Source organism: Nicotiana tabacum, chromosome 8, assembly GCF_000715075.1.
Source record: "Nicotiana tabacum cultivar K326 chromosome 8, ASM71507v2, whole genome shotgun sequence".
Lineage (NCBI taxonomy): Eukaryota > Viridiplantae > Streptophyta > Magnoliopsida > Solanales > Solanaceae > Nicotiana > Nicotiana tabacum.
The window spans coordinates 168099437-168171136 of NC_134087.1; the positions used below are offsets into that span (position 1 = coordinate 168099437).

General features: G+C 40.5%; 4 protein-coding genes across 6 annotated transcripts; 2 read left to right on the plus strand and 2 right to left on the minus strand.

Annotated features, from left to right (window-relative positions):
* The first annotated feature begins 17324 nt into the window (after positions 1–17324).
* LOC107793062 (kinesin-like protein KIN-14C) lies at positions 17325–24589 on the plus strand. Its single transcript, XM_016615344.2, has 17 exons — positions 17325–17676; positions 18208–18462; positions 18715–18859; positions 18940–19049; positions 19153–19272; positions 19361–19564; positions 20066–20275; positions 20359–20433; positions 20562–20708; positions 20796–20934; positions 21038–21147; positions 21391–21552; positions 21634–21848; positions 23497–23578; positions 23667–23771; positions 23868–23972; positions 24239–24589. Exons 1-17 carry the CDS (start codon positions 17629–17631, stop codon positions 24416–24418), a joined length of 2412 nt encoding a protein of 803 aa, XP_016470830.1. The 5' UTR covers positions 17325–17628; the 3' UTR covers positions 24419–24589.
* Positions 24590–28356: 3767 nt separating this feature from the next.
* Positions 28357–32189, plus strand: LOC107793061 (uncharacterized). Of its 2 annotated transcripts, XM_075219869.1 has the most exons (3): positions 28412–30289; positions 30379–30469; positions 31737–32189. In XM_075219869.1, the coding sequence occupies exon 1, from the start codon at positions 28505–28507 to the stop codon at positions 29525–29527; it is 1023 nt and encodes a 340-aa protein (XP_075075970.1). In that variant the 5' UTR covers positions 28412–28504; the 3' UTR covers positions 29528–30289; positions 30379–30469; positions 31737–32189. The 2 variants fall into 2 exon arrangements, with proteins under 2 accessions (XP_016470826.1, XP_075075970.1); XM_016615340.2 differs by having other exon boundaries at positions 28357–30289; positions 30379–32189.
* A 2436-nt stretch (positions 32190–34625) lies between these two features.
* Positions 34626–41172, minus strand: LOC107793060 (autophagy-related protein 18f-like). 2 transcript variants are annotated; one of them, XM_016615339.2, is made up of 9 exons: positions 40936–41172; positions 40566–40757; positions 37990–38454; positions 37488–37916; positions 36874–37110; positions 35952–36782; positions 35685–35845; positions 35088–35435; positions 34626–34802 (listed from the first exon to the last, which is right to left on the minus strand). In XM_016615339.2, exons 2-8 carry the CDS (start codon positions 40752–40754, stop codon positions 35162–35164), a joined length of 2586 nt encoding a protein of 861 aa, XP_016470825.1. In that variant the 5' UTR covers positions 40755–40757; positions 40936–41172; the 3' UTR covers positions 34626–34802; positions 35088–35161.
* A 10850-nt stretch (positions 41173–52022) lies between these two features.
* Positions 52023–52517, minus strand: LOC142163396 (uncharacterized). Its single transcript, XM_075220679.1, has one exon. The coding sequence runs from the start codon at positions 52515–52517 to the stop codon at positions 52023–52025; it is 495 nt and encodes a 164-aa protein (XP_075076780.1).
* Between the last annotated feature and the right edge of the window lie 19183 nt (positions 52518–71700).

The window sequence follows — 71700 nt, forward strand, 5'->3', positions numbered from 1 at the left end:
GAATGGGACCCGGGGAGCATTTTATATCTTCAATGCAGAGGGTTTCCAGGAACGTATGTTCATTTTGGTTTACCACCTTCTTCAACTACAAGGTCGAGATGTTCTCAACGGCCATCTTCATAGGCATGCACGGGATAATGCAGGGCTTGGCCCCATTTGTTCCCATCATCAGTAGCATGTCTGCATATGGTACGGGCATGGTGTTGGTTTGCCTTAGGAATTCCAACCCAACTATCAACTCGAATTCATCTATGATCACCACTTGCAGGTTGAATTTTCCTTTGTAAGGGCCAAGCTTCACCGGTACCTCTTTGGCTATTCTACCCACTGGCTGGGGAGGTGACTTGATAGCCTTGACACGACCTCTACCTTTCCCTACAATTAGACCAAGGCTCTCTACCTGAGTCGAGGCTAAGTAGTTGTGGGTAGCACCTGTGTCTATCATAGCCTAAATGGGCTTGCCATTCACCTTCATCTCAACGAACATTAAGGTCATCTCTTGTTTAAGAGGAGTCTCCTCGTTCGCCTTCTTTTTCCCTTTCTTGGTGACTGGACATGGGTCCTTCTTCTTACGGATACCAGTACTGGTCTTTGCTAATGCCTCAGAAATGGAGCCAACAATTGCATTGAAGGCACCTACTGGTTCAGTTTGTCCGCATTGTCTGAGTCATTATCAGTCCCATCATCAAAAACCTGATGGACGTTCATCTGTGCATGTGGTCACTCATTATTCCAATGTGGTCCATCGCAATGACAGCATCCTGAAGGAGGCTTTCTCCCCCAGTCATTATTGTTTGACGCAACATTGTTGCTGCCCGAGGAGGGAGCCTTAGATTTGGTTGAGCTCCGATCTCCCCCACTTCTGCTAGGGCCACTATTTGCTAGATAGGCCCCCTTTGAATCCTGCTTGGGTAGGAGGCTGAGGCATATCCTTACGAGCTTCCACTTGATAGTCCCCAAGGCATTCAGCTGCTTGGATCACCTTGGGTAGGGTATCTACCCTTTGTCTTTGTAGCTCCACACAGGCATAAGGTTTCAACCCTTCCAGGAAGGTGAAGAGCTTGTCTTTGTCCCCCATGCCGCGTATGTTTAGCATAAGCATGGAGAATTCTTGCACGTAGTCCCGCACTAATTTGGTCTGGTAGAGTTCCCATAACTTTTTCCTTGCATTGTAGTCAACATTTTCGGGGAAGAACTGTAGGCGTATGGCTGCCTTCAGTTCTGCCCATGTCTCGAGAGCATCTTCACCGACCGTGATGGCTTCATACTTCACCCGCCACTAGAGTTTAGCATCACCCTGAATATACATGGCAGCAGTTGCTACCTTCTTAGCTTCTTCTAGTTCCCCAACAACATCAAAATAATGTTCGACGTCAAAGATGAAGTTCTCCACTTCCTTGGCATTCCTATCTCCACTGTATGGGCTCAAGAATTTTCAGTTTTTGTGTCGCGGAAGCGGGGTTCGCAGTGCCCCCAATTTGGTTTCCACCACCTCGAAGCATGCCCTATAAAGCAGCATTGACAACATTGAGCTTGTCTATCAAGTCGTCAATAGTTTGTTGCATGGCAGTCACCCTGTCTGCCTCTTGTGCCCTGTAAGCTAAATCCTCGGCACACTCTTGTTAGAGTCCCTCAAATTTTCCAAAAATTCCGGCTGCCTCTATGGATGCCGTTTGCCGGTCTCCCTCAGAGTCGCAATGATGTTTTCTATGTCAACTTCAGCCTGGAGCACTCTGCGGTCCAGGTCGTCCAACCTTTGCCCTAGGCTGGTTCTTAGTTCAGGCACCGTATCCACGATGGGCCGTAATCCGTTAACCGTCTATTCAAGGGCCTCAATGTGGTCCACATGATTCCCTATGGTCAAAAATGGTGGTAATGGCAATGTGTTCCCTCATCCAATGTTGAGCCTCGGCTCTGATACCAACTGTTACGCGGCGCCTTCCTGAGATTCCTTGGAAGAGCAACGTAAGGCTAAACAACTGATGTTAGTGTAGTTATTGTCCACCAACTGAGGTCCCCTCTGTACGCTAGACTAGATTGTTAGTGTCGTACGGTAAAATCAATGTCAAGAGCAATTGAGAAAACAGAAATTAGAATTGAGAATGAAAAAAGCTTGATTGCATTAATTAAAGCTATTACAGAAAGCAACACGGTGTCGAGGGGGAGAAACACCAGTATAGAGAATTGTTTGCTTGCTAGAAAGTTTGATTCCTTGATCCCCCCTAATAATGCTTAAAAAAATAAACCAAAGCTACAAGACTAGACTTGACTAAGATAGAGAAACATAATGGAAGTACATGAAATAAAACTACTCTATATTTACAATGAAAAGGACTTAGTTTTCTACAAGGAAGAAACATGTCCGTTGTCAGCAGCAGCGTCTTTGGCATCACGGTCGACGCATGCGGCGCTGTTGGCATCTACCTGTGGCTGGGCGCTGGCGAGGGATATCGGTGGGGCGATAGAGGCACGTGCACGTTTGTCACTTGGCGCGGCCAAGACCACGGGGTCGTTCGTGGCACTAGGCATTGGGATGCTTGATAGGACGCCATGGGGCACGTCAAAGGGGTCATGGGGCATGGCTGGAAAGCCGCCCATGACATTAATAATGCCTCGGCGATGAACCTTCCGCGTCCGCTCTAATTCTTCGCTGTCAGCGCCTTTGACTCAGCTTTGAACTTATGCAGGTTTCACTCCTTTATGAGTTGGTTATGACTTTCCTGTCTCTTTTTGACCAAACACTGCAAACAAGCACAATAAGTTAGCTTTTGGGAATATTTGTACACAATTTTAATCCAAAACCTAAGCAAAAGAAGAGCATAAAATAGGCTATAATCCCTAGTTATCAACTTCCCCAAACTTAAGCTTTTGCTTGTCCTCAAGCAAACAAAGTATTTCCCACCTCCTCGAGATAAAAGAAAGGAAAATTTCAGCTGTCCTAAAGTAACCTCATCAAGCATCAATTAGAACTAACAATTACCCTCAACTCAAATGCATTATTAACAATATGCAACCTTTTTAACACCATGGCTTTAGTGCGACACAAAAGCATCAAGAATTGACTCAACTCATCAAAGAAATTCTTTCTATTACATTGGTCATTGTGGAACCCAAACTCATACTCCTCGACTCTCCATATGCAAACCTCACTTTTAGATTATATCACTTAGAACGGGGATTGTGGAAAACACATTCATCTCTCTCAAAGGAAGGTCACAAGTCTGGCTCTAAGTACCTTAAGCTTGCCCTTTATGTGAGTCACTACTAATATAAGCTCACTCAACTCAAGTTCATGTAGGGCTTTTGGGGGAATGTAGTGAAGACTTTTGGTTTAAGGTAGGATATAGTGGTCTATGAAGGTTTCATCTTTCCTTAAGCACTTCATTTTCTCCATTTTGGCTCACATTTTCTTGACTCTTTGAGTCATTTAGTTCTTCCCTAGGGGACTAGAGAGGCACATTGTCACTCTTTCTTGATCATGTCAATCCTTTTTCTCCTTTCTAATCATTCCAAGCCTTACATCTTTGCTTTTATTGAATCCCTTCATTTTTTCTACATTGTTCATTTTCTTTTTGACTTTTTGGCTTTTCTTTCTTTTTCTTTTTCCTTTCCTTTTATTTCTTTTGTACCTTTTATCACTTTTGCATTCCTTGTCTCTTCCCCCAAACTTATACTTTTGCCAATTTGTGCTAAGGAAAGATCAGGTGCCAAGAGGGGATCATTTTAGAATGGATAAATAGCCTGTTTGGCCAAGCTTTTTTTGGGCCAAAAGTGCTTCTTTGGCCAAAAGCACTTTTGGGCAAAAAATTGAGGTGTTTGGCAAAGCTTTTGAAAGAAAAAAAAGTACTTTTAAGGAGAAGCAGAAAAAAGTAGTTTCTCTCCAAAATCACTTTTCTTAGAAGCACTTTTGAGAAAAATACACTTAGAAGCAGTCTTCAAAAGCGTGGCCAAACACTAATTACTGCTCAAAAGTACTTTTCAAATTAATTAGCTAAACACAATCTGCTTCTCACCAAAAGTACTTTTTTAAAATTAATTTTGAGAGAAGTACTTCTCAAAATAAGCATATTTTAGAAGCTTGGCCAAACAGGCTAAAAGGCTTGTGTCATGGTTATTGAAAGAACAAGGGCTATGGCTCAACGGGGTTGACTAGGGATTTCATTTTTTTGGTGGGCTATGGATGTTTTCAAGTCTCAATTTTGATCAAGGGGAGCCTATAATCACTTCTCAAGTCGAGATACACTTAGGATTTCGCCTAGACAAACATTCAGGGCAAGTTCTAGACTTATTGGCACGAGACTTAGACTTGCAAATCAGTACCTCACCTCACAAGCTATTGGATTGCAAAAGAGACAGAGTCGAGGGCCCACAACAACCTTAGCTAAGATTTGACCAACACAAATGGTCCCTAAAAAACCACTCGATGATTGTTTAGTCAACACAAAAGTCTCAAGGTCACAACTATCACCATCTTTTACACATCAATTTGTTTTTAACCATAAGGTCGAAGGTAAATGTGTTAGGCCCAAGTGAAGCTTTGCCTGAGGCACTATTGCTCACTAGCTACTATTTATAAAAAAAATGAAAAAACAGACTCAAACCCTTAAGAAGGTTGTCATTCCATCCATCATCGGGAAGCGCCACCCAGTCCACACAAACTCCACCTTTGGAAAGAACCATGGCATTAAGAAAACCAAAGGCTTATTGATTACTAAAACTTGTAAAAATAAGAAGCTACGAATTGAAAAAGAAACTACTAAATGAAATAAGAAGCTATGCTATTAAGAAAAATTACAAAAGAAGTTATGAAGTAAAATACAGAAAGTAAACTAAATATGTACAATAGGAGATTGAGACGAATATACATAAGAGGGAATGGATATATACATGGAAAAGTAACTTTATATACATATCGAAATTGAAAAATAACAAAAAGTAAAAAATAAATGGTAAAGTTATATACATACCAAAAGTGCAAAATAACAATAAAGAAAAAATCAGTATCATAATTACAATCCAATTATCAAATCATCAAAATAGGACCGCCCCTCCCAAATAAAAAATAGCATTGCCCTCAATGTTAATAGCAAAAATAAGATCAAAGAGGGGTTAGAGAGTAAAGAAAAATCCCTATAGGTCCTTTGTCTGCATGGGGTCCTGTGGCTGGGTCCCTGGATCACCTCCCTCGGGGTCATGTCGCTGGCTTGAGGTACCTCCCTCAAGGTCCTCCATCTCAATCTCCAAGTCATCTTCCCGGGGAATCAATCTCCTCCACCTAGGCTCTCCATCAGCCTCCTACTCCGGTACCTGCTCTGCCTGAGCTGCTGGAATTGTGTCCTCTACTAAAAGCTCCAATGGTATGTACCAGCTGATTTCATCTTTTCCGTCTCTCCTCTTAACATCTTCACTGACTCCTTTGAGGCCAGAGTCTTTTTCAGCTTCTTCGTCTGCTTGCTCAGCTCCTTAATTGATTTTCCTTAAACTTCCAGAGCATCCATGATGAGCTTCTGGTTGTCCAGAATGAATACCGCTCAGAGCGGAAAATGGGGCGCGGTCGCGGAGGCATGGGGATCAGACTACCCATCCTCTGATTCTATAGACCCGCTGAGCGCGGAATGTTGGGCGCGGGCGCGGAAGTTGCACCGCTGTCCGTGGAAAAACAACCGCGGTCGCAGACCCATTTTTGTACTTCTCTGAATATAGTACCGCTAACCACGAAAAATGCAACGTGGCCGCGTTAAGCTACCGCTCTCAATGGAATTTTCCATCGCTGACTGTGGTATTCAAACCATTCCAACTCAAATTTTTACATGATCGTTGACCGCGGAAATACATCCGCGGCCGTGGAATTCAAAAACGGGCAATCCTAGGGTTTCATGTTATCTAGTCATTAACGAGTATCAAAACATTTACTAATCTCTACTAGGCATCACTAACCCATTAATCCTAACTAATTGTAGCATCAAATAATAACACTCATGAACCCTAGTTGAAATTAAAAACAAAGATGAAGAAATTAAAACTAACAAAAGAAGAAGAATAAAAGTACAAAATTAAAGAACAAAGATGAAGTGAAATTACCAGTTGTGTAATGAGTGATGGGAATGGAATTCCAAATGTAGTGATATTACAGATTAGAACTCAGTTGTGGAGGATATGAACAGTAAAAAAATACGCTTGAGAGGTCAAAGATCGAAAAAGGTAAAAGGTCTCAAGACCTTCTATTTATACAAAATACCCTGGGACCCATAAAGCTCACCTGGTGCGACTGCAGAATGTCACATTAGACCGCGCTTTTTCATCACAAAAGGGCTGCTTGTTTGACACTACTGCTGAGAGCAAAAAATGGGGTGCGGCCGCGAAACTGCATCGCTGATCGTAAAAACTCCTCCGCGGACGCGGATGAAACTTTAGAGAAGTCTCATTTTAGACTTTTCAAGTCCGTGTTCGCTGCCACATTACGCCTCCGCGAACTGTGCTCCGCTAATCGCGAAATTTGGAGCGTTATCAGGGGTCTAACTACAGACTTTGCCAAATTTTTCCAGCTTTGTCCTGCACTGCATCAAACATTCCTACACATATCTCACAACCAGTTAGTCTAAAACAAATCCTACACTGAGAAGAAAAACACATGGGTTGCCTCCCAAGAAGCGCCTGATTTAATGTCGCGGCACAATACAAGTTACCATCAATCATTTGAGATGGATCATTGCCACCACGTGGCTGTCATCAAACTTGCCAAGATAGTGCTTCACTCTGTGCCTATTAACTCTGAAGATTTCACCATTTTTGTTTTTCAAATCAAGAGCACCAAACGGAGTTACATGCACCACCTCAAAAAGACCACTCCATTTTGACTTGTGTTTTCCCGGAAAAAGTAGTAATCGAGAGTTGAATAAGAGAACCAAGCCACCTTCCTTGAATTCCTTGCTACGGGCATACTTGTCATGTAAGTACTTCATCTTGTCCTTATACAAGGACGAGCTAGAATAGGCATGAAACCGGAACTCATCAAGCTCATTGAGTTGCTCTACCCGGAGATTTGCTGCAACATCCCATTCAAGATTTAACTTTTCAAAGCCCACATGGCCTTGTGCTCTAGCTCAACCAGACGATGGCAAGCTTTCCCAAATACCAACCGGTACGGAGAGATACCAATTGGAATCCTGTAAGCAGCCCTATAAGCCCACAAAGCATCATCTAGTTTTTTTGATCAATCGGTCCTATTTGCATTGACAGTCTTTGGCAATATGCTCTTTATCTCCCTGTTAGAGACCTCAACTTTCCCACTAGCCTGAAGATGGTAAGGGGTTGAAACCTTGTGATTGACACCATACTTTGCAATCAAAGTGTCAAATGCCTTATTGCAGAAATGAGAGCCCCCATCACTGATGATTGCTCTAGGAGTGCCAAACCGAGTAAAGATATTCTTCTTGAGAAAAGCCACCACACTTGGGACTCTTTATTGGGTAAAGCCACGGCCTCAACCCACTTGGAAACATAATCAACAGTCATCAGAATGTACGTGTTGCCACATGAACTCACAAAAGGCCCCATGAAGTCAATGCCCCACACATCAAATATGTTAACCTCAAGAATAGTGGTGAGAGGCATTTCATCCTTCTTTGAAATTCAACCATCTCTATGACACTCATCACATCTCTTCACAATCTCACCCGCATCCTTGTACAATGTATGCCAATAAAAACCACAACTAAGCACCTTTGAAGCCGTTCTCGCCCCACCATGATGACCACCATAGGGAGAGGAATGACAAGCATCAAGAATACTCATTTGCTCCTCTTCTGGAACACATATCTGGATCACACCATCATTGCAAATTTTGAACAAATAAGGCTCATCCCAGTAGTAGTCCAATCTATCCCATTTAAGCTTCTTCCTTTGGTTAGAAGAGAGCTCACACAGGACAATGTCGGTCAGAAGAAAGTTGGTAACATCAGCGAACCAAGGCATGTTATTCAAAGATACAAAGAAAAGTTGCTCATCAGGGAATGAATCATTAATTTAGAGTCCATCACAGGGCCTCCCCTCCTCCTCCAAGTGGACAAGTGGTCCGCCACTTGGTTTTCACACCCTTTTCGATCAACAATCTCAAGGTCAAACTCTTGAAGTAATAGAACCCATCTCATCAACCGAGCCTTAGAATCCTTCTTTGTCAACAAGTAACGGAGTGTTGCATGGTCAGTAAGAACTATCACCTTGGCACACATGAGCTAAGGCCTAAACTTCTCCATTGCAAATACAATTGCTAGCAACTCTTTTTCCGTCACCGTGTAATTTACTTGAGCATCATTCATTGTTTTGGTTGCATAATACACCGATGAAACATCTTGTTTACTCTTTGACCCAATACCGCTCCTACCGCAATATCACTTGCATCACATATGAGCTCAAAAGGTAAGCTCCAATTGCGTGCGGTAATAATGAGAGTGGTTGTCAGATTGTACTTAAGAAACTCAAGCTTTCATGCACTCATCATTAAACACAAACATTGCATCCTTCTCCAATAATTTGCACAAGGTGTTCACCACCTTGGAAAAGTCCTTGATGAACCTTCGGTAGAACCCCGTATGCCCAAGAAAATTTCTAACCCCCTTGACGGAAGTAGGAGGAGGAATCTTGGAAATCACTTTAATCTTTGCCCTGTCCACCTCAATACCGTTCTTTGAGATCTTATGGCCGAGGACAATGCCCTTCTCGACCATAAAGTGGCATTTTCCCAGTTAAGCACTAGATTTGTCTCCTCACATCGGGCCAATATTTTGTCAAGATTACCCAAGCATTCTTCAAAAGAGTCACCCACAACATTGAAATCATCCATGAACACTTCCAAGAAGTCCTCCACCACATCGGTAAATATAGACATCATACACCGCTAAAAGGTAGCCGGTGCATTACACAAACCAAATGGCATCCAAGAAAATGCAAAGGTGCCATACGAAAATCTGAAGGTGGTTTTCTCTTGATCTTCTGGAGCAATCAAAATCTGGTCGTAACCTGAGTACCCATCCAAAAAGCAGTAGAAGGCACGCCCAACAAATCTATCCAACATCTGGTCAAGAAAGGGCAATGAAAAATGATCTTTGCGGGTTACTGTATTCAGCTTTCGGTAGTCCATGCACACCCTCCATCCGGTGACAGTCCTGGTGGGAATCAACTCATTCTGCTCATTGGTGACCACAGTCATACCACCCTTCTTTGGCACACATTGCACCGGTGAAGTCCAAGAACTATCCGAGATAGGGTACACACCCCCTGCATCTAGCCACTTGATCACCTCCTTTTTGACAACCTCTTGCATAGCCTCGTTCAACCTCCTTTGATGTTCCACAGAGGGCTTGGAATCATCTTCAAGTATAATCTTGTGCATGCAAAAGGCGGGGCTTATTCCCCGAATATTAGCTAGAGTCCATCCAATTGCCTTCTTCCTTCTTTGGAGCACCTCCAGTGTGGTATCTACCTGCACGTTAGTAAGATAAGAAGAAAGAATAACAGGTAAAGTTGAACTAGGGACCAAGAATTCATACCTGAGGTGTGAAGGCAAAGGCTTAAACTCCAAAATGGGAGGTTCCTCAATTGAGGGCTTTGTTGGCGGAGTCTTTCTGTTCTCAAGATCCAAAGAAAGCTTAAGGGGATCATAAGAATAAGAACCCATTCCGTGCAAAGCATTGACACACTCCATCCTACCTTCATCCTCATTCATATCAAAGTTCAACAATACTGCTTCTAAAGGATCCTCCACATTGATCATGGCACTAGTATCATCAACTATCACCTCCGTGACAAGATCCACAAAAGAGCAAACTTCATTACTATTCGGTTGCCTCATTGATTTGCACACATGAAAGATAACTTTTTCGTCACCCACCCGGAATGTGACCTCCCCTACTTCCACATCAACCAATGTCTTCCCTGTTGCAAAGAAAGGTCTTCCCAATATTATCAGCACCTCATAGTCGACTTCACAGTCTAGAATCACAAAATTAGTAGGCAAAATAAACTTGTCCACCTGGACAAGAACATCATCAATAATACCGAGCGGTCTCTTCATTGTTCTATCGACCATTTACCATCTCATTGAAGTAGCTCTCGTTTGACCAATACCCAAAGTTTTGAACACGAAGTAAGGCATCAAATTATACTTGCTCCCAAATCATACAATGCCTTTGCAAAATCCGCACTCCCAATGGTACATGGAATGGTGAAAGCACCGGGATCTTCAAGTTTTGGAGCCATCGAGTGCATAATTACACTTACTTGATGAGTCATTTTGATGGTCTCACAATCCATAGATCTCTTTTTAGTCACCGAGTCTTTCATAAACTTAGTAACCCGTCATTTGCTCAAGAGCTTCCACCAAAGGTACATTAATCGACAAGTTTTTCATCATCTCAATAAACTTCTTAAATTGGTTTTCATTCTTTTGCTTCGCAAGTCTTTGAGGGTAAGGAGGACGGGGTCTTGGAAAGGGAGCCTTAGCCTTGGGCACTACCCGTTTCTGGCATGTCTATCACTTGTTCCCTAGACGAGTTTACGTCATTTTGAGTCTCCACCTCATTATCATGAATATCAATTCTCACTTCGGCATTCAAATTCTCTTCACTCACTTGTTCATCAACTATTGGAACATCATCATCTTGCACTTCAAACTCATCACTCACAACTTCCTTTTGCTTGGAGGTATTCACTTCACCACCTCTACCGCTTCTTGTGATCACCGCCATTGCATGCCCGGTATTGTTCCCACCCTTTGGGTTTACTACCGTATCACTAGGTAGAGCCCCCTTAGGTCAAGTATTCAAAGATTGTAAAATCTGGCCAAGTTGAACCTCCAAGTTTCGGATTGAAGTATTATAGGATGCCAACTGGGCACCAAAGTCGGCATTCTTTTTCATCATTTATTCAAACATCATCTCAATCCTTCCCATCTCATTGTTTGATGAGCTAGGACATTGGGACCAAAATGGAGGCGATTGTCTAGTTGTTGACACATCGGAGGTCTTTGAAAGCCTTGTCCCTGATTCCCTTGATTGCCATTATTCCAACCCCTTTGGTTGTTGTTTCCTCCCCAATTGTTGTTGTTGCCACTCTAGTTGCCCTGGTTGTTCTGGTTGCCCCAATTCTAGTTGTTCCCCCAATTGCTATTTCCCTATTGGTTTTGATTCCCCAGTTTCCTTGGGATCTCCATTGTTGTTGTTGGTTAGGAGCATTGCCCCTTTTTCCTTGATAATTGTTCATGTACTGGACTTCTTCACTTTCCTCATCATACCCATCATGTTGGTTGAAACCACTTCTACCTTTCTCATATTGATTAGGATTTCCTTGACTTTATTGACCTCTTTGTCACCTCTTATTGACCAACATGTTTACACCTTCCATAGCATTTACTTGTCTCGGTGCTTGAACTTGCTGCATTTGAACTTTTGCCAACTGGTTCATTGTTGTAGTTAACTCTACTATTGCCTGGCCATGGTCGTGGAGCTCTTTGTGCAGGTGAATGACAATGGGATCACCCTGTGACACATTAGCTCGATTTTGCCATGTTGAGGAAGTATCTGCCATCTCATCCAATATCTCACACGCCTCAGCATAGGGCGTGTTCATAAAATTTCCCCCTGCTAGCTGGTTCACTACACACTGATTGGTCGTGTTAATGCCCCGGTAGAATATTTGCTGGATCATTGATTCGATCATGTCATTGTTCGGATATTCTTTCACCATTGACCGATACCTCTCCCAGATCTCATGAAGTGGTTCATTAGGTTCCTGTTTGAAGACCAAAATCTCATCTCTCAATGTCGCCATATGCCCCGGCGAGAAAAACTTAGCTATAAACTTGTCGGCCAACTCATCTCACGTAGTGATGGAATGGTTGGGAAGTCTTTTGAGCCAGTCCAATGCTTTCCCTCTAAGTGAAAATGGGAACAATCTCAATCTTAATGGATCCTCCGACACATTTGTCTATTTGCTTCCCCAACAGGTATCCACAAAGCCCTTTAGATGTTTATATGCATTCTGATGGGGAGCACCTGTGAAGTACACTCGTTGCTACAATAAAGTAAACATCACATTTGTAATTTGGAAATTTTCTGCCCGAATCCGGGGTGGGACAATTGCACTTGCGTATCCTTAATTTGGAAGCACCCGATGAGCGACTCTCGGAGGGATTGGGGGAGGGTCTGGAATGTTTTCATTAGCCTGGTGGCCTCTTCTTTGACCTTAAGGTACTAGAGGCACCTCATCTCCACCATTATCATCTACCTCCTCCCCTGGGATAACATTTATGAGAGGATCATTGTTTGTCATTTTGTACATGAATCGATTAACTCACACAAGTTAGTAAAACAGAAAGAAAGAAAAACAAGACATAAGACTAGACAGATAGATAACCAAAACCGTTTAGCTCCCCGGCTATGATGCCAAAAAGCGATCGGCACAAACCCTATACCACTGTATAGTGGCAAAAGTGGTCGATGCAGCTTTTACCCGAGGGGTCATGATCAATTTCCACAGAGAGCCAATATTAGTTTGGAATTGAGTTTCTATCTAATCTAGCTATGTGCGATGTTCTTAATTGCACTTCCAATCATGCTTTGTTTTGGTTACTATTCTACTTTTAATAGTAATGAAGAATAAAAATAAGCTAAGTATGATATTTTTTTTAAGGGTTTTCTCAATTGGTAAAAAGGCACTAGGGAAGTGACTTACACCTAGGTGAGTATCTAACAGGGTCTAAAACTTAGGGCAAACTTATTGTAATTGGGATCATGATATAACCATTGCACATAATTACTCACTCTATACCTCTCGGTAGTTTGAGTGACTTTGCCCTAATTGGCTTTCTCAAGCCCAATTGGGTGTTTAAACAATGCAAGTAAAATTGGATCAAGTCGGGTATTACTATCTCTAGGTTTAACCCTTTAATTGGGGCGATCAATCTCTTGAATGCACCCTAATTCCTTGTTAGTCTGAATTTCCTAGACTTAGTCTCTCTCTCCCAAGAAGAGCCTAAGTAAAAAAGGCACAAATCAGTATTTGCAACCACCAATTCAACAATTAAAGCATGAATCAAGCTAAATATCATTAACCCATAAACATTTAAGCCCTAAAATTGAAGATCCATTAAATACCCACACTAGGGTTGAGACAAAATCCTAGCTAATGGATTTAGCTACTCATAATCAAAGAAACAATTTAAGATGGAGATAAAATATAAGCCATTAAAAGTAATTACCAGAGTAAAATCTAAGATTAATTGCTAAAGATGTTCTAAAATTACTCTAAAAAGCAAAAAGCGGTTGTTCACGTGCTCCACAAAATAACAGATACCCTAAAAATCTAAAAAAGAACTATTTATACATAGCTAAATTTTTCGGACAAAATTGCCCCTATGAAGATTTCGCTGACAGCGGAAAACTGGTCGCCTCAATGCTTGGACTTCTACGGTCGTCCAAAAGCAAGCGTGGACCGCGGTTCTTCTCTTCTGAACTTAGTCTAAACTTGAGTCCGCTGGGAGCGAAAAATCACCCACCTCAGCTTTACCTTCAACCGCGACCGCGAAATATGTTTGCAGACCGCACTTCTCAATTTGAGCTCCAAACTATAGTTCTCTGATTCTTAATTCCGCTGAGGGCGAGAATTGGATCGCAGCCGCATTAGATGATTTTGCTGCCGCGCAATTTCACCGCGGGCAGCGGTGATTGTTAAACCCAAAAATGACTCTCTAAACCTCAATCCGCTGAGAGCGTAATTAATAACGCCTCAGCGGTAGACCTTCTGCTTCCGCTCTAATTCTTCGCTATCAACACCTTTGACTCAACTTTGAACATGTACAGGTTTCACTCCTTTATGAGCTGGTTATGACTTTCTTATCTCTTTTTGACCAAACACTGCAAACAAGCACAATAAGTTAGCTTTCGGAAATACTTGCACACACTTTTAATCCAAAACCTAAGCAAAAAGGAGCATAAAATAGGCTAGAGTCCCTTATTATCGTCGACACTATTTGGTCTTGTAACCCCAAATGCTCTACGACCCTCGATCTGATGATGTTGGCCGATCTACCTGGATCAATGAATACACATTTAACTCAAGATTCATAGATAAGTACGAATATTACCGGCACACCATTGTATGGTTGAATAATGCCCTTGCCATCCTCGTCACTGAACGAAATGGCTCCCTCCAGGACGTAATCTTGAGTGTGGTTTTCCCTTGTGATAGCTATTTTAGTGCGCTTTATCATTTGTCCTTCATTTGTCCTAGAGGGATATCGACCCCTCCAATGATCATGTTTATGACGTATTTGAGGCTCATCTTGTTCGGACTGTATGTTGGTGTCCCTGTTTTTGAAGTAATTTTTGACCGATCTCTTAGAAATTCTTGGAGGTGCCCATTATTGAACAACCGAGCAACTTCTTCTCTCAATTTTCAGCAATCCTTGGTTCTTGTGGCCTTGAGTGCCATGATACTTACACATCAAGCTAGAATCTCTTTGGGTTGGGTCAGATTGCAACGGTCAGGGCTACTTGGTTTCCTTGATGCGCCTAATGGCTATACGATGTTGGCCACATCGACATTGAAGTTGTATTCTGACAACCTTGGTTCTTCTCTTACCCCGAGCGGCCTATCGAAACCATTTTTGCTCATCAAACCTCGGCTACTAGACCCTCGATCGCCTCTCTTTTTGTTCTTTGTGGTTTGATGCCCGGACCCATTTCCCCTTCGGTTTGTGCTTTATGGTTGGTATCGATCTCGTACCGGTCTTGGATCATGATCGACGACTCTCTTAGACCCGTCGTTGGTCCTGATGGAGAAACCAGATCCAGAAGAGGCTCTGAATTGATCGTCCTCGACCCTAATCTTCGGCTGGTACCTATTGTGGACGTCGGCCTAAGTTATCGCCGGGTACTCTACCAAGTTTTGTTTTAGCTACTATGAAGACAAGGAGCTTCAAGGGTTAAGTCCATTGGTAAACGCCTGAACGACCCAATCATCCTCGACCGAAGGCATGTCCATCTGTTCCATCTGGAACCTCGATACGAATTCCCTCAATATCTCGTTGTCTCTTTGTTTAACTTTCTGGTCTCGAGCTTGATGACCCCGACATAGTCCTTCACGAAAGCATCTGCAAGCATAGCAAAGGAGTCATTGGAATTTGGGGGTAAGTTGTGATACCCTATCATTGCTTTTTGGACAAAGTTTTCCCGAACTTCTGTAGTAACACCGATTCGATTTCATCATCTTCCAAGTCGTTTCCTTTGATTGCGCATGTATAGGAGGTCACATGCTCATTCGGGTTCGTGGTTTCATTATATTTTGGAATGTTGGGCATATGAACCCTCTTAGGGATTGGCTTTGGTGCCATTCTTGGAGGAAAAGGCTTTGCATAAACTTATTGGAATCCGGCCCCTTCAATATTAGGGGTGCTCCCGAGATTTGATCAACCCTGGAATTGTATGTTTCCACCTTCTTATCATTGGTATAAATTTTCTTTTCACTTGAATCCACACGCTTCATTAATGATTCAAGAATTCTCATTACTTAGGGACTGACCCCAAACTCAGCTTCACCCGGTCTCTCGGTGATCTGCTCATTTCTTCGGATGTTCTCTCGGGGCGGTTCGGGCTCAAATCTGCTGGGCGAGTGGTTTTGATTTTGCAGCTGAGAAATCGCCGCTTGTTGAGCATGCAATATTTAGAAGATTAACCATAGGCTAACCCCATCACCTTCGCCTTCAGGCGCTTATCGAGCCGTCGATCAGGGTCCTCCGCGAGCGCTATTTTCGGGATGAGTTGGCAGGTTGACGTCGATAGCCACCTGCGAGTTAGCATCGACCGAGTCGACGATTGGGACTCTGTTGGGATCAGGGGGAGGTGCCTCATTGCTAGGCACCAGGTTTTTGTTTTCTCCATGGTGGCCAAAATTAGCATCAACGTTCAAGTGGGCAGGCTAAGAATTTGACATTTTCTAAACCGACCTGAAATTAAGACTTTAAAAAACAAGCATAAAATAGGATGTGTTATGGATATTTGTATCAAATAACCACTATTATCCTTAGCTACACGGTATACGTCAAACTGTTTATCCTTAAAACAGATAACAATTAAATTTGTACGTGGTTTTAAGGATATGTGGATTGATTCAACACAAATAATCAAGAATGTTAGATAAACGAATTAAAGATAAATGAATAACCAAACGAGCTGTGATGTTAAGGCCGGGCTCGGATTAAGCTGAACAGTAGTTTTGCTCTCGACCGGACCCTTAATTTAAAGCCAATTGTGTATGAAGAATAACAATAAAATAAGAACTTTGCAATAACTAGAAAGCAGAAAATGAACTTGTATTGGCTTGGTTTGAGTGTTACGATGCGTTTTATCAAAGAAAAATCTCCCCTTTATTTAGTAGAAGAGTTTCAACCCTAGTACAAGTCTAAAAAAAGTAAAAAATCCTCCTCTCTCGTCAATTACTGATTTGTAACCGCCATCGAACAAGATCCGCGCCGTGATATCCGGTTGGTTTCGGATATCACGACCCTCCATCTGTCGCCTACAACTATTCATTGTGCCTCCCGAAGTCTCAGAACTTGTCCCAATCCCGGGGTCCGTCATTTTATCGGGTTCGATGGTGAGCTCTCTGCTCGGGCTTCTATCCAAAGAGTTCCCAGCTTCGATTTCGATCTCATATATTCATACTCTTACTTCGTTTGATTTACTGGGAAATCTGAGTGTGCATTAACTCCGATTTCATCCGTATACAGAATCCTTTGCCTTTGAACCACAAACGAGAAGGAATGATAGATTTTTAATTTAAATAAAATGAAATATAAATTTTAATCTGCTGAACTATAGTTAACCCAGTTATAACATGTTGATTACCTTCTTTTTCTTTTAGGTAACTAACTTACACTTACAATAATTAGTGATATGCAATTTTGCTTTTAAGAAAATACGAATTTAAGTTATATATACTAATAATAAATAAATTTTACACTACCACTGTCATAATTTAGTAGTGCAAAAAAGTATACTTAAGGGTCGTTTAGTTATCGGATAAAGATATTAATAAAATTTGAAATTATATTTATCTCATATTTAGTTGTAGATACTTAGCTAAAGCTGGAATAAATTTTATAATAAAATATTTGTATTATCTATGTCATATAGAATGTGAGATTATAATTTTGGGATTATCTCGGGAAAAAGGGCTAAGAAATACATACCCCTAATAGCGTGGACCGTTAGGGGCAGATCTGGTAATACGTATATTGTTAAAACGCTCCTTAGCGCCAGATCCCCTCATTTAAAAAAAATTCAAAATCTACTCTCTTCACCCGCAGTTCTTCCTCCCCAAACTACGCCGTCGTTTAATCCTAATTCCGCCGTCGATTAGTGCTGAGAAAACAATCACACAGAGAAAATGGAAACAATTAGGGGTTTCCCCTTTTCACTGTCCGAGAGAGAGTGAGAGTAGAATTTGGTTTCAGTTAACGGCCCACCCCCGTAAACCCGAAAAATAACTTCCCGAAATCCCATCCCTCTGATTGTTACATCTCCTCTCTCTCTTCTCTCTTTCTCTCTCTAAATTAAAGGCAGTAATTTTCAAATGGCTCCGAAGAACCAGAACAAGCCGCCCCTTCATAGCCCTTTCAATGTAAGTTTTTTTTTCTTCTTTCTCCAAACCCTTTTTTATATTACTCATTGGTCTCTACTTGGCTTATGCTCATTTTCGCTGGTTGTGTTGTTGAATTTCACATTCTTGGTACATTTCTCGGGTGACTGTTTGATCTTACCTTTCCATGTTCATCAATTATTTTAACCATTAATTTTCATGTATTTCTTTTTCTTGCTTTTTCTTTGTGGGTTTTGCTTTTCCTGTCGAGAATTAGTACTCTAAATTCTGGGTATTTCTTATTTTACGTTCAAGGGCAGAAGTTCTTAGTTTATGTGTTCTTTGTGGGTATATACACTGGCTATATGAAGAATTTTTACACCATTAGTTCAATTTAACTGGCCATAGCAAGTTATTTGTCTATTTCCATGTTACCATATCAAGCTTGCTGTGAAGATTTACCTGATGGTGTAAAAAATCTATACACTGAAGTGCATAGAACTTAAACTCCTCATTTTGATGGTTAAGAGAAGAAGTTCCTAATTTTTGTGGGTTTACTGTTTGGTTCTGCAGAGTAACTACACAGAAGGTGAGGTTCCAGCAGGAAAGAGGCGGAGAATAGAGAATCCAGGAATGCCATCCACAGCTACTGCTGCAAGAACCCGGCAAGCACTTGCAGTGATGAATGGGGGTGCATCAGATATGCCTCCAACTAGTAGTCCGCCGAGTAGTGCTGATTCAGACTGCGGGATTGTTGAGTTTAGCAAAGAAGATATTGAAGCTTTACTCACTGAGAAATTGAAAACCAAGAACAAATATAACATAAAGGCAAGTAGATAAGCTATTTCTTCAGATTAAGGCAATATTGGTATAAATGTGATTATAGTTTTGCTTAATTTGTGAATTAAGGCAATATTGGTATTAATGTGGTTATTGTTTTGGTTAATTTGTAAATTAAGGTGCTAACATTAAGTTGCAGAAGTAGCCATTGCTGTGCTTCGAAAGATAACCTTTCAGATTAATGGCAATATGTATCTGCTTCATGTCTATTGATGCAAAGATTTTCGCTATTTCTATTAGGAAAAGTGTGGTCTTATGTCAGAGTATATAAGAAGACTCAAGTTATGTATTAAGTGGTTCCAGCAGCTTGAAGAAAACTATATTACAGAGCAGGCATCACTTAAAGGCTTATTAGAGTCGGCTGAGAAAAAATGCAATGAGATAGGTATGGTTGTGTTGCATTAAAACGAGTTAGTTCCATGGAATGAATTTTACACTTATATTTGCTTTTGTTTTTTCTTTTAGAGATGCTAATGAAATCAAAAGAAGAAGAGTTGAATTCAATTATAACGAAGTTGAGAAAAAATATAGAGGCACTTCAGGAAAAGTTTGCCAAGGAGGAGTCAGCCAAGTTGGTAAGCTTTGCAGGGCAATGTCTTGGGTTTTAGTTTGGGTGTTTTCGGGGCTTACTTTATAGATATGTTTTTCTCGAAATTTATTGCTTAATATGTTGATCAGGAAGCAACGGATTCTTGTAATAGAGAGAAACATGCTAGAGAGGCAGCTGAGAAACTGCAAGCTTCTCTTTCAGAAGAGCTCAAAAGAGTTCAACAAGACAATGCAAGTGCAAATCAAAAGGTAAAAAGAATTGTTCCATATATTGTTTTGGCTTAATTACAGTTGTGAATCCATTGGTAGGAATTTACACTCAGCCTAATATCTGCAGATTCAGTCACTAGATATTTCGTACAAGGGGTTACAGGAGTACAACAGAAGTTTACAGGATTACAACAGTACGCTCCAGAAAGACCTTGGAACAGTGAATGAAACACTGAAGCGCATGGAGACGCAGAAAGCTGCGGTGGTTGAAAATCTCAGCACACTGAGGGGTCATTATACTTCTTTACAGGAACAGATCACTTCTTCAAGAGTAAGTCTTTTTAAGTTTTTCTTCTGCTTTTGTTATGCATGTAGTTAGCATGATACTCTCATGATCGTATCTATGTATTTCTATTTCTGCATTTTCAGCACTGTCATCTGTTATTCATCAGCTGAAACTTGTAATCTGTAGCAATAAATATTACTTCACTTCAGGAATGTTAGCTCCTATCCATGTCTTCTTTTTGTTGATTTCTGCGAACTGTCCAGCAGCTTTCTATAAGGTCCAGAATATGATTGTTTTACAACTCTTTTCCGATTTCTGAATGACTGTTTATGATACTATAGGTGTTTTCTTTCTGAAAGATGGGTCATCATGTATTGTGTTGGGTCTTTAATTTACTGATTTCATATGGGCTTTTCATGATATATTTCTCCGAGATGCAGTTTGTTGGGGTCTTTGATTATCTGGACTATTAAGCTGCATAATCTGAAGATCAGGTGTTGATCATCAACTGAGTCGTTTTCTTATTTTACCTTTCGACATCATCAGGCTCTTCAGGATGAGGCTGTCAAACAAAAAGAAGCTTTAGCAAGTGAAGTAGGGTTTTTGCGAGGAGATCTGCAAAAAATGAGGGATGATCGTGATCAGCAATCATTACAAGTCCAGGTTCTAACAGCTGAAGTAATAAAATATAAGGAATGCACTGGAAAATCTGTGGCTGAGTTAGATGGCATGACGATTAAGACCAATCAGCTGGAGGTTTGTCTGTTATGATTTATCTCAAATGGGCTAAGGCAAATATATATCATCGGATGATAATCTCTTTCTGAATTGTTTCTCAGGAGACATGTTTGTCTCAGTGTGAGCAAATAAAAAGATTGCAGCAACAACTTGCCTTTGCAGAGAAGAGAGTACAGGTGTGATACACACATTTCTATGCTATATGGAGACCCTTCAAGATTGAATTTACAGTGTTCTATCTAACCTCAAGAGCTTATCGAAGAAGTGCCTCTCAAATATTTCAAATGCTTAATCACTTTGTTAGATGTCCGACATGTCTGCCGTGAAGACAAAAGAAGAATATGAAGAGCAGAGGAATGTCATTTTTGATTTGCAAAATCGTCTTGTTGATGCCGAAACAAAAATTGTGGAAGGGGAGAAACTACGTAAAAGACTGCACAATACTATTTTGGTAATTTATGATAACTATTGTGCAACTAGCTTAATTTGACTTTCGGATTCTAATTAGAGGTTCACTTTGAATCTTCTGCCAATACAGGAATTGAAAGGCAATATTAGAGTTTTCTGCAGGGTGAGGCCGTTACAGTCTGATGACACTATCAGTGCAGCAGGGAAGGTTATCTCTTTTCCAACATCAACGGAAGCACAAGGAAGAGGCATCGATTTGACACAAAATGGTGTGCACTCGTTTGTAATGCATCCAACCAGAAGGAATCTGTATTTCCTTTTTCATTTTTATTTTATCTTGATATTGACCTTTGAAATTTGTGTTGTTTTAAGGGCAAAAGCTTTCATTCACATTTGACAAAGTTTTCATGCCCGAGGCCTCACAAGAAGATGTTTTTGTTGAGATCTCCCAACTTGTACAGGGTGCTCTTGATGGTTATAAGGTGAGATATCCTTAAATCTTATGCACTACTGCAAATTACGTCTTAACTCTTGCAAAAGAATCAATACTCCATTGCATTCTTGGTTATGTTTTCCTTCCTTAGGGGTTTCTGGTAAACTGATGCTACTTTTGAACAATAAACATTGGTTAATATCTTCAATTGTTCTAAATCGTTTAAGGAAGCGAAAGCATATGTTCATCAGCAGCCTCACAATAATTTCATTACCCTTCTTTTCCTTCTCAGGTTTGCATATTTGCTTACGGTCAAACTGGTTCTGGTAAGACTCATACAATGGTGGGCAAGCCAGACTCTGATAATCAGAAAGGGCTTATACCGCGCTCTTTAGAGCAGGTATTTGAGACCAAGCAGTTTCTTCAAAACCAAGGGTGGAGTTATAAAATGCAGGTTAGCAATGGAGGTTTGTCGTGATCGATTTGCTCTATTTGATTTGTTTCTATTCTCTGAAAGCGTTTTACCATATTTCAGGTCTCAATGCTTGAAATTTACAATGAAACAATTCGGGATCTTTTATCACCATCAAATTCGTCTGGTTTTGATGCATCCCGACCAGAAAATGGAGGAAAGCAGTATGCAATCAAACATGACACGAATGGCAATACCCATGTATCTGACCTGACAATTGTGGATGTTCATTGCTATAGTCAGGTCTCTAAACTTTTTGGGCTGGCAGCAGAAAGCAGGTACTAACACCTGGTTATTTTCTCATCAATCTTTTAAGAAAATTTTTCTGTTGTGAGAATGCACGGGAGAAAAATATTATATTTATTAAAGTGTTGTACAACCCTATTTATATACAGTAATTACATAATAATAGGTATCTACTTCCCGATGTAGGACACTAAACATGACTAACTACTCACGCCGGAAAAATAAAAAGATTGTCGGAATTTGATGAAACTTAAATGACAAGACTCCTAATAATCTCCTGAATAATCTGTCCAAAAGAAGCTTGTCGGAAAAATCACTGTAGCTGCTGGAAAGTCCGTGTAGTTGCCGGAAAAATCTCAAAGTGATCGGAATAAAAAGAAAATGACATGGGTAGGCTCGGAATAGCCACACGAACAAGCTGTCTGAAAGAAAAAAAATTGAAATCTGGCCGGGAAAAGGCCACACTCGCCGGCGCGTGGGGAAGAACTCGCCGGAAAATCAGACTTCTGATCCGCGCGTGAGGGCACGTGAGAGGTCGGTTGCCCTCATCTTTGGTGGGGTTTGGTCGCCTAAGCCTTGGGGACCCTATGGTGGTGTTGGTTTTTGCACAACACCAACGGAAAGTGATTTTGTTACGGACAACTCTTAAGTCGCCGGAAATTGCACGACGACGAGGTATTTCTTCCCCGAAGTCGCTGGAATGATGCACCGCGATAATTTTCTCACTGAAGTTCTGATACCATGTGAGAATGCACGGGAGAAAAATATTATATTTATTAAAGTGTTGTACAACCCTATTTATATACAGTAATTACATAATAATAGGTATCTACTTCCCAATGTGGGATACTAAACATGACTAACTACTTAACATAGTAGTCATTGTCTTTGCATAAATAGGCTTTATATTTGGCCAAATACATATACAGACCATTAAACTTGGCCCAATTTTTTATTTTGGCACTTTAACTCAGCCTTGTTCCATTTTGGCCCTCCAACCCCATTTCTTTTGTTCCACTTTGACACAAAATTTTTTCTCCCAGGTAAAAATGCAGCGCGTGCAAATACCCAGCTGCTACCCCCACCCCCTCCCGTGGAAAAAATATTTTTTAATATATATTTTCAGTAATAACTACGGGTTCAACTGAACCCATAACTTTCGACGCGGAGGAAAAATTTGTATGTAAAAGTTCATTAAAATTGTAAAAAAAATAAATAGATATAAACCCATAACTTAAAAAATATAATGGGTTCAATATTAAAAACATTAAAATTGAATCCATAGGATTTAAATTCCGGATCCGCCTTTACGTTGGGAGTATGAAATTTGGCTTAAAAAATGGCTCTCACGCGCCTACAAGGGTGAGGCAAATCACACATGGAATCTAGTCAACATTTGTGTCAAAGTGAAACAAAAGAAATGGGGTTTGAGGGCCAAAATGGAACAAGGCTGAGTTAAAGTGCCAAAATGAAAAATTGGGCCAAGTTTAATGGGTTGTCTATGTATTTGGCCTTTATATTTCTTCTTGATATCTGTTATAAACGTATGCTTAATATGCCATTACTTTCACATTTTAAATATAGTAGCAGATCCAGTTTTCCTATATTTGGACTGAAATAGAGTTGAGCCTGTGATACCTGTGTTTTATCAAGCTATTTTTCTTTTTCGTCTTTGTGCAGGTCTGTTGGGAAAACTCATATGAACCAGCAGTCTTCAAGGAGCCATTTTGTCTTCACTCTGAGAATTTTGGGTGTGAATGAGGTTTGGACTGGCTAGACATTTAGCATGCCATTTTGATTGCTTCTTTTTATAAGCATATTTTCAGTTGACTAATAGTAGCCTATGTTAGAGTACCGAGCAACAAGTACAAGGTGTACTCAACTTGATTGATCTTGCTGGAAGTGAGCGTCTATCCAAGAGTGGGTCTACTGGAGATCGGCTAAAAGAAACTCAGGTACAAGCATGAAACTCCAATATCTTTTTAAAGAACTTGCCTATTTTCCAAGATGTTTCTTGCTACTTATTTCTCTGTTCCATGAGCTTTGTTCAGGCCATCAACAAGAGTCTATCGTCTCTAAGTGATGTCATATTTGCTTTAGCAAAGAAAGAGGAGCATGTACCTTTTAGGAACTCAAAGCTTACATACCTTCTCCAGGTAAAAACAATTCAACTCCTAGTTAAAATACAACATGGTTCTGGGTGTAATTTACTTGAGTCATAAGGCGTTTCCATAACTAAGCTAGTAGAGATACTAAAATACTTCCAGAATAAAGGTAGTCCTTATAGGACTGATCTATATATTTCCAATGTCATTTTAACAATTGTGAAATATGTCCATTATATTCACAATTTTTTTCCACACCCCTTTATCTGTGCTGATTTATTGTCTTTCCACATCTACTGATTATATGTTTTATTCAGCCCTGTCTAGGTGGTAACTCAAAGACATTAATGTTTGTTAATGTTTCGCCGGATCCTTCTTCAGTGGGTGAATCCCTGTGTTCACTCCGATTTGCAGCACGGGTTAATGCATGCGAGATTGGGATCCCAAGGCGTCAAACTAGCTTGCGTCCATCAGATTCTCGCTTAAGCTTTGGCTAACTTTTTGGCAGAACTCTCGTTCTAGCTTTTGAAATTGGTTGTCTGTAATTTCTTTGTGTGGCAGTTCGATTTTAACTGAGAACTAAAATACCTCTAACAGCATCCACCTCTAATTTGTATAGTGGAGAAAATAGTCTCTGCATCAGTAATAGCATGGGGCTTTTCCTTTCAGCCATATCTGTATTTACTAGGTTATCTCCTTCTGTATTAATACTTGATTTATCACTTTACCTCCTCCTTGTACCACTTTTTTGGAGAGACTTTTTGGTGGGAAATCTTCAAAAGTGTGAAACAAATTATTTGAAGTATCCATAGTTGTTGCTCTCCAGGTTTCAAGTTAATTATATTTTATATTGCGCTTCAATTATTTAGGATTTAACTTAATCAACTTTGCTTAAGTATCATAGAAAGTCACTAGGAAGAAATAAAAGATGAGTACATTTTATATGATACTTTTTTGTTTGCCCTGGCGGTTGACGGTTTGACGCGCCACATCCAAAGGGAGGTGATGTGGTGCATGTTATTTGCAGACGATATTGTATTGATTGATGAGATGCGAGGTGGTATGAACGTGAGGTTAGAGGTGTGGAGGCAAACTCTAGAGTCTAAAGGTTTCAAGCTGAGCAGGGCCAACACATAATACTTGGAGTGTAAGTTCAGTGGTGAGACTTAGGGAGGGGAAGGGGAGGTGAAGTTGGGCTCGCAAGTCATTCCTAGGACAGGAAATTTTAAGTACCTTGGATCTATTATTCAGGGGATGGGAAAATTGATGAAGATATCACATATCGTATTGGGGTAGGATCTATGTTGCGCGGACTCTCCAAAATGTAGCCGCACCCGTGTCGGATCCTTCAAAAATGCATTACTTTTGGAGGATCCGACACGTATCCTGCCACATTTTCGGAGAGTCCGAGCAACATAGGGCAGGATTGATGAAATTGAGACTCGCTTCTGGTGTTTTGTGTAACAAGAAGGTGCCACCAAAACATAAAGATAAGTTCTATAGAATGATGGGCAGGCCGACTATGTTGTATGGGGCTGAATGTTGGCTTGTGAAGATCACCCATGTCCCAAAAGATGAAGATAGCAGAGATGATGATGTTGAGATGGATGTGCGGGCACACCAGGATAGATAGGATTATGAATAGGGTTATTCGCGATAAGGTGTGTGTGGCCCCTATTGAGGACAAGATAAGGGAAGCGAGACTTAAGTGGTTTGGACATGTGAGGAGGAGGAGCACAGATGCCCCGGTGAGGAGGTGTGAGAGTTTGATATTGGAGAGCCTGCGGAGAGATAGAGATAGGCTGAAGAAGCGGGGAGAGATGATTAGGCAAGACATGACGCAGCTTCAGCTGACTGAGGACATGACCCTTGATAAGAAGACGTGGAGGTCGAGGATTAGGGTAGTAGGGTAGACAGTCTGGATTTTTCATATCGGTAGTATTAGTACGCACTGTCGCATTCTGTTGGTAGTAGGTTTCTTTGACTACCCATCGTTTCCTTTTATTTTGATCATCTTATTATCGTGTTGTTTTTATGCTGCTTTTACATGGCTTTTTGGTGTTGTCCCTCCTTGTCTATCTCTTAATTAATGTGGTGCTTATATTTTCCTAAGCCGAGGGTTTATTGAAAACAACCTCTCTTCCTTCACAAAAGTAGGGGTAAGGTTTGCGTACACACTATCCTCCCCAGACCCCACTATGTGGGGGTAATAATGAGTATATTGTTGTTGTTGTTGTACTTTGGCAAAGTTGAGTGATTCTTTGTATACTAAAAAATAGTTTAGTGACATCTTTTGATATTTAGGCAAAGTGGAGTGATTTTTTTTGTTCTAAAAAGTAGTTTAATCACTTGATACAATAAAATAAGTTGAGAACTTGAGATGATCATTTATGAAATTAACTTATGTACATACTACAAAGTAAATAATTGAAATCCAGTGCATGTGAGATTGCCTACTTTAAGAGCATTACTTTGTTCGAATAATTTATCCAAATATTACTGATACATGCCGTCAATCCACACTTATCTTGCATAAAATTATAGTACTAGAAAATGTTCCCAATAAAACATCTTCCTCCTTTGTGTGAGTTCAGTTGATATTCCATAAAACATGAGGGATTAGCCGATTAGGTAAAGTCAGGCTGTATCCGCTGGGGGCCTAAAGCCAAAATTCAGAGAGAGGCCCTAAGTAAGAATATCAACAACAAATTTGCAATGAAAAAGTATAAAATAAAAATAGAATAATAAAACCGACTCAAGAATTTGATAAGTTGATATACAACAACAATATACACAGTAAAAACTCACAAAGTGAGGTCTGGGGAGGTAGAGTGTACGTAGCCCTTACCTCTACCTTGGGAGGTAGAGAGGTTATTTTTGAAAGATCCTCGGCTCAAGAGAAAATATGGACAAAAAAAGGCCAGATAAAGACAATCAATTCAATGCAGTATGAAAATGAAAATAAGGAAAGTGAATAAGCCATGATAAAGCCGTCTAAAAAGGAGCAGTAGCTATCACAGATAAATAAGATAATCGAAGTATAAGAAATAATAGATAGTAGTAGAAATCAAAGGGTAATAAGCTATAAAGCAAGATAAGTTGATATATTGATATCGAAAAGTGTTGCATTGCTTCAATATAATGATTGCTTGTTGTAATGCTTTGAAGAAGACAACTTGTAAGCCGCGGTAAGTTGCCGATTGAGAGACTTTTTGTATTGAGAATAAGAATAGGTAAAAGAGAAAATGAAAAAGGTAAATATATAAATAATAATGTGGCCCATATTAGTTGTTAGGATATAATAGAGGCAAAGAAATAATTACCCGACCAATGTAAAGAAACAATTTATTAAAAATTATTTTATTCTCTAATTACTACAACGACCCTCACATTAAAGTTATTGTATTTTCGCTCCAAAAATGCTTTTTAAATTTAATGCACACATATTTTTTTTAATAATACATATACAATATATTTTTAAGAAAAAAAGGGAACCCAAAAAATTGGAGCCCCAAGCTCTTGCTTTACGCCTTATAATCGAACCAACCATGGGTAAAGTAACAAAAACATTAATAAATTATGCAAAAATTAATAAATTACAAAACGCGTCGTACATGCGGAATTTGTGGTTAATTTTTTCTGCTTATGAGCTAGTCAGACCTCTTAGATTACAAATCCAATTGAATGTGGATTTGTAGGAGTGAACACAACCCCCCCCCCCCCCCTAAAAAAAAACATTTACTCCAAGTTAACATTTGTTTGTGAAATTGGGAATAAAGTTAAATTTGTAAAAATAGCACGGTATAGCGAGTTTTCGGACTGGTCATTCGAAAATAGCCATCGTTTACCAAGTCAATGAAAAATAGCCACTATTTTGCTGCAACAGAGACCGGTCCAGTATAATATACTGGAGTTCGGTGCACCTGTGTATCAACTCTAGCATATTATGCTGGACCGGTATACTTTGCTGGCTCCAGTATAATATATTGGAGATTAGAGCACCGGTGCTTCAAACTCCAGTATATTATGCTGGACCAGTATACTTGTTGGAACTCCAGTATATTATGCTAGAGTTCTAGTGTACTTATGTTGGAACTCCATCATATTTTGCTGAAGTTCCAGCATACTTATCGTGGAACTCCAGTATAATATGCTGGAGTTCAAGTATACTTATGCTGGAACTCGAGCATAATATACTGGCGTATTTTTTGAGTTTTGAACTATATTTTCGCTCAGATTTATCTTTACATGAAAAGTGACTAAATTTCGATTACTTTTGAAACTGGGCTATTTTTGAACGACTAATTGTAAATCCGACTATTTTTGAGTTTCACCCGTTAAATTTGGACGGAAAAAAGAGAAAAAGAAAGAATTTTGGAGTTGAAGTTGTAGTTCGAATATGCATTTAAATTTCAACTAAAATTTTCATTTCAATATTCACAATTTTTTTTTTCTCTAAAAAATTAGAACTATTCATATACAAAAGCTTTATCTATACTGCCTTATCTAGATGACCAGATGTTCCCAAAGTTGTAACAATTTCTTTCCAAAAACTCTATCCCCTTTACAAGAATTCACTTCAAATGGCTTCCAATCTTCTTAAATTCCATGCACAACCCATCCAAAATTTCCACCCTTTGTTCCACTTCAACCTTACCAAATTGCCATCCTCAACTTCTTCCTTATGCTCTATAGGATCAACACAGCAACTTAACAATCTTTATCTCTCTGTCTCCTTCACAAAACCAACCAAGTTCAATTTTTTACCTCTTCAATGTTCACTCTCTTCTCCTACCCCACCTTCCACTAAAGAAGATGCCATTTCTCAAGCAAAGTTGTCTCTTTTAACTACTTTAGAGAAACCCCTTAACAATCCTAAGCTTGTTGGGAGACTCAAGAAACTCAAACAACCAAGATTTCGTGTTGAAATTCCAGTTGTTGATGACTCCTCATCTGCACTATCTCAGCTTGCTCTTGATATTTTTGCAAACATGCCCATTAAAAGAAAAGGCCCAAAAATCAAGATTCTGCTTTTATGGCCTAACCAAAGATTAACTCAAGCTGCACAAAAAGCCTTCGAGAGTAAGTCTTCAAACCCCATTATTGAAAATTTTGATATTTCATCAATATCTGATGATGGGGATATCAGAATGATGAGTTCTGGAGATGTGATAGTGTTTATGGCTCCAGAGGCTTCAAAATTAAGTGTAATGGAGGCTATTGCTGATGCATTGTATCCAAAGCCTGTGGTGATTTTCAATCCCAAATGGGGGTTTGATGAAGAGAGTAGCTTTGGTAAGTTGAGTGGATTTGTGGGTTCATTTGAGGTTGTGTATTCATTTATGGGATTAGAGGTTAAAGGGATATTAAGTAAGAGAAATGGTGTGATGTTTAAGTGTGTTAGGAATGGGGTTTTGAGTGGTGAGAAATGGTATGTCTTTGTTGAAGAAGATGGAGAATTGAAGGTGGTTTCAAGGTTTAAAACAAGGCCATCGATTGAGGAAGTTGAAAATGTTTTGTATAATTTGATGGCGATGAATTCACCAATCACAAAGTCAGCAAAGTTCTTGAAAGATTTGGTGTCAAATGTAAGGGGACAAAAGTAAAGCACAATAATTCAACTTTGTGTAGTTCTCATTAGAACTCTTTTGGTGAAAAAGGTGACTTAATTTTTAGAACAACAGTGTCTCGCTTGATCCTTTACAATGATATTACTGTTTTGCTACTTGTTTCCTTTTCTGTCTTCCCAATAATTACAGTATTATTCCTCTTAGATGTCCATACTAGCTTTGCCAGGTTTTAGTGGCTGTTACAACTTAAACTCTGCTGCAATTTCACTCTCTCCACTCCCTCACCCTTACTTAAAAAGGGACAAAAATGAAAATAAAGGGGAGAAAGAACGAGATTTATGTCTCTTTGCAACTATGGGAGTAGAACTATTGGCTTCACAAACTAGGGCAAGTAGGCATTGACATATGTACTTCTATTGCAAGGAGGTGGAAGCCATGTATCCGCCTTCTTTTGCTAGTATGGTAATTTGATCTCTTTCCTCATAATTTTGCATGGTATATCCAAAAAAGTGAAAAACACATTTAGCAGCACCATCTCAAGGATGAATCACTTACATTATCTGTGTAAGCATTCTTTGGTGAAATTCCATCATATGTTGCATAATTCTAAAACCTACCGACTAAAACAAATCAGAGAACCAGAAACTCCTGTAGTCATGAAAAGTTCCAGAATGTCAAGTGGTGCTGTTGCCAATTTACCATATCTCATTAAGAATTGGAAATCTTTTGGTCGTTTGATCTCTCTTCAGACGTATGTTCTCTCATTTACAAGCAACACAGCAACATACTCTGTTCCAGGTAATCTAGAGATGCTCTAATATGACAGCTTTTGATAATTTTCAGAGAAGTTAACATATTTGCACGTGCAATGTTTGTGTTTTTTGAAGGGGAGCCTTGGCGTAACTGGTAAAGTTGCTGCGATGCGACCAGGAGGTCACGGGTTCGAGCTGTGGAAACTGCCTCTTGCAGAAATGCAAGGTAAAGCTGCGTACGATAGACCTTTGTGGTCCGTCCCTTCCCCGGGACCCCATGTATAACAGGAGCTTAATGCACCGGACTGCCCTTTTGATGCTTGTGTTTTCTGGTAACATAGTCCTAGCACGTGCCAAAATGGCTCGATGAAATGGACACGGCCATGAAGATGAAGTGTAATTAGACAAGGAGTTAATGTCCCTAGCGGTCACAAACTTAAGTCTAATTTCAAGTTCTGCATAGGTAAAGAAAAACTTCATCACCCAATATTCCAATAAGGGCTATCAAGCAGTTTCTAAAGCTATGTTGGTTTATAATCTGGCTTTGTCTAAACAAAACCTTAAGATTGCTTAAATTGTTTTGGGTAGGAAGGTGTGGAGGTCGAGAATCAAGGTAGACGGCTAGTAGGTAGTCGAGAGTATTAGTGTTAGTCTTGTATTCTGTTATTGTTGGATTTTTTAGTATTACTTGTTGTTCCTTTCGTTTCGTTTTGTTTTCTTACTATCTTGTTGTTGTTAGTGCTTGGTGCTATTGCTTTTCTTCTCGTCTTTCATGAGTTGAGGGTCTGTTGGAAACAACCTCTCTACCTTCAAGGTGGGGTAAGGTCTGTGTACATATTATCCTCCCCGAACCCCACTTGTGGGATTACACTAGTTTTGTTGTTGTTGCATATTGTCGAAGTGATGGATCATTTTGGCTAACTCGCAATTTAAGCCTTCAAGCTAGAAGTGGTATGTTTGACTTATAGTTGTTTTCCTCCATACTTCTAGATTAACAATGTTCATGCCGTAGGCCCATGCATCTCACTAAATCAAAGTTTTTTGCTATGAGGGGATGAGAAAAATCCAAATCGCTTTTGAATCACTTTGATATTACAAATTGTCTTTTCCCATGCACATCTTCATAGCTCCATTCGCCTTTTCATTCATGTCGATGTCCCACATAAGCGAAAAATGATTTTGAACTATGATGTCGTCATCCAGCAAAACAACCTTATCAAGAGTGGGTTACACTTTAAAGATATTCATACTTAGTAGAAATATTTAGGTGCTTCAAAGGGTGGAATGGATGTTACATGCATTTTAAGTAAAGGACAAATGTCTTGAAATTTCTGCGCTTACCTCTGGAAAAGGAATGCTTATGTGGTTCCCTTTCCAAAAATTGTGTGCTTCTGTGGTTCAACAGTGAATATATTGTAACTTTGCTGCACGCCACAGTTGTGGATGACCCTTACCCTGAACTGTGACCTTGGCTTTTGGTCTTTCTCCATCAGTTCCTGAACTCAGACCTTCGTCTTCACGAACCAATCAAAATGGTGCAACTCTTTAAATCTTATTATGTGAAGGACAACCTTCTTCAGGTGAGTGATGATGCAACAACAGAAGCGGCGTGAATATTATCAGAGGCAAGTACGTGATGGGAGTATGAATTATCAACTAAGGCAGGGACTAGTTATTGATGACAACTGAAGACGGGCGTTGGCATTCGTTGGATGCTCATGTACTAGCTTCACAGCAAGACAATGCACCAGTTCTAAAATGCAGCTAGATGCTACATGCCGGTATAGGTAATCTTGAACTTTAGCAGTTTTTGTTTTTTGTTCAAGGAGACTGACCTGCAAGAGAATAGGCACTTCTCAAGCCTTAGTTTGGATGCAAGTTGTGCTCTTAGTTTGTATGTGGGATGTCATTTTTGCATTTTTTGTGGCTGAGGTTTGCATTGTGGATATCTCATGACCTTTTGCTTCATAAATTTTTCTACTTTTTTGTGTTCTAGTTATTTATTTAGAGGGCAACAGAATTAACCAACTCAACTTCCTTGTCTTGCAGACAAATTTTGGTCTATGACACCGTGTGGTACACTGATACCTTCAAATGTTTCTAATTGTATATAGGTTTGTTGAAGGCACGGTAAGAGCATAATACAATAGTTTTAAGCTTGACTGCGAAGGTTACATATCTGGTTTTTCGCCCTTAATTTCTGAAATAAACTCTTGGTCTGAGGGTTCTTCCAATACTTCATGTATCACCCCCCTAACATAGTGCAGGGGAATCAGGAGATTTAAATACGTGATTCTCAAATTACCTAATAAAAGAATAACCCAAGAGATCTTTAGTATGAAAATAGCAAAATGGCTGTTCACATCAATGAAAGAACACAAAGAGAAAGGAAATGATGGTTTAAGTCTTAGTAGATGTTTTCTTTTGCATCACCTAAATCCAGGAAGCAACTCTGTGTATAATGAACTAACAGATACTATTAGTAAGATGATAATTACAACATTTGTTATCAGGTTCTACCAACTCGAACAGCAGTAGTAATTTACTTGTACAGGCAATATGTTCTTTCTTTACTACTACAAGTTTCTACCAACTCGAACATCAGTAGTAATTTACTTGTACAAGCGAATATGTTCTTTCTTTACTACTACAAGTTTCTACCAACTCGAACAGCAGTAGTAACTTAGTGTTTCACTTGTTATTTTCCTTTGTTCTGTGAATTTGTGATTCTCCTAAGGTTGTCTATGTAGCTAGCAAGCATAATTACCTTATTTTTATATTGTACCTTCTTCAGACTGCTATGTTCTGCTGAAATATTTTCAAGCCTTCGCGCTCAGAGAGCTGTGCTAACGCTTCCTGAGCTATTGTATCTGCAATATTTTCTTGAAACATTTAGCTGGTAAAACTGTGAACAGGCCTAAGACTTGGTGATATTTGGAGCTGCATTACCTCTAACTTTCAAATACGAACCGACAATGTGCCTCGCAAAACAAGGCTAAAGAAACCACAATCTTGGTAATGTACATGACCCCTGTAAGAGATGCTGTAAAATAAGTTAAAATAGCATGGTCTAGCCAGTTTTCGGACTGATCATTCAAAAATAGTCAGCATTTGCCAAGTCATTGAAGAATAACCACTATTTTGCTGCAACAGAGATCAGTCCAGTATAATATACTGGAGTTCGGTGCACATGTGTATGAATTTTCAGCATATTATGCTGGATCGGTATACTTTGCTGGCTCCAGTATATTACTGGAGCAGCGGTGCCCCAAACTCCAGTATATTATGCTGGACGGTTTATTATAAGTTCCAGTATAATATACTGTAACTCCAGTATATTATGCTGGAGTATTTTTCCGGATTATGAACAGTGTTTTCGTTCAGATTTATTTTTACATGACAAGTGGCTGAATTTCAATTACTTTTGAAATTGTGGCTATTTTTGAATGACCACTTGTAAATCTGGCTATTTTTGAATTTCTCCCGTAAAATAAAGGACTTAATCGTTTTTACTACCTATTAAGAGTTATGCGAGTGCATAACAGAATGTATTTTGTACTTAAGTTACTAATGAAATCATTACCATAAAAATTATGGCCATTGTACATATAACCTTATGGCCAGGACCAGGTTTGTCTTCAGACGGCAATTAAGGAGTGCGCAAATGTCTACGGCATAAACAATTTTGTAACCGAACTCTTTGGAGCATCAACTACACTTGTGTCAGTGGTCTTACCAAACACACGATAAAAACGCACCATTCATATAATATTCACTGTTGGATAAGCTCTGCGCTAATGGCATATGATTTCTCGAAACATACGTTAAAAAGTTCCAACTTTTTTTAGAATCTCCAGAAATAAGTGTGCGCACATAATATACAATAGAGGACACACAATGTGTTGCATAATCCCTTTGGTCTGTTGCGTGAACGCAGAATGCTTCGTGCACTGTGCTACCTTTTTTGCTAGACAATAATTATTTGTGTAAAGTGAAATATTATAGTATTAAGAACTTTTACATGTTCCAACAAGGGTTGTGGTGGAGTGGTAAGTATTCCTCTATCCTTAACTATAGGTCTCTGGTTCGAGCCCCTGGGTATGGAGTCGCCTTTATTAGGGAGTGCTTTATCCACCAATGTGGGACTTTTTGGCGTGAATCTGGATTTAGTCGGGCCCAATGTGGGTACCGGACACCGGATGGGAAACCAAAAAAAAAGAACTTTTACATGTAAATTGATGAGTTTTGTTGTAGATAAGTTGAGCAATGTTTTAATTTCCAGATGGCTACAACACAAAGAGCTAGAGAGGTATTGTTTGGCACCTGTCAATTTAGAGATAAAAATGCTTGATATTGATGGGTGAAAGACGAGAGCAATATAAGGCAACAAGTTACTGGTTCTACTATTTACAGCTTCATAGTTTGTTATTTACAATGTCAAATTACTCACAGTTTGAGCATCACAGTCGAGGACCCTCCTACCTCTTAATTCTTTACATATTCACCAACAAAATACTAACCCTTCCAGGAGCCTTCCACCTAAATAATTGGAGGAAAACCTGACAAAAAATAACCATATTATCATTAATTAACCATAAAAAATGTAGAAATTCTAACTCTTAAATAAATGAATAGACAAGACAATGAAGTGAATTCAGAAGATGTTATTCATAGAAATATTTGACTCATCAGAATGAACAAGAAGAGAACAGAAGTTATCAGCATGCCGATTTATCTTCCAGAATTCAAGCTGTTGCTACTGTACTCTGCTATCACAAAAGAATGAGAGAACAGAATGCTGATCAGAAAAAAACAAAAGCAAAAACCGGGTTGCAGTGCATTACCTTCAGTTTCAATTAGACTCGCCAACTTCATCTTCGAAATGATTCTCCGTTTTTGCACCAAGTAGTTTTGCGATTTACAAACTTTGATTTGTCTGCATCACGGTGCTCCTTGTGTTATTGACGAAATCTAGGCGAGTGGCTGCTTCAGGGCTGTCCCTACTATTTATAAAGTCTCTACTTTTATGACTTGTCATCCGAAGACTATTGCACGCGGTTTCTCTGCAATGGTGAAGTTCAATGCTGGATCCATCAATAGAGGCACAACCACTATTTAACATAAGCTTGCTGTTTTCAGAGACCTCCGGCCTTGGAGATAGCTTTTGGCCATTGTCGCTATGAACATGAAGCCTAATTTATCCGTTAAACAAAAAAAGAAACCTCTACTTTAGATAGTGTATTTGTGTATGTACCAGAACACTATAAGCAAAATAATACAAAATAAAGCAAACTCAATAATTAATAACAAATCAGAAAATCACTCCCCACCCTTAACAGAAAATCAGTTTATAAATCTTTTCAATCCCATGGAAAGAGCCATCACACAAACCCAAATTTGTTGGCATCTATATGTTAAGTTAAAGGAAGAATATTGATTACCTCCCTTGTTGGGTCTTGGAAGCTTGAAGGTGATTAAAAACTGGATATAAATGCTTTGACCTCGCCTCAACCATATGAGTTGCAATTACTTCAACCTCAGCCTCTCCACCACAACCATCAACAACATAAATCCTATCCCTAACAAATGATTGAAAAAATACCTGGACATAAAATAAAAAAAACATAATGGAGATTTCGGCAATTACACAAGGATGGAAGCGAGATTTGCTGGATACAGATCATGGTATCACACAATGATTAAAGTACCTCAGGTTTTGCCCATAGCGGATTCTGAGGTTTATGCATTTGAAGCTCTGCTTCAGATATGTAAATGTGATGTTTTTCCTCTGAACTTGTCTTTCCTTTAGTGATTGTGTCCCTAGTCTTGGAATAGAGACCATTTCCCTTTGTTATTCCTTCAGGAAATACTTTACTGCTATCAGAACTACCAAACTCACCATATATATCAGCATTATCATCTCGTTCTTTGCAATTTTGTTTCTGGAAAATATTCCACTTTTGGATTGCCTTTACCACTAATCTTGAATCCACTTCAGGACCTGCTCTGTAAGTTGAACCCACAGCAGGAATAGTTGGTATCAAATCTAGCCCAGAACACATACGCAATGCATATTGTGTCATACAGCCCGGAGAAGAAAAAACAAGCAGCCAATAATTTGCTTTTGGAAGGCCTAAATCAGCATATTGATTAGTACTTCTGCAGTTGCGAAAAGCTGAAGCTATGGACCCAGAAAAAGAACTCAACTGTCCAGTTGCAACAGCTGCAGCACCACTTACAGTATTTCTCCAACCAATACTTCCACTCCTTATTCGACCAACAACAGAAAGGGCCACTGGAGGGCCAGATTCAGAGATGCTCTGTTGATTAAGCACCTGAATTTTTGAATTCGAGGCGCAATGAACTGCAGGTTTTTCCATCACAACAGAGCCATTACTCATATTAGTAAGACATGCATCTGAAGATTGAAAATCAACCACTTCTCCTGAAGCAGAAATTGTAAATAAATGGCTAGTCCCTCTGGAAGAACTTATCATAATCCACTGGCTATCACTACTAAAACTTATGTCTTGTATGACCTGAGATGACCAAAAGGAAGATTTAGTTGACTACAGTCCTCATAAAACAGTAAATTTATACAGGGAGAGAATGCAGATGCACTACACCTACAGCATTAGTCAGACCACGCTGCAGTCTGTAAAGATGAACATAGGATGAACCAGGATCACTAGCCGAGGTATTTTCAGATAGTATAGGCATTATCCGGAATACATTGATATTATGACCCTGAACTGAAGCTGTCACCAGAAGAGTACTGCTAGGATCAAAGCATAGAGCTGAAATAGGACTCTTATGTGCCCTAAACTGCGCAATAAGAGCTTTGCTGACGATGTCTCTGACAATGACCTAAGATGCACAGAGTGTAATGACGTTAACATAGAGGTTCAATGTTGATCCAGGACAGTGTTTTGCATAAAGCACCAAATGTCAATCACCCCAACATGTAAAACCAATAAATGTACACATAGAATCACAAAGCAATAACCATAAAGTAAGAGTTCATTATGAAGATGAAAGGAACTTATTGCATAATCAGTAAAACAAAAGATCAGTCAAGAACTAATTTTTTATGTTAATCAAATCAAATGAGGAAGAGAGCGAAAACTATTCTGTGCACAACAAGGAGCAGAGATAGAAACCAGTGAGTGACATGGCACATGAAGACCTAATTTTAAATCACCATTCACAGTGAGATAACTGATGTCGATCAGAGTAATTTGTACCATTCCAACACTCTCTGCACCTGGGAAATGACCGTTATCAGTTCCTGGTATCTTCAGACGAGCATTCCGAGATTGAGAACTATTACCATCTGGTGACAGGTCAGAATAGTGCCTAGTGAGCTTCTTATACCCAATGATCCCTAGAGTCACAATACCACCAGCAAGTTGCTTGCTGGATTCCTTTGCATAATGAGCAAAAAGGCTCCCATTTGTAGCCGAACTGGGAAGACTATCTGAAGGAGTAACATGTTGCGGACTAACATGACCAGAATTTGAGATGGTAATTGGACTTCCACTATAGGCCATCCATCTGGGACCTAAAGCGAGAGGTCCCACACCTATACTGCCGAACCCTGAAAAACCCGGGATGACAGGATTGGTAACAACAGTATATTCCTTATCTAGAGTTGCAGCATCAAAGCAGTGTATCTGCAATAGAAGCAACTTAACCCAAGTCTAGCAAGAAAAGATTAACCAAACGTTTGTAATATCATGCACATACCTGAGCTGCTTGTAAGATTGCAATCACTCGAGAACTACATCTTACCAAGTGAACAGCTGATCTGAACTTCAACTGATGCACATAAGAGTGAGATGTCAGGGAATAAAACCAAACAGCAGTGGGCAGAAAACCAGTACTTGCTTGGTCATGATACTGTTGGATGGTCCCATCATGAAGTTTTCCTATGCCCTCCCGAATGTTACTACCTCCAGACAATGACACATCAGCACAAAGTATTAAAACTGGGTGACTACCAGAAAATCTGTCCTCGTGCTTCTTTGATGCTATTGGTTTTGGTAATGTTTGCATGAAAGAAACAGGACCATCTTGCCTGGAAACCAAGTTGTGTACATTATCACAATCTTCAACATCCCAAACCTGGAAACCATACTGACACCCCAAGAGCAAGATTTGACGAGTACTGCCTCCCTCACATTCCAGCTTGTCAAATCCAGCCCACAGAACCTGATGTGGTAGAAAAGAAATATGAGACTGCATAATTCCCATTGGGAATTGCGGTAAAAGATTCCAACGATATTCACATAGCAATGGGACAACCACCACCTCTTAGCACTACAGATAGATATTTGAACTGATATCATATAAATAAAGCTGATCAGCAAAAAAATGTTTAACATCTATAATAAATGTGATCCATCATACAACCAAAATTTTTGGTTGCTAGCTTTCAGTATTAAGCTTTTCTCAGAAAACGAGAATAATTTCTTCTTAATGATGTGGGAACTCCTATAGCCTCTATACAAATCGTATACTAAGAAACTCAGTATTAATCTTCTCAAGGATGGTAACCTCGGAGCTCCTATAGACTCTATCTAATCCACAATATATAGGAACTACATTTCAAAATCTGACTACCCTAAATGCAGAACCACAACTAAATTAACTCCTTGACTGGTGAAGGCATCCTGCCTGATCTACAACCGCTACAACACTGTTGACCTGAGCAGTTTTGGTTTTGATGATTGACAAAGGAACACATGCATGAACTAGGTCCATGGACAGTATACACAGGTGACGGACAGAATCAAGCAAAAGGCATGCACGTGAAAGGGATAAGTATAAGTGGTTATTTCTGATAATCCCTGAACGAAAAGATTACATATTTGATAAGGAGCAAGACTCCTTATCAATGATAAGGGAAGAGTTAGAAATTGAAGTTGACTAGAACTCTTCCACCAAGGAAGAGTATAGCATTGGAACTCTAGTTATTTTCTATTCTACTAATTCTATAAATTGTAGGATGTTCTCATTTCACAGGCACGCACAGATACTGAAGTTAAGCACGAATTGAGAGCAAAATAGCAAGGCATTTTGTGAGCAATTCTCGTGATATTTAAGAGTGCGATCCTGAAGCTACATGAACCAAATTGAAGAACCAGCTCCATAAAGAGTTTCATGTATCTTTCTTTATTTCTAGTTCAAAGTGTTGTAGGCATTTTGAGTTGTACCTTTCAGCTTTCTAAGAAGCAAATTGTACTAGGTACCTGAGTTGTATCTTTCAAGTTAGAGTTAACTTGAAGTAGTCGCAACAGCCTGTGACGTATTGCTATAAGGGTTAGAGTTAATACTTAGGTTTGCAAAAGGTTGTAAACTCTAGTTGTATTGTTCAAGCTAGAGTTAACTTAAAGCAATCGCAGCAGCATGTGGCTGGTTGCTACAAGGGTTAGAGGTAACCATTAGGTTTGCAAGAGATCATTAGGTTTGCAAGAGTTTGTAAACTTTGTTGGCTCGGAGTAGTAGTGGAGTGTTTGGGGAAAATCCTACTGGGAAGTAGTTCGTGGTTTTTTCACCTTTTGAGCTGGGTATTTTCCACGTAAAAATCCTTGTGTTCTTTACTTTATGCATTATTTATTCCGCGACTGTAGTGTAAGAAACGACAGAATAACCAGGCCCTTCTATAATTTGTGCACACGAAAAATTAGACACCACACAAATCACCCCTCTTGTGTGGTACTGAAGTATAAAACATCAAGCACCAAGTGAGAACCAGTACACTGATGGAGGGAACTTAGTAATCTTTTCAATCCCAAAATAGAACAGCCGATAGTTATAAATTAGTCTTCTCTTCCCAAGGTTAGCACTCATCACTAGTGAGGATTACTCCAAGGGGCCCCAGAATTAAAATGACTCTGCTACAAGTCAAAATAGCCATTACTGACAACTATCAAACTTCATAAAAGAATTTCAGTTTGAAATCCAAAAAACTGCATTAACTAGCACCATTCAGCTTTCAACATCAAAATTTCATGCAGCACCTATGATCCAGGTATAATGTGATCAGAAGTTTAGCAAGCAAAGTTCCAACCTTTTGCTAAAATACAAGCTATGTACCATGATATTTAACTAATGCAAAGCAATTTTGGAAAGGGATACAACAACAACTACTACACCTCAATCCCAAACAAGTTGGGGTTGGCCATATGAATCCTCACCGGTCACGTTTCCCATTTAAATTCAGCTCAGGCCAAAATTATACAAAATAAAAATGAAAAGTACGAGGGGGCGGGGTATGAATTTAAATTATTTTTCAAAAAAAAAAACACGGGAAAATGCACCTGATCATGGGTAGAATCATTGTCCCTATCCACAATAGCAGAAGCAGCAGACCTAACTGTGGAAGCAACCGTTGAAGCACCAGAGGATACAATCCTCGAAAGTGCTCTAAACGACGTCGGAATGAAGCCGTTACTACTCTTCCCTGACTTTGATCCTTCTATTTGACAATCACTGTTCTTCAGCCCCATGCCCTCCAAAACACAAAAGAAATTAAAGTAATCAAAAAACACCCTTTTGCTTCTCAATCCTCTCTTTTCTACTATAGCCAAAACATGTTTACTATAAAACCACAAATAAAACTTTTAACTTCTAAAATACAACAAGTTTATCAAAAATTTCTGTGTTGTATGTATTCTGATAGAATTATACCACTCTAGTAAATGTTGATAAGGAATAATAAAACCCCGAGAAGTATTATACAAATTTGAATTAAAGAATATATGATTATGAGTTCAATTGAATCGTCAGGGCTTCAAGTCTTGGACACAAAGAAAGAGAGATGTTTTAAATACGAAATTGAAGGGATCAGATAACGAAGAGATGTGAATATTTGAGGCTTTTTTTTCTTCTTGTTTTCATTGTCTATTTGTCTCTCTCGGAATCCTCTTCTATTCTTGTCTTTTTTTCAAAGCAGAAACTTGAAAGTTGAAAGCGTGACAAAGTGGAAATTCTACAGAAGAAATCTCTCTTCCCACGTCTTTGTCCCTCTCCAATTTTCACGTGCCTTTCACCAAAAAATAATACTATAATTTTGAAACCAACTTAAAGAAGATAAATAAATGTATTACAGCTCAATAGTTGAACAGCAGAAAAAAGGTACTATTACGATTCACTAATGAAGAGATCATAAAATAATGTTAGTAGTACGTATAAGCTTAAATCTGCTCAACTACCAATTTTTTCATCTCTTTATTAGTTATGAAAAAAGAAAGAAAAACTATGTGAAAAGAAAAGGAAGACGAATTGAGATAGTTATTTTTTTTTTCCAATTACATGGAAAATTGTAAAACAAAATAAAAAATCTGCAGGTGTTTTGTAACACTAGTCTCTCTAATAATTATGTAAGTAAGTTAGTTCTTATGTGATTATGAGTTTTTTTTTTTAATTAAGTGAGTTCTTTGTATATTCGTCAGGTATAAAAAAGTACTAATAGAAAATGGACGTTATGTCTAATAACTAGCACATGACCTAGGATTTGTCTAAACTTATATTTTTTGACCCAAAATTTAGATGAGGTTTTTCATTCCTATACACTATTTGAAACATTATTATTTTTAATGTTTATGTTTAGTTAATTATCCGGCATAAATAAGTTTTGTTTACGAAATATATACAATCCACCTTAAAAGGCTTCCAATTCATTATTTGTACTTTCAATCAAGGGATTTAGATACGTCATTTTCCTTTTTCCCTCTCCTCTCTCCCCTCTTCTCTCCAGATTCTCTCTTTCTCCCCATATCTTCGGCAAAAGCTATAGATCTTGCATAAAAGTGAATTTAATTATATCATTACTTTCAATTACAATACCAAAAACATACTTTGATAGTTGCTTTTGTGCAGCATCAGATCCTAATTGCGTCACCAATCTTTGCTGACCAATGGAGAAAAACTGCACTTGTTGTGACATATGAAGTGCTTTGCTCTGCAAAAAAGGGCTTGATGTTAACTTTCTTCTGTTTAGTAATTTTAAAGTAAGTAATGTCTAAAATTAATTATATTCATATTAACAATTAGAATCACAATCTCAAAAGGAGTATATGATTGCATTTTTCAGTTTCTTGCTTTTATCTAAGTATTTGCTCAGTACTTCAACCACCATATCCATATGGGAAAGTCATGAAAAAGCAACGGAATGCTGCTTACGAATTAGCAACCTCACATAGAACAGTTACTCAAAATGAAGAGGAGAAAATAAGTGAATTGGAAGAAAACAAAAAAACAAAGCAACAAATCAGAGATAATATAAATTGGGAAATTACAGTGAATTTGGGGGAATTCACTATGTTGTTCAACTTTCATACAATATGTCTTTTGTATATTTTGTATTTGATTTATACATAGTAAAACAAATTTCATACAACTAATTATATATTATACAACTTATCTATAATTTTTATATATTATTTCTACTCAGTTATATACAACTACAATATCATACAACTTAAATATAATTTTAATACAATGTTGTTCAACTTTCATACAATAGTTAAATAAATAAAAGAAAAATATATAAACAACAAAATATAATTTTTCTACAATTTTACTACATTTTCGTAAATATAATGTATATCATGTCTTCTTCTTCTTCTTCTTCTTCTTCTTCTTCTTCTTCTTCTTCTTCTTCTTCTTCTTCTTCTTCTTCTTCTTCTTCTTCTTCTTCTTCTTCGAGTTTCAATCTGAATTCAGCCAAAATCAAGTCTAATCTTTACCAAAATCCCTCAAATTTGAGATATAAACTCCAAACCATATTTTCAATTATTTGCAACAACACTCAATCCAAACAAATAATGATTTTTGTAAACTCAAATTCGAATTCAAAGCATCAAAGCTTTTTAGTGGCTGTCAATGGTGGAATTGCTGCTCTCTTTTCATTTGCTTTACATTACTGAAATTAGGGATTGAGAGATCTAGAGAGAGACGTAGAGAGAATTCCCAATTCTTTGCAACTACATCCAATTCAAACAAATAATGTTTTTTGAAAACCCAAATTCGAATTCAAAGCTTCAAAGCTTTTAATGTTTGTCAATGGTGGAATCGTGGGTGGGTGCAAGATACGTGAGGGAGAGGGATGGAATGTAGAGAGAGAAACGTGGGGGATTGAAAGATATGTTAGAGTAATTTTAGGATACTAGTTATTATCATTAATTCCCTTAAAATGTACATAAATGGTAATTGGGTATATAAAATGTAGTTATAGTAAAACTTGAGTATGGAGGGTAATATAATTTCATATAGTGTATAGGAATGTAAAAATCTCAATTTGGATATGGATATTGACAATAAGATTTAATAAGATAGAGTCAATCTTAGCAAATATTAATGTCCAAAAGATATATTAACTGATTTCGTAGTGAGATAATATGTATTTTATCTAAGTAGAAATAAATGTTGATAACACTACAATATTCAATGACCCCAAAAAGGAAGGGGATAGCCTTAAATAACAATAAATAGTAATGAATGACATTTAAATAAATAAGAACATGTGAGTCACCCTAAAAGTGTGAGATCCGTGGAAATTCTTTCTGACAACGATGAATGATTGATGAGCCTTTGAATATTCACATCATTCCTGAATCGTGTGGAAATGTTAGGCAAACGTCTTAAGAAAAAGGTATATTTTGTATGTGTGCAATAAAACAAGATTCTATAGAGAAAGTCAATATGTTCTCTTACAAGTGAATATCCCCAATCACCCATAACTATGTCTCTTTCTATTTATAAAGGAACATATGTCTAAAATACCCTAATAGTACATATTCAGAGATTATTCATAGGAATATTTTCTCTGAAGTCTTATCTAAAATTAGTCGTTATTATTCCTTTTTAAGAGGAGTGCTCGTCCTCGGCCTCGACCTGTGATGACTTCTCTACCAAATCCTTCGTCTCTCGCTAGATCACTTCGACCTTGAATTCGCCTTTTACTGAAGTCATACTTAGGACACGTGGAAGATCTCGAAGGCCCTCTTAATGCTGATATGGTCTAAACATAACTAAGTTAATACAGTTAGTCCCTCCGCTTGTTGAGGTTGTCCTCGCGAGCGAGCACAATGAGCGGATAATATCGTTCATGGTTGAGCTTATCGAACAGTTAACATGGATCATAGTTGTTGTAGGTCACTGGAAATGTGGCTTTCTATGGGCCGCATATTCAATACTTTTGATTTTCCCGGGTGATTTAATGGAACCATTTGGTCCAAGAGATGGAGTGACAGCATGATGTCATGTGTCATGATGACGCTGATTCTCGATGCAATTTGCCGATTCTCGCGTGGACCTTGATTGGTTCTGTTGTTTTAATTTTTGTGCTAATCATGACCAGTTGTTTCGATTATGGTGCCCTAAACCTTATAAATAGGAGATGACTTGTTGAGTTTAAAGTTTTTTACTCTCTCTCTACTTCTCAAGCAAAAATTCTTCTCATTCTTCGTAAGATTTTACCGCCTTTCTGTTGCTTTCTCTACTTCTTCATCTTCCTTTATAACAATGTCGAAACTCTCACATGATGCTCATTTGGAGAATCACTCTGTCCCTTTGGACGTCATATTCCCTAATCAAGGGGAAGATGTTACAGTCACTGCTGAGGAGGAAACCCTCCTTACTGTGGAGGAGATTATACCTCGGTACCTCGATGCCAAACCAATTTCCTCAAGGCACCGGAAGTGGTGACTGAGATGTTTCGCTCTATAATGACGGTCGAGCGTTTAGCTGAATTTAAGGCAAAGTTCGGCCTTCCTGATCACGTGAAGTTGGTACCTGTGGGTGACAATGAAGTGGGGGTCCATTGTCCCGGATTTTGCGCCCTTTACGCTTATCCATTTATAATCAGCTATTCGTTCCCTTTCCTAATATTGATAGAAGAATTGTACCACCACTACAACGTGTGCCCCATGCAGCTTATCTCCTACGTCTTCAAAGTGGTCAGAATGTTGGTGAAGATCGCCAAATTAGCCAAGGTTGAGATCATAGTATGCCACTTGGTGCATCTTTTCGCCCCCATTTCTATCGAGGGACATTGGTGAATCTCCGCCACCGTGGGGGGAAATGCTTGGTGGTAAGGATGGATGACAAGGGTAGTAGGAACTTCTAGCTTGATTATTTCTTCGTCAGGGCCGATGTCGTAGTGTCTGTTGCCGCCAGATTCCCTGAGGCCTGGAACCTCACCCATAAGTGTCATGTTGTTTGTGTTTTTTAACATTTTTCTTGATGTGGGTTGGGCAATTGGCTCTTCTTTTTCCGTAGCTACTATACGACCACTCTAGTTGGTGGCACTTATTGCCGACTGGGTCAGATAGATCCTTCCGTATACGGTAGTGATACGTGACTGGTAGAGTTTTTTTCTAGAAATTCAGATCGGCTCTCCCTTCAATAGGTAATCTCTCCCATATCATCGATGTCATTTTTATGTGGTATGTGTCTGTTCTTTATACCGATCCTTTCCTTTCTCTCTAGGTTCGATCAGAGGGGCCGCGAGAAGGTCGAGGGCCCCTGTATCCTCCTTCCCTATTTTGGTCTTTGCGACCTCCGCTCCTCCCTTATTTTTGATTGTTGATGAGGATGACGAACACTTGCCCAGTGATGGGGATCTTCAACCTTGAAAAGGAGGTCCGTGGATGTGGGTGGCAGAGTTTCTTCGACCGTCGATGTCGCGAGAGAAAGTTTCACGTTGCGTGAGACAACGATAATTTTTATTAATGATGGTATCGAGCCGAGCCTCAAGGCCTCGAGACAAGAAGAAGTCAGTGTATGCATGCCCTTACACTCCGAGGGGGGAGAGATCGAGGAGGTGTTTATTAATGGCAACCACACACTTTTATGACAAGAGGAGGCTTCAACCTCCCGAGCGGCCATGGACATTTCTTTGCCTACTAGTGATAGGGGAAGATTGTTGTCGAGGAGGGAGATAAGTTGGGCTCCTATATCGATTTAGATTACTTGAGAATGATTGATGAGGGGCTCACCCAGATGAAGGTGAGACTGGAGGGAGGTTAGAGGACCATCACTATCCCAATCAATTGTTATTTGCTCGTGAACACCGAAGAGGTAGTCCCTGCCCTCGGTCCTCTCTGTTCCAATGTTGAGGGTAAGATCCTCAAGGAGATAACTGACATTGCTTTGTCAAAGAGCATTGTCGGCCTTGCTTTTAAGGTAAACACTATGGTTAGACCTTTTTCTAATGCCTTAGCTTATTTTAAGTTCTATCTTTTTTCCTTTTGTTTGTAGGGTTATTCTGGAAATCGATAGTGCTTAGAGGGAGAAAAGGCGCAAAGAGATTTTTGTGAAATCTCCGAAGTCAGCTTCGTGAGGATGATGATGTGCAGGCCCTGAGGGAAGACAAGAAGAAGAGGGATGAAGAGCTAATGCAGGCCATAGAGAAGTATGGAATCATCGAGGGGACGTTGAGAATCAAAGAAGATGAGCTCAAGCTCAGTACGTGTGTAGAGGCCCAATGCAATGATCTTCAAGCCTAAGTGGCCTAGCTGCGAGGCTAACTTGAAGAGTGTTAGTTCCAGGCAGAGGCTCTCAGGGGCAAGATTGCGGAGAAGCAGAAGGAGCTCGAGAAGGCAGAGTCCTCTCGGGGTGACGCTCGGAGGAAGGTGGACATCCTCAAGTTGGCAAACAAGAATCTTCGGGCTGAACGGGAAAATGATTAGTCGACAGTGAGGGCTAAAGAGGACCGACTCGAGGAGAGGATTAGGGAGCTGGACAGGGAAAACTCCAAGCTTTATGACCGAGTTTCCTCTCTAGAGGCCAAGAGGGCCCAACTACTTACGCGTCCTTCTTCTACTAATGCTTCTGATTTCCCCAACGTCCCTCGGGAGTTGAACGAAGAGTGGATACATGTTGAGGTCTGACTAGATTGTGTTTCGGGACTTGCATGCAACGGGCTCCGTTTTTGAGATGGCTCTTGAGGATGCTCGGTTTAAGGCTCGCGAAGCTCAGCTCGCTTGTGGCTACGACCCTGCTACACCTCGTCCAGATGAGGAGGATGGGGAAGAGGGCATATATCAGCTTGAGGAGGACGCTTGGTATGATTCTGTTTACCCTTAAGGCAAGTATGGAGAGGATGCTATAGGCCGAGACGGTGAGGGCACAGGCTGTCAGGGTGGTGACTCCATTGGAGGTCGAGCTGGCGAGGGCGCAGAAGGCCGTGGTGGCGATAGCTATTAGTTTTTCCTTATAACTTTCTTGTGTATTTTTTCCGATGTCTTCAAGAGCCTTTGTAAATAACTCTTTATTTATATATTAAATATTAAAGTTGTTCATTGCACCTTCTTCCATTTCTGTAATTTGTTTCTGCACTTGCATATTTTTGCTTCTATTGTTTGCTCATTTTGCTTTCTGTTCTTTTTATATTGTTGTCTTCTAGTTGGTCGTAGCCTTGTTGCCAAATGTCTATGGGTCATATCAACCCTTTATTTTAATAGGTCGAGTATGTCTCTTTGTCTAGATTTGACCGATAGATGTTGTTTGAACTTGGTTGAATTTGACCTTCAATTAAGTTGTGGCTGAGGGTCGATAGGTGTTTGTTCGAGCTGGGTCGAACTTAACCTTTTGTTAGGTTGTGGACGAGGGCCGGTAGGTGTTTGTTCGAGATAGGCCGAACTTAACCTTTCATTAAATTGTGTCCGAGGGACGATAGTTGTTGTTTGATCTTAGTCAAACTTGACCTTTCGTTAAATTGTGGCCTAGGGCCGGTAGATGTTTGTTCGAGCTGGGTCGAACTTAACCTTTTGTTAGGTTGTGTCCAACGTATGTTAGGTACTGTTTAAGCTTGGTCAAACTCAACTTTTTGTTAAGGCGGTTTCGATAAATGTAAGTTTCTATTACTTTGACGTTGTTGCTCTGATTACATAATTGGAAAAAGTTACAAAATTTGAGCATTGGTTGGTGTTCCAGTCTTAGTCCCGGTCCTTCTAGTCCCTTCATTGTTCGACTTGGAGAGTCTTGAGGAGTGGGGCAATGAATGAGAAATCAGTCCGTTCTTCACATACTTCGACTCGAAGTGTCCCTTCCATCACCTCTTTAAAACCTCCTTGAGAAAACCGTAATGGGGCAAAACTCAAGTAAGGGAAAAAGAGTATGACTTGGGGGACACTTCTCCTTTTTAGAAGTTGAAGTATTTGAGGTGGCTGATATTCCAATTTGTTTGGTAACTGTTTTTCTTCCACTGTCTCTAGTTGGAATTAACCCTTATTTACTTTGCCTACAATTTTGTACTGGTCGTCCTAGTTGGTTGCCAATTTGCCTTCTCATGGATCTCTACTTGCTTAGGTTTTGGCTTTGAGTACGTAGTCCCCAACTTTGAGTGGCCAGACCTTTGCCTTTTCGTTGTAGTAACGTTCCGCTTGCTGCTTTTGGGCGACCATACTTATGTATGTCATGTCTCTTCATTTGTCAATCTTATCGACCTCTTGCCTTCTACTCTCGTCATTGCTGGTGCCGCTTTCATGAGAGTACCTTAGGCTGGGCTCTCCGACCTTGGCTGGTATAACTACTTCTGTTCCGTAAACCAGAGAATAGTGTGTCTCTCATGTGCTCATCTTCGGGTTGGTTCTATATGCCTATAATACTTTTGGGAGTATTTTCAGCCATAGTCCTTTGGTTTCTTCAAGTTTTTTCTTCATGATGTTTAATAAGGACTTGCTGGAGGATTCTGCCTGCCCGTTGCCCGCTGGGTGATAAGAGGTTAAAAGTATCCTCTTAAAATGCCATTTCTTGAAGAATTCGACATTTTTCTTTCTCGTGAACTGGGGTCCGTTGTCATAGTTGATCTCCTTGGGTAGGCTGAATCGGCAAATGATGTTTTTCCATATGAAGGCGATTACCTCTTGTTTGCATATTTGGACGAACGCTCCTGCTTCCACACATTTAGATAAATAGTCAGTTATAACTAAAAAAAAATCATAAATTACCTCACCCTGTGGGAAGGGGGCCCACAATGCCCATTCCCTACTTGATAAACAGTCATGGAGAGGTGACTGAGTGAAGATGTTTGCCCACTTGATGAATTATTGGGGCGTAGTTCTAACATTGCTTGCATTTATTCACAAATTCTAAGGTGTCTTTTTTCATGGTGGGCCAGTAGTATCCTGCCCGTATGAGGCACCTAACGAGTTCCCGATCACCAGAATGAGCACCGTAGTGGCTTTCATGAACTTCTTCGAGAGTGTGATGGGTTTGGTTTGGACCCAGACACTTCGCCAAAGGGCCACCAAAGGTTCTCTTGTACAAGTCGTTATTAAGGAGGTTGTATCTGGTTGCTTGCATTCTTAGTTTTTTAGCTTCCTTTCTGTCATTTGGGAGTGTGCCGTCCTGCAAGTAGGTGATAATATAATTGTGCCATCCCAAGTTAAACTTACAAATCTTACCTCGATTTGGTGTAACGACAGGTTGAGGAGGTGGACTACACTTTTATCCCTGATTGTGATACTTTTGGTAGCTGCGGTCAATTTGGCGAGGTCGTCTACTTTGACATTCTGGGCTCGCAAGATCTGGTCGAGCTGTCATTTATCGAAATTGGGCAGCAACTTACAAATCTCAGCTTGATATTTTGCAGCCTTTGTTCTTTAATTTGGAAAGTCCCTGTGACTTGGTATACAACGAACTGAGAATCACAACGGCATTTCAACCACTTCGCCCCATATTTGAGTGCTAGTCTCAAACCTGTAATTATGGCCTCTTACTCGGCCTCGTTGTTAGTTATATCCGGGCATCTTATGGACAGGCAAATTACTTCACTAGTAGGGACCTTGATTACGCGTCCCAGTCCAGATCCAGAAGCATTAGATGCGTCGTCGGAATATAAGACCCAGAAGTTTTGTGTTTGAATAGAAGCTTAAGCGGCTTCCTTGCGCTGAATTCCCCGACGAAGTTGGTGAGCACTTGCAATGTAATCACTGTTCGGGGCTGATATGTGATGTCGTGCTCACTTAGCTCGATGGCCCACATGGCCAACCTCCCTAACAACTCGGGTCTATGTAAAATGCTTCTTAAAGGAAAAGTGGTAACAACCGAGATATGGTGACACTGGAAATAGGGTATAAGCTTTCGTGAAGTTACGACCAGTGCCAGGGCCAGTTTCTCGAGGTGTGGGTACCTCGTCTCGGCATCGATGAGTGTTTTACTAATGTAATAAATAGGACATTGTGTACCTTTGTTTTCTCGAACTAGGACCGCACTTACTAGTACTTTGGAGACAGTGAGGTAGGCGAGGAGGTATTCCCCAGGTTCAGACTTCGATAGTAGAGGAGGTCATGACAGATACGCCTTTAGTTCTCGCAGAGCTTGTACGTAATTGGGCTTCCACTCGAGGCCGTTATCTTTTTGAGTATGCCAAAAAATCTATGACATTTATCGGATGATTGCGAGATAAATCTCGATAGGGCGGCGATTCAACCAGTCAACCTTTGGACCTGCTTCTTAGTAGTCAGTTGTTCAAGTATCCCATCGATAGCCTTGATTTGGTCTGGGTTGACGTTAATATCTTGTTGTGACACTATGAAATCCCAAAAACGTTCTCGAGGCTATGCCAAATGTGCATTTCTCTAGGTTTAGTTTTATCTCGTACCGTCTTAGTATGTCGAAAGCTTACCTCAAGTGGTCGATATGGTCTTTTTGCCTTGCATATTTGACCAACATTCATTGATATATACCTCTATGGTCTTTCCGAGTTGGTCTTTGAACACTCTTGTGACCAATCTCTGATAGGTGGCTCATGCGTTCTTCAACCCGAACGATATGACTCTATAACAATATGTTCTTCTGTGGCTGATGAATGTGGTTTTCTCCTGGTCCTGTTCTTCCATGAGTATCTAGTTATAGCTCGAGTATGCATCCAGGAAACTCAGCACTCTTGCCCGACCATTGCATCAATAAGTTGGTCGATATGTGGCAATGAGAATGAATCTTTTGGGCATGCTTTGTTCAAGTCTGTGAAGTCTACACACATCCTCCATTTCCCATATTTATATTTGACCATCACCATGTTGGCTATCCACTTGGAGTATTTCGACTCCATGATGGAGCCATTTTTAATAGCTTTTCTACCTCATGGACAACATCATTGATGGTGGAGTTGAACTTTCGTATGACCTGCCTTACAGGGGGATAGAATGGGTCTACGTTCAATTTTTATATGGAGATCTCCTTAGGGATGCCCGACATATCTTCATGGATGAAAGCAAACAAATCTGTGTTAGTTATTAAAAATTGGCTAAATTTACCTGGTTCTCGAAGTTTGCAGCCAATATAGGACTTTTTGCTGGGATCGTTGGGGTCTAATTGAATGGGGTCAAGGTCCTCTATAGTTGAGTCCATGGATTCGACTGTTTCAGGGTCTATAATGTCGTCCCTGGTCTCTTCTTGTGTCGACCTCGACCCTGTTGATTGTTATGCTTCCTTTTCCTTATCTTTCTTTTGATGGGTTTTCGAGCCGTCCATGGCGATGCGGTAGCATTCCCAGGACGTGCACTATTCCCCTCGTATGCTGAATATTCCCCAAGGTGTTGGGAACTTGATCACTTGGTATAAGATAGGGGGGATGACTCTCATAGGATGTATCCATAGTCATCCTACTATGGCATTGTATACGATGGCCCAGTGCATGATGTGGAATGTTGTCTCCTGATTTATGCTGCCGGCGAGGATGGGGAGTGCAATTTCTCTGATATCCATTCAACTGCATTATTAAAACCTGTTAGTGTGATACAACGTGACACAATCTTATCCTCAAATCACACATGGGCGAGGAATCGAGGATGGATAATGAACGCTCCACTCCCATCATCTACCATGATATGTTTAACATCAGTATCTGAAATTCGTAAGGTAATGACAAGAGCATTGTTGTGAGGGAAAGTCAAACCATCAACATCTGACTCGTCGAGGATAATACTTACTTCGAGTCCGTCATACCGTTCGTGGGTGACTGATCTTTTGAGCTTGTAACTAGCAGTAAACTTGATGTTGTTGATGGAAGCATTGTCGTTGTCGCCAATAATCATATTTATGGTGCGGGCCAGTGAAGGCGGCTTTGGAGGGCCTTGACATTCTAGACCCCTGGCGAAAGTGATTCTTCCCTTGTCACTCATCAGCTCTTTGAGGTGCCCTTGCTGCAACATGTTCACTACCTCTTGCCTTAGATCAATGCAATCTTCTGTTTTGTGTCCATGTTCCTGGTGAAATTCACAGAGGACGTCGGATTTCCTAGTACTTGGATTGGACCTCATCTTTGGCAGCCACTTCACCTTTGTTTCGAGTTTCTTGAGGGCGTAGACTATTTTTGCAAGTGAAACACAAAAGTTGTGAGCAGATAACAAGGGGGCATACCACTTTCATTCCTATGAGTCACCGTTCTCGGCCTAGATGGGCCATCATCATAGAATAAGGAAGGAGGAACGGGTGCCCTAACATAAGGCTGATGTCATTCTTTGTTTGGCTGTGAGATAGGGTGATCCCTCTTCATATTATCTCTTTGTTCTTTCTTGGGTTTAGCTTGTACCAACATGAGCCACCGAGTTGGCCCGTTGAGGTCGTTATCATCTGTTCGGACTTCGGCACAATATGCATCATGGATTTTGTCCCAAGTGGTTGGATGGTACTTCATCAACCGGCGCAGCAGCTTTTTGGTCGCTCTTGAACCCGCTCTACTCAACCTATTCTGAAAGGCTGCGACTGTCATCCTTTCGGATATATTTGGTAAGGTCATCCTTACCATGTTGAATCGGGTGAGGAAGTCCTATAGTCCATCTCCTATGAATTGCTTGATGGGAAAGATGTCGTTTACTCTTATTTCGGCTTTCTAGGCCCCGACATGCGCTGTCACAAATTTATCGGCCATTTCTTCGAAGGTTTTTGTAGAGCTGGCTGGTAGCTATGAATACCATGTTAATGCCCTTCCAATGAGAGGTTCGCTGAATTTCTTCAGCAAAATAGAGGACACATGTTCGTTGGTACGGTCGTTGCCTTTCACGGCAGTAACGTAATGGGTCACGTGATCTTCGAGGCCAGTTGTTCTGTTGTATATCCTGATATATGATGGCATTTTAAAGGTCTTCAGTATGGAATATGGGGCCTATTCATCGATATATGGCTGCTCTACGAACTTGTCGGTGTCCTTCTTCGACAATAGCTTAGGGCCGCGCGGTATCTTGTCAACTCATTCTTGGTGTTCTTTCATTTGGTCTCTGAGCATTTTGCTCTCATTCTCCATTTCTTCCATTCTCTTCAAAACAGCAACGAGGATATCGTTACCTACACTATCAGTAATGTTGTTAGTTATACCTGACGTTGGAGGGCCTGGTTGGTTGCCCTGTTCATCTCCTTGTTGTACCATATGGGCTCTCGCGGTTTATATGGTCGTGCACGGAGCTTGTTTTTTGAGCACACTTATTAAGGTATCCGTCACCACGCTTCGAGGAGCTTTTTCATAGCAGGTGGCGTCCTTTCTCCTGTGAACGTGGAAGCCCCTTTTCCATTTGGTTTCATTATGCTACAATGGGGAGAGGCGACCTATCATGCTTGGGGGTGCCACATCATCACCCAACGTTTCATAGCTCTCGTTGATAACATTCATGAGGTTGCCGGGGATGTCACCTGTCCTTAGTTCCATTTCCTTGGTAACATGCCATGTAAATTTCTACATATGGAGAGAAGGAGAAAAACTTTGTGGTTTGTTAGATTAACAAATCACGTGAATCGTAGATCTAATGGAAACTAATAGATTAGCTAAGAAGTCCGCACATATGGCGCCAAACTGTTTGACCCAAATTTTGGATCTTGGTTTACACAATTAGATTTAATAAAATAGAGTCAATTTTAGCCAATATTAATGTCCGAAAGATATATTAACTGATTTCATAGTGAGATAATATGTATTATTATCTAAGTAGCAATAAATGTTGATAACACTAGAAATATTCAATGACCCAAAAATGAAGGGGATAGCCTTAAATAACAATAAATAGTAATGAATGACATTTAAGTAAATAAGAGCATGCGAGTCACCTGAAAAGTGTGAGATCAGTGGATATTCTTTCTGACAATGATGAATGATTGATGAGCCTTTGAATATTCAGATTGTTCTTGGATCGTGTGGAAAAGTTAGGCGAGAATCTTAAGAAAAGGTATATTTTGTATGTGTGCGATAAAGTAAGATTCTACAGAGAAAGTCAATGTGTTCTCTTATAAGTGAATATCCCCTGTCCCCCATAACTATGTCTCTTTCTATTTATAAGGGAACATATGTCTAAAAAAACCCTATTAGTACAGATTCAGAGAATATTCATAGGAATATTATCTCTGAAGTCTTATCTAAAACTATCCGTTATTATTCCTTTTAAGATGAGTAATCGTCCTCGGCCTCGACCTGTGATGACTCCTCGACCTGTGTTGAGTCTGCAACATTTTGAATATCATTTGAAGGCTAATCCCACCTTCTTCACTGCCCTATGCATTCTGATTGGCTGTTCAAGAATCTTTACAGATGCTATTTTCATGATCGACAATATGGGAGCTGATGTCAATTGGGTCCACGGCTGGATCTCCATCGGGGTTTACTGGAGGTACTCCGTTTCCTGGGGCAGCTATGTTGTCGTTCTCACCATGGAGACCAAGGCCATTGTCTGTGTGTGTGTGTGTGTGCTACTTGAGAGTTTGACATGTTGATCCTGGAATCAAAGACACTTCAAAGGACAAGCGTAAGATAGTGTGTTTTATGAAAATTGTACCATGCTATCACTATTATCCTTAGCCCCACGGTGGGCGCCAAGCTGTTTACCCTAAAAATTGGATAATAATTAAACTAATAAGTGGTTTTAACGATATGTGATTTCACTTGGCACAAAATGATAAATATGAGAATTAATATTAGAAATTAACAGTAAAATAGAGCAAGCCAATGCGATGAACAACTATGGCCCTCGATCTAGATCGCCCTCGAACCCACTAAATAAGCTTAGTGGAAAATATGAACTGAATAGTAGGACTTACGAGAGAAGAAATGTAATATATTGCTTGGCTATGCGTGAATGTAAGATGATTACAAAATGATTAGGACCCTCTTTATATAGTAGAGGAATCTTATTTATGGTATAATTCTAATTACAGAAGCAAATCCCATGGTAGGCTAAATAACCCGTCCTGACTTGATACGTGCCGAGATTTCCGCCACGATCATTGTCTGATCATAGATATCTCGGCCTTCTATTATTCGACTTAGCAGGCTTCTTTCGATCTTGCTCGAACTCTTTCTTGCTTCGGTCTCAACCACGACTGGTCTCAATCTTGATTGGCCATTGATCCACGAGTTTATTAATCCATCTCCATACTATGGTCCGATATAACCAAAGGCCGAGCCTTGATCTGCCATCCCGATTTCGGTTAGTCATACAAAATTAGGAAAGCCCAATTTTGTATACAGATAGTCCTCTCATTTTTTGAGTGCAATGACAAGAAACGAATTGAGTCTTCGAACTTCCCCTAGGTTAATCATGACATAAGCATTGTGATGTAAGTGTCAAGGGTGACCGAAATGTCCCATCAGTTCAGATGCCGAGGCATTTAATGCCTGTCAGTTGTTGTCAGCCACTATCGATTCTGAACCGTCGTCTTCAACCTATAATGTATCTTCCTTCTCTTGCCCAAAGTTTACTTTCAATCTTCATATTCTTTTGCCTTCTACAGAACCTCTTACATTCAAGCTTCTGAGTTTCCTAGTTTGTTTTCCTTAAAACACCAAATATCCCAATCTCTGTTCTCCCTTGTTCACAAAAACAAAATGGCCAAAACATCTAAAACTGTTTCGTAGAAAGAAAAAGCTTTCTCGTCTCTGCCGGCCGGCAAGCAACCAACAGCAGAGCCACGCCTTGAAGAATTCATTCTGGAGGGTGCGTCCTTGACTCTAACTTCAAGGTTGAAAAGACCCCCTCGGTTGCAGGTTGATGCGAGCCAATGCCGAGGTACATATGCACGATCACAGGTGAGCTTCTCAACCAAGTCAAATAGGACTGCAACTGTGTCGGCAAGCATGTTGTGGTTCCCTCGCCCGAGGAGTCAATAACTACCCATGTGGAAGGGTTTCTAAGTGTTTACACTTACACTTTCATATTGGGTCCCTTGGATCCGGTCATTTTGGACTTCTGCAAGAAGTACGAAGTGACCCTCGGCCAAATTCACCCCTCCTTCTAAAGGATAGTGATATTGCTTCACTTCTTTGTGAGCCAAGTCGATGGGCTTCCCTTCACCCTCAACCATCTCATACGCTTATATAGCCCTCGACTTTATCGAGGAGGGCTAATAAAGCTTCAACGTCGGGCCTCTAAGGTAGCTTTGTCGAGCATAGATGAGGACAAGGACCGGGGCTGGATGGGCCGATTTGTCCGAGTGAAGACCTCGGACCCGATCTCGGCCGAAAGTATGCCATTTTTGGAGAAAAGGAATATGAAACATAAGTATATCTCTATCCTTAACTTCTGCTTATTATCTTTATTTTTTATCTTGTCTTATCAATGTCTTACTTGGTGCAGCCATTGCTTGGATGCCGGGTCCGATCCCCCAGCTCGAGAACTGGGTCAAGAGCCTAGTGTCAAAATCGACATACACTGAGTGTGCATGGCATGATTTGGCGAAAGGTCGATGGGAGGGACGAAACCATGGTAAGTTTTTGTATGACTCGACAATTTTGATCACCGTCCAAATTTTTTTGCGAACTCACTTTGTTCTTTTTTTGCAGGTCTTAGAAGGACGTGCCGATGAGGCCCCCATGTGGCGATGAAGAAAACCTTCCCCAACCGTCTGCTCCAAAATAGAAGAAATAGCGAAAACGGAGAGGGGCTCCGATCTCCACGAAGTTGGATGAGCAAAAGCCCAAAAAGAGGCAAACCCGCAAGGGAAATGTCATCCCTTTAACACTGGACTCAGTCCTCAGGTTATGAGATGAGCCCAAAGAGGGTAAAGAAGAAGAGAATGAAGATGATTCCAGGCTGGTGTCCCGTGCACGAGCTAGCACCAGGGCTCGAAAGCTTCGGAACCAGTGGAAGTTGATACTGCTCAACCTAGGCTTGATGAGGTCGAGGAGGAGACTTCGGTCCAAGTCCCCGAGCCAAAAGGAACCGAAGCTGTTTCACCTCGGGGCAAAGAGGCCGTTGAAGAGGCGACGGATGCCGGCGCAGAAACCGAGCCTGAGACCCCCCAAGACAGAGGCAGTGCCTCAAAGGACCCACTTGGGGTAATAAAGATCGGGGACTCCTCTTTATTTCCTTCAGTCTCCAATTCAATGATATGCGATGCTCAGTCCGCGGAGACTTGTCATGGAGAAAGAGCTCATGGAGAGGAGGATCTCTTCCATGATTTATTTGTTGGGGTAGAATATTTCACTGGTCTGAGTAACTTGGAGGTTCCGAAGAAAATCTCGAGTGAGGTTCCGAGTTCTCACTGCCCCGTAGGGGTGGCCATCTACCTCCAGCAATTAGTTATAGAGGAGGACCGAGCCTAGATGGACGAGGTGGGAGCACTTTGTCTTTTCAACGAATCCCAACAGGCTCTAAACTGGGTAATCCCTGATTGTTCTATACATTTTCATACTTAGGTTTTTCTTCCTTTGTATAACTTCTCCCTTCTATGTTTGCATGCATGCTTCGCTACTTCATCACGAAGCTTTCCTCTGAATCCGAGGGGAACTGAGCCATTATGAGGCTGAGATTCGGTGCTGGCTGAGGAGAAAGATGCCTTCTATCTTCTCAGTGAGCAAAGAGAAGGGGAAGCTAAAGGACTCCGTGCTGAGCTAGAAATGGCTCAAAAAGAGTGCACCGAGCTGATGGAGCAGGTAACAAGAATTTTTGAAGTTAGTAATGGCGATTCAGGCATCGTAGCTAATGGTTCGAACCCGCAGGTCCAACAAAACTTGACTATGGTGCAACAGATGCAATAAAAGCTTCAAGAAGAAACAGATGCACTAAAAGTTGAGGCTGAATGATGGAAGGAGAAGATGGACCGCTTGGCCTCGGAGAAGGAAGCTGCCCGAGCTCAACTGGCCTCGGCTAAGAACCAACTTCGAAGCTTGAAAGAGAATGACTCGGCGCAAGCCAAGAAAATTGAGGAGTTCCAGTCTCAGTTGGGTTTAGCAACTTCCGATCGAGAGAAGCTGGCCATAGAACTAGCAGCGACAAAATTGGAGATTAAAATGGCCAAGGCCAATAATGATGCTATGGTGGTCGTCTATCGGACCGACGCTGAAGCTGCTCAGGCTCGGGAAAAGGAAGTTACCAAAGCTGCTCAAAGCGAACTGGGTTGCCGAGCATGCTAAATGCGAGTCTCGAAGAGAGACTCTCGAGGAGATCCATGCTCGTGGCTTTAATCTTGCAGTTAAGATCGAGAGTGCCAAAGAGCTTGAAGTTGAAGCCAAAGTGTTAGCCTTTCCTGATGATGACGATTATGGGAGCATGAGCAGGTCCGAAAGTGGGGAAGACCCCGAAAGTGAGGATGCTGCTCCTGAAGAAGACTAAGCCATTAGGATTTGTATTTGTGTTTCTTTTTTGGGCATTTTGGATTTTGTAGAAAATTCTGATTGGGCCATGTTTCCTTTGTAAATAATTTTTGGTATATATAAAAAATTTCCTTCCTTTCCATGGCTTATGAACCTGTTGCCCTTTTTTGGTTATTTCATGTAAGGGACAAAATGCCTTAGCATAAGACCATGAAGTTGTGTTAGAGGGTCCAAGGTTTGGGAAAGGTAAGAGTCGATATTAAGTTTTGTCTTTGATCTCTTCTAATCGATGGAGCCCGAATGCTAACTTGAATTTTGAGTTTATGTAACCCTTAAGCTTAACGATTGAGTAAGGACATGCTCAATCTCAGAATTAGGTAGCCCTTGGGATTTCTAGTCGAGTGAGTAGGATTTCTCGAACTCGAAGGGAAAGTAGCTCTTAGGCCTTTGTAAATTTTTTGTATTCAGCCGATTTGTCTCTGTAAAACGATCATTTAATAATATATATATAAGGCTTTTCTACCATTTTCGGCTTTTAAAGTTTTTCCTTTGTTTATCATTCATGTTCACAAAGGTTTTAATTCCTTGGCACGAAGTAAGGAACCGTTCGAGTGTTTGAACAATTTTGCACTCATTAGAGTTTTCGAGGCTTGATATTATCGAGCCTTGTATGATTTTTCCAGGGTTGTAACCTTTTAAACTAGTTTATGAAAGAATTTGAAGGCTTGCTTTTTTATGGAATTCGAACGTCTCCGATTCGCGTTAATTTGGCTGTAGCCTCTTTAGTTCAGGATCTGCCCCTTGGTCTTATTTTTCCTGTTTTACTTCAAGCTTGCCCGAAGTGTCAGTCCCCGAGTGGGGTGGCCGTGGCCTATAAAAATCGAGAGTTTCCTAAATGTTCTTATGATTTTGAAGCTTTGATAATTTGATCTCGTTTATTTTTCGGATGGCAGTCCCCGAGCGTAGGGATAATTATCCGAACTTCGATTATGATCGGCCCTTAAGCCATAATAGATCGAGAGTATAAATTTGTAAAGTAGAAATCCTTTTCTAAGGCATGAGATATTCGTAAGAAAAAAAATACTTCTCTTTATAATTGATTATACATGCGTACATGTGTTGTGCCAGGTTTCGAGCAAACTATGCGGGCACAGGTCGTTTGACCGTTTGGCCCTTACAAATTTTCCTATCGAGACCTTCATGCCATGAAGTAATTTCCTCGCAACAAAGTTGACACTCGAGGGTAATGACCCCCAGTATTCGAGATTAATTGTGAAGAATTCTCGGATACTGTTGACTCATTCTAAGTTAGCACGATCAATGGTTGCCTCGTTAAAAACCTCGCCGAAAAACCCTTTTGGGACAAAATCGGTCTAAGGGTAAAAGAGTGCAACGCGTGCTTTCAGACCTAAAGTCTTCGTGTCGAGGAGTCCAATGTTGTTTTTGGTGTGATATATTCCAATTGCTCAGTAATTGTTCGCCGTTCATTGTACGGAGCTTGTATTACCCTATTTTAATGATTTCGAGAACCTGGTACGGTCCTTACCAGTTTGGACCCAGCTTTCCTTCATTTGGATTTTGGGTGTTAAGGGTGACCTTTCTTAGCACCAAGTCCCCGATGTTAAAATGTCGAAGATTGGCTCTTCGATTGTAGTACCTTTTAATCCGCTGTTTTTGAGCGGCCAATCGGATGAGGGCAACTTTGTGTCTTTCATCCAACAATTCTAGGCTCGTATTCATGGCCTCGTTATTTGACCTTTTTGTTGCATATCGAAATCTAATGCTGGGTTCTTTGACTTCGACCGGGATTAGAGCTTCGACGCCATAAACTAATGAGAACGGTGTTGCTCCGGTATTGGATTTCTATGTTGTGCGATACGCCCATAGAACCTCGGGCAATATCTCTCTCCACTTCCCTTTGGCATTGGTAAATCTCTTCTTAAGGTTCTGAATGATGGTTTTATCAGTCGATTTGGCCTGTCCGTGTTCGCTGGAATGGTAAGGCATCGATAGGATTCTCTTGATCTTATGATCCTTGAGAAATTTAGTCACTTTGATGCCGATGAATTGCTTTACATTATCACATACGATCTCGGAGGGCATCCCGAATCGACATATGATGTGATCCCAGATGATGTTTATGACTTCTTATTCTCTGACTTTCTCGAAAGCCTGTGCTTCAACCCACTTAGAAAAATAATCAGTCATAAACAAAATAAACTGAGCCTTACTTGGGGCTGATGAAAGAGGGCCGACAATGTCCATTCCCCACTTCATTAATGTCCATGGGGATAAGACCGAATGGATTTGCTCTCGGGGGTGGTGAATCATTAGTGCATAACTTTGGCATTGGTCGCATCTTCAAATGAACTCCTTTGCATCTTTCTCCATATCAGTCCAGTAGTATCTTGATCTGATTACTCTGTACCAACGATTCAACACTGAAATGATTTCCACAAGTGCCTTCGTGAACTTCCCGTATGACGTAATTGATGTCTCCCGGTCCCAAACATATTGCCAATGGTCCATTGAACATCCTTCTAAACAACGTTCCGTCTTTGGCAAAGTGAACCGTGCTGTCTTTGTGCGTAGAGCTCTTGACTCCTTTAGATCCGATGGGAGCTTTTCGTTCTTTAAGTACTCTATGTACTTGTTTCTCCAATCCCAGGTCAAACTCGTGGAATTTATTTCGACATGGCCTTCTTTGATTGCCAACCTCATGAGTTGTACGACAGCCCCCGAGTTGAGTTCGGTCTTCGACTGATGAACCTAGATTGGCACGAGCATCGACCTCGCTAATCTGTTCTCGAGGTATATGCTGCAAGGTACATTCCTTAAACTGATGTAGAGTTGTCTGTAGTTTATCCAAGTATCTTTGCATTCGGTCTTCTCAGACTTCAAAAGTCCTATTAAGTTGGTTTACCACGAGGAGGGAATCACATTTGGCCTCCATAACCTCGGCTCCCAAACTCTTAGCTAGTTCGGGACCTGCAATCATGGACTCATATTCGGCCTCATTGTTAGTCAATTTCGTACTTCTAATAGACTGTCTAACTATATTACCCGTAGGTGATTTTAGTACGATGCCTAGTCCAAACCCCTTCACGTTCGAAGTACTGTCCGTAAAGAGGGTCCAGACTCCTAAAGATGTACCCGATTTCATCAACAGTTCCTTTTCAACCTCGGGTACGAGGGCCGGCAAAAAGTCAGCCACGAAGTTTGCTAAGATTTGAGACTTGATGGCGGTTCGGGGTCGATACTCAATATCGTACCCACTAATTTCAATGGCCCATTTGGACAATCGGCCCGACAATTCAGATTTATGCAAAATATTTTGAAGAGGATAAGTGGTCACAACACATATTGGATGACATTGGAAGTACGACTTTAGTTTCCTAGAGGCGCTTATTAAGGCAAGCGCTAATTTTTCTAAGTGTGGGTATCTAGTATCGGCCCCACCCAAGGTCCGACTAACATAATAAATAGGGAATTATGTACCTTGTTCTTCTCAGACCAGGACTCCACTTAACGCAATCTACGAGACTGCCAAGTACAAGTAAATTTGTTTATCCATTTTCAGAGTATGAAGCAGCGGTGGGCTTGATAAGTACCGCTTTAGTTCCTTTAAGGCCTGCTTGCATTTCGGGGTCCATGCAAAATTGTTCTTCTTCCTAAGCAGTGAGAAGAATCAGTGACTCCTATTTGAGGACCTTGAAATGAACAGTTAGCCTCTACACGACCTTTACATTATCTACGACCTTGATATCCCCGATAGCTTTGATTTTATTGGGGTTGATCTCGATCCCCCGATTGGACACCATGAAGCCGAGAAACTTGCCCGAGCCAACCCCGAATGCACACTTTTCTTGGTTGAGCTTCATATTATACTTCCTCAGTATATCAAAGGTTTCCTGCAAATGCTTTAAATGGTCCTCTACTTGTAGGGACTTAACTAGTATGTCATCAATATAAACTTCCATAGATTTCCCTATTTGTTCTTCGTACATTGGATTCACTAGGCGTTAATAGGTTGCACCAGCATTTTTTTGTCCGAATGGAATTACATTATAACAGTAGGTGCCATACTTCGTGATGAACGAAGTCTTTTCCTAATATTTCGGGTTTATTTGTATTTGGTTGTACCCGGAATAGGTATTGAGAAAATTGAGAGTCTTATGGCCAGCCATGGAATCGATCATACGATCGATGTTTGGCAAAGGAAAAGAATCCTTGGGGCATGCCTTATTCAGGTCTTTATAATCTACACACATTCTAAGTTTGTTTCCCTTCTTAGGGACTACCACTATGTTTCCTAGACATTCGAGATACTTCACTTCCCGAATGGATCCTATTTTGAGAAGTTTGGTTACCTTTTCCTTGATGAAGGCATATTTAATCTCAGACTGGGCCTTCTTTTTTACTTCACTGGCCAAATTTAGGATCTAGGCTCAGCTTGTGAGTGGTAATTTCTAGCAGGATCCCTGTCATATCAAGGTGGGACCAAGAAAAGCAATTCATGTTAGCTGTAAGGAAATGAATAGGTTTCTTCCTGAGCTCGGGGGTTAGCCCCCTGCCCAGGTATACCTTTCATTCGGGTTGATGTTCGGCCAGTGTGACTTGTTCCAGCTCTTCGACCATTGATTTGGTGGCGCCAGAGTCATCGGGAACTATGAAAGATTGGGGTATCCCATAGTCGTCATCCTCATTGGTCCCCCGCATCTCCGATTGGGTCGAGGCTGGTATTTATGGTTGATATTTAGCCTTCTATTTTTCTTTGAATTCAATCCCTTTACTGAAGAAAGTGTTAACACTGGTATGACTTCATCGATTATGAATATTTACTTGGCTATGGACTATTCCCTGTACACTATTTTGATTCCCTCAGATTCAGAATTTGGTGAAGGGTCTAGGGTATTGCCCTCATGTTATGGATCCAAGGACTTCCGAGCAGGGCGCTATACCTCATGACACCCTCGATTGCATGGAAATTCATTTCCTGGATGGTCCTGGCCGCGTATACTGGCAAATAATCTCACCTCTGGTGGTTTCATTTTCCATGTTGAAGTCGTTAAGTACTCGGAATGCGGGCACAATTTGATCTTGTAGGTCGAGTTGTTCTATGACCCTCGATCGAATAATGTTGGCCTAGCTACCTGGATCAACCAAAACATGTTTAACTTGAATTTTATTCATAAGGACAGATATTACCAGTGCTTCATTATGAGGTTGTTCGATCCCTTCCGCATCCTCATCATTGAAAGACAAAGTCTCTTCCGGTAAGTAGTCCCATGTTCACTTTTCCCTTGTGATCTTCACCTTGGTGCATTTAAATACCAGTATTTGAGGAATATCGTCCCCTCCGAAGATTATATGAATCATGTATTGTGGCTCTTCCTGCTTGTTCTATCTATCGAATCCCTATTTTTGAAGTGGTTCTTGGCTCAGTCACTTAAGAATTCTCGAAGGTGCCTCTCGTTGAACAATCGGGCTACTTCCTCCCTTAGTTGCCTGCAGTCTTCTATTTTATGGCCATGTGTACCATGATACTTGCATATTTGGTTTGGATTCCTCTGGGTTGGATCGGTCTGTAGAGGTCGAGGCTATCTGGTATATTTGATATGTCCAATGGCCGATACTATGGCAGAAGCATTTACGTTGAAGTTATATTCTGACAATCGATGTGCTTCTTTAGATCCGACATCTCTATCAAAACCACTCTTGCTTATGAGCCCTCGGGATTTCTATCCCCGATCATTCCTTCTATCATTCCAAATGGGGTTGCATCCGGGACTGTTATTTCTTCGATCTCCACCGTATGGGTGATATCGGTCTCTTTTCGACCGTGCTTCCCAGTCGACGTCCCTTTTAACTCTATCCATGAGCCTATTAGGATAAATCAAACCGATTGGAGCCCTTAGTTGATCTTCCTTGACCTGATCTTCGACTGATACCGATTATGTACATCGGCCTAAGTGACAGCTGGATATTCGATCAAATTCTGCTTCAACTGTTGTGAGGCTACGGAACTCCGAGCGTTGAGACCTTGAGTAAAGGCTTGAACAGCCCAATCGTTGGTGACCGGTGGCAAATCCATTCGCTTCGTTTGGAATCGAGATGCGAATTCCCTGAGCATCTCGTTGTCTTTCTATATTACCTTGAAGAGGTCCTACTTTATGGTAGCAACCTTAATGGCTCCAGTGTATACCTTTACAAAAGAATCTGCAAGCATAACAAATGAATCAATAAAGATAGATGGTAAATTATGGTACCATATCATAGCACCCTTCGATAGAGTCTCCCCGAATTTCTTCAGCAACACAGATTCAATCTCTTCATCTTCCAAGTCATTTCCCTTGATGGTGCATGTATATGAGGTGATGTGTTCGTTTGGATATGTCGTCCCATTATACTTCGGAATCTCGGGCATACGGAACTTCTTTGGGACCGACTTTGGAGCCGAACTCGGGGGGAAAGGTTTTTGGACAAACATTTTAGAATCAAGTCCTTTCAATACTGGTGGTGCCCCCGGGATTTGGTCGACCTTGGAGTTATAAGTTTCTACCTTCTTATTATTTTCCTCGATCTTTTTCTCCCCTGTCTTGATTCGCTTCATCAGTTCTTCGAGCATTTTTACGATAGTAGATTGGTCTCCGGTTCTTCTCCATTCGATCTCTTTAGCACTGATTCGGCTCTATGAAATATTTCTTGTGATGGCTCGAGCTCGATCCTGCTTGGTGCACGATTCTGATTTTGGAGTTGTGCTATTGCAGCATGTTGAGTCTGCAACATTTCGAATATCATTCGAAGGCTAATTCGGCCTTCTTCACCGCTCTATATGCATTCTGATCGGCTGTTCGAGCATCTCTGCGGATGCTATTTTCAGGATCGATGCCCAAATTCCCATTAATGGCAATATGGGAGCTGACTTCAATTTGGTCCACGGTTGGATTTCCATTGGGGTTGATTGGAGGTACTCAGTTTTCTGAGGCGGCTATGTTGTCGTTCTCGCCATGGAGACCAAGGCCATTGTCTCTGTGTATGGGTGCTACTTTAGAGTTTGACATGTTGATCCTGGAATCAATGACACTTCAAAGAACAAGCGTAAAATAGTGTGTGTTACAAAAAACCCAGACAATCACTATTATCCTTAGCACCACGGTGGGCGCCAAACTATTTACCCTTAAAATTGGATAACAATTAAACTTATAAGTGGTTTTAAGGATATGTGATTTCACTTGGCGCAAAATGATAAATATGAGAATTAATGTTAGAAATTAACAATAAAATAGAGCAAACCAATGTGATGAACAATTGTGGCCCTCGAGCTAGATTGCCCTCGAATCCATTAAATAGGCTTAATGGAAAATATGAACTGAACCATAGGACTTGTGAGAGAAGAAATGTAATATATTGCTTGGTTATGCGTGAATGTAAAATTATTACAAAATGATTAGGACCATCTTTATATAGTAGATGAATCCTATTTATAGTATAATTCTACTTACAGAAGCAAATCCCATGATAGGCTAAATAACCGGTCTTGACTTGATACGTGCCGAGATTTTCGCCACGATCTGTCGCGCCCCCTTTTTCCTACATGGAGAAAGTCCGGGTTTCGACATTCATGGGGGTAATAACTCATTTCCTTTTGGGAATTAGGTATTTGAAGAGTCGCCACCTAACGAATTAAAGTGCATGAGGGCACCTAGAGTAATTAAATCATGTAGCTAGTTTGCATTACCAGAGATTAGGGTGAGGCAGGGATTCGCCTCATGCAAGTGGAGGCAGGGATTACCTCATGGAGTCAAAGATTAGACTTATGCAAGTATGGAGGCAAGGATTAGCCTTATGCAAATAGGGAGGCAAGGATTAGCCTCATGCAAGTATGGAGGCAAGGATTAGCCTCATGCAAGTATGGAGGCAGGGATTAGCCTCATAGAGTCATGGAGGCAAGGATTAGCCTTATGAAGATAGGGAGGCAAGGATTAGCCTCATGCAAGTATGGAGGCAGGGATTAGCCTCATGCAATTATGGAGGCAAGGATTAGCCTCATGCAAGTATGGAGGTAAGGATTAGCCTCATGCAAGATGGGAAGGCAAGGATTAGCCTCATGCAGTTATGGAGGCAAGGATTAGCCTCATGCAGATGGGGAGGCAAGGATTAGCCTTATGCATTTATGGAGGCAAGGATTAGCCTCATGTAGATGGGGAGGCAAGGATTGGCCTCATGCAAGTATGGAGGCAGGGATTAGCCTCATGCAAGTAGGGAGTCAAGGAATAGACTCATGCAAAAAGGGAGGCAGGGATTAGCCTCATGTAAGTATGGAGTCAGGGATTAGACTCATGCAGAGGGCAAGAAGTAGTATATGTCTTAGCTGGAGATATATTCGGTGTCTGATGGCCTGATTGATAGTGAATTATCTTTGTGTATACATGTTTTGCGAATGCTATTGTTATGTCAAATATGCCCGCGTTCAAAGAAAAATTGTAAGTTTTGTAAGGGGAGGTGTGCTTCGTTCGCCGGCCTTGCCTTACTCTGTTCTGAAAGCCTTTCGAGTTCCCCTGGGTGACACTTGACTGTTACGGAAATAGAGTTTTCGAAAATATGCAATTATTGATAAAAAAATAGAGTTGTTTTAGAAACGTATTGATATATCAAGGAATTTTGATGAACTAGTGACTGTAACACATCTCAAAGGCATTGCAGCTCTCTCATATTGGAATTTTGAGGGTATTCCTCAAAATTCTGCCCCAGTTTGGTAGATGATCTTTGACCGTTTGCGGATAATGGATGTTGCCGAACCTTCTACGGAATTTTGAGAATCCTTCTCAAAATTCTGCCCCAATTTCTTAACTGGTTACTGATCGTCTGACATATGTTGGCGTTGGTTGAACTTGCTCCGGAATTTTGAGGACCCTTCTTAAAATTCTGCCTCAGTTTTTTATCTTGGGGGAAATGAAAATTTTATTATGAATGACCGAACCCATAAGGTTGCTTACGTATCCCCTATTAAACGGGAATCAACTCAAGCGTAGTTCAATTACATTAGATGAGGAAATGTACATAATCTAAGCATAGTATCTCTTGACTGCGTCTCAATTGATTGGTTTTGGCCAGATTTCTCCATCCATTTCTGCAAGTATGAGCGCTCCTCCTGTTAGCACCCTATGGACCATGTATGGACCCTGCCAGTTGGGAGAGAATTTCCCTTTGGCTTCATCTTGATACGGGAAGATTTACTTCAATACCAGCTGCCCTGGTGCAAACTGTCATGGTTTGACCCTTTTGTTGAAAGCTCTGGACATTTTGTTCTGATAAAGTTGGCCGTGACATACTGCGTTCATCCTCTTTCCATCGATAAGGGCCAATTGTTCATAGCAACTCTTTATCCACTCTGCATCGCTGAGTTCAGCTTCCTATATGATTCTTAAAGAAGGAATCTCCACCTCGGCCGGGATGACAGCCTCGGTACCATAAACCAACATGTAGGGAGTTACCCCGGTTGATATGCGAACTGTGGTGCGGTACCCCAACAGGGCAAATGGTAACTTCTCATGCCATTGTTTGTAGTTCTCTACCATTTTCCTTAGTATCTTCTTGATGTTTTTGTTGGCGGTTTCTACAGCTCCGTTCATCTGAGGTATGTAGGCTGTGGAATTCTTGTGCTTGATTTTGAAAGTTTCACACATAGCTTTCATCAGATCACTGTTGAGATTGGTAGAATTATCAGTAATAATGGATTCAGGGACACCGAATCGGCTAACAATTTGATCTTTGACAAAATTTGCGACGACCTTCTTGGTTACAGCTTTGTAAGATGCAGCCTCTACCCATTTTGTGAAATAATCAATGGCTATCAGAATAAACCTATATCTGTTTGATGCAGTGGGCTCAATCGGACCAATAATATCCATTCCCCAGGCGGCGAATGGCCAAGGAGAGCTTGTTGCATTAAGCTCATTTGACAACACTTTTATCATGTCGGCATGCACTTGACATTGAAAGCATTTGCGTACATACTGAATGCAATCCGTCTCCATTGTCATCCAAAAGTAACCTACCATAAGTATCTTCTTAGCCATGACGAAACCATTCATGTGTGGACCATAGGTCCCAGCATGCACATCCTTGAGTAGCTTAGAAGCTTCCTTTGTGTCAACACATCTTAGTACACCCAAATAAGGAGTTCTTCTGTACAAGTTCCCTCCGCTGTGGAAGAAGTGATTTAATAGTATCTGGAGTGTGTGTTTCTGAGTGTGATTTGCATGCTCCAGGTACTCTCCTTTTGATAAGTATTCTTTGATGTCTGGAACCAAGGCTTTCCATCTGCTTCTTCCTCGACATGAGCACAATATGCGGACTGATTATGGATCCTCACCGGAATGGGATCAATGTAGTTCTTACTCATGGATGACAAAGTGGCCAATGCGTCGGCAAACCCATTCGGAATTCTGGGCACATGTCAGAATTCTATCTTTGTAAACCTCTTTCTCAATTCCTGCACATGGTGCAGATATGGCAATATCTTGGAATTCTTGGTGGCCCACTCTCCTTGTACCTGGTGCACAAGAAAATTTGAATTACCAATCACCAGCAACTCATGAACGTTCACGTCGACTGCCATGTTGAGCCCTAATATGCAGGCTTCATATTCCACCATGTTGTTGGTGCAGGAAAATCTGAGTTTAGCAGATACTAGATAATGCTGACCCATTTCTAATACCAAAACTGCTCCAATGCCTACTCCTTTGAAATTTGCAGCTCTGTCAAAGAACATCCTCCAACCGTCATATACTTCGATAATGTCTTCCCCTATGAACGACACTTCTTCATCAGGAAAATATATTTTCAAAGGTTCGTATGCTCCTCCCACCGGATTTTCAGCAAGGTGATCTGCCAATGCTTGTCCTTTGACCGCCTTTTAAGTTACATAGACGATATCGAATTCACTCAAAAATATCTGCCATTTGGCCAACTTTCCAGTCGGCATGGGTTTCTAGAATATGTATTTCAGAGGATCCATCCTGGATTTGAGGTATGTAGTGTAGGCACAGAAGTAATGCCTCAATTTCTGAGCTGTCCAGGTCAAAGCATAGCAAGTGCGTTCAAGCAGAGAGTACCACACTTCGTAAGGTGTGAACGTCTTGCTCAAGTAGTATATGGCCTGCTCCTTCCTTCATGTCCCATCATGTTGTCCCAAAACACATCTAAAGGCTCCATCTAATACAGATAGATAGAGTAGCAAAGGTCGTCCTGGTTCTGGTGGGACCAGAACTGGTGGTGTGGACAGGTACTCTTTGATCTTATCAAAAGCTTTCTGACAATCCTCTGTCCAGCTCGTTTCAACATCTTTCCTCAGCATCTTGAAGATGAGTTCACATATGATTGTGGACTGTGCTGTGAAGCGACTGATATAGTTGAGACATCCTAGGAAGCTCATCACATCCTTTTTGCTCTTAGGTGGTGGTAACTCCTGAATAGCTTTGACTTTAGACAGATATAGCTCGATCCCTCGATGACTGACAATGAATCCTAATAATTTTCCCGCGGGAACCCCGAATGCACACTTTGCGGGGTTCAATTTCAAATTGTACCTCCTTAGCCTGTTAAAGAACTTTCTCAGGTCCGCTATGTGATCTGCGCCTCTTTTGGATTTGATAATGACGTCGTCCACATACACCTCTATTTCCTTGTGTATCATATCATGGAAAATAGTTGTCATAGCTCTCATGTAAGTGGCCCCAACATTCTTCAGACCAAATGGCATCATCTTGTAATAGTATACACCCCAAGGTGTAATAAAAATGGTCTTCTCTGCATCTTCTTCATCCATCCAGATATGGTGATAACCCGTGAAGCAATCTATAAATGATTGGAGTTCATGCTTGGCGCAGTTATCGATTAGGATATGTATATTTGGCAGTGGGAAGTCGTCCTTAGGACTTTCTCTATTTAAATCCTGATAGTCAACACATACTCTGACTTTCCCATCTTTCTTCGGAACTGGCACAATGTTAGCTAACCATGTTGGATATTCAACCACCCTGAGGACTTTGGCTTTGATATGCTTAGTAACTTCATCCTTGATTTTCAGGCTCATGTCTGGCTTGAACTTTCTGAGTTTTTGTTTTACTGGCGGACACATGGGATTAGTGGGCAACTTGTGAGCCACTATGGACGTGCTCAAACTGGTCATGTCATCATATGACCATGCAAAAATGTCCTTATACTCTTTTAGGAAATGGATGTACTCTTCCTTCTCTGTTGGTGACAAGTGAATGTTGATGCGAGTCTCTTTGACGGTCTCAACATCTCCCAAATTTACTGTTTCGGTCTCGTCCATATTGGACTTAGGTTTATTCTCAAAATTTTGAACCTCCTGACAATCTCCTCGGGTATCTTATCTTCTTCCTCTAAATCACTATCCTCATGTTGTGTTGCCTCATTACATGTCACAGTCACTGGTTTATCAGTAAAAGTAATAATAACGCTGTGGAAAGGAAAAGTATAAAGATAGTAGTGAATAATAAAGAGCAAATGCATTTGATTAAAACTTGAAAAATTGTTCAGACAAAGCATGGCTCGATGAATCGAGCATTTATTTTGAAACAAGTAAAGCTTAAAACGAAATTACGGGAAATCTTAAATGCCTAGAATGGCTGTAGAAGTAAATTCTGCCAAGCTACCTAAGGACTCGGCAGGCTCGGGATGGTATGGCGGTCCAGTTCCTGAGAACAACTCCCTTTGCCACAGTCTGAATAGTGAGGCTTTCTTCCTCCTCCTCCCCAATTATGGCACCGTAGTCCATGTCCTCATCCTCCAAGAACAAATTCTTCAACCTAGCTAGTGCTTCTTCTTCTACAGTCCCCCATATGGTATCAGCCTGGTGAAAAGCTTGTTCCAAACATGGCACTAGCTGCTCAAGAGGG

Excerpts from the sequence above, each read along its gene's own strand:
- LOC107793061 (XM_016615340.2), top strand. The coding sequence starts at position 28,505 with ATGGCTTCCAATCTTCTTAAATTCCATGCACAACCCATCCAAAATTTC.
- LOC142163396 (XM_075220679.1), bottom strand. The coding sequence starts at position 52,517 with ATGAGGTCCAATCCAAGTACTAGGAAATCCGACGTCCTCTGTGAATTT.
- LOC107793060 (XM_016615339.2), bottom strand. The coding sequence starts at position 40,754 with ATGGGGCTGAAGAACAGTGATTGTCAAATAGAAGGATCAAAGTCAGGG. Across the intron at positions 37,111-37,487 it reads GTGCAGAGAGTGTTGGAATG|GTCATTGTCAGAGACATCGT; the intron begins GTACAAATTACT and ends TGTGCATCTTAG. Across the intron at positions 35,846-35,951 it reads CGCTATGGGCAAAACCTGAG|GTATTTTTTCAATCATTTGT; the intron begins GTACTTTAATCA and ends TTTTATGTCCAG.
- LOC107793062 (XM_016615344.2), top strand. The coding sequence starts at position 17,629 with ATGGCTCCGAAGAACCAGAACAAGCCGCCCCTTCATAGCCCTTTCAAT. Across the intron at positions 20,434-20,561 it reads TTGCAGAGAAGAGAGTACAG|ATGTCCGACATGTCTGCCGT; the intron begins GTGTGATACACA and ends TCACTTTGTTAG. Across the intron at positions 23,973-24,238 it reads AGCTTACATACCTTCTCCAG|CCCTGTCTAGGTGGTAACTC; the intron begins GTAAAAACAATT and ends TGTTTTATTCAG.